The sequence below is a fragment of the Podarcis liolepis genome (genome assembly GCF_965112155.1).
Source record: "Podarcis liolepis genome assembly, chromosome: 8".
Lineage (NCBI taxonomy): Eukaryota > Metazoa > Chordata > Lepidosauria > Squamata > Lacertidae > Podarcis > Podarcis liolepis.
The window spans coordinates 24,611,119-24,683,207 of record NC_139560.1 but is presented as its reverse complement, the minus strand read 5'-3'; the positions used below and the strand labels follow the sequence as shown (position 1 = coordinate 24,683,207).

The window sequence follows — 72,089 nt, the reverse complement described above, 5'->3', positions numbered from 1 at the left end:
AATTTAGCTCTTAATTATAATAAGATTAAGGGGGAAAGGTAGAAATAAGCAAGATTCAAATTAGAGTAGAATAAAAAAAATCCTTCTTTGTTAAATTTGACATCTATCTCAAATCTCATAAACTTGAGAAAGGGTTATAACTAACGCAATAGCTGCTTGCTATTCCAAAATTCTATGAATTGTACCTAATCCTATTCAGATCTGATTACCTTTTTCCCTTGGTAAACTCAAATAGACAAGTAATTTTACTCGAACAGCTATTCCCCATAATTTGATATACCATTCCTTCAAACTAGGAATTTCTCCTTCCACCATACTTGGCATATAGAATCTGTGCTATTGTATGACATGACAAATTTTCCCCCTCCATGGGTACTTTCCAAATATGTAAGCAAAATTATTTGGCGGTCCTTCCAAAGCATATATTTCAAAGTAGAACTTACATCGGGTATTATTTCTTGCCAATATTCTTAGCTTCAAGGTTCTCCCACCAACAGTGTATAAAATTGACTCTAGTTGAACCGCAATTCCAACAACTATAATTACTGGTATTAAATGGGTTAAATACCATAATATCCAGAGTTTTTCTGCATTATATATTAAAGTTAACGAAGCAGTATGATTGTATGTTTTTTCCAGATATACTTCCAGTTTTCAGTTGGAATAGAGATCCCTATCATTATTCCTATCACCTGTATCCATTTTGAAACATAGTCCATCAGGCAGTTTTACCCCATATGTTTAATAATTCAGTTAATCGTTTAGATGTCTCACATTGTCATAGCCAATTTATTAGAAAATTTCTAATTTGGAAATATTCAAATAGAGCAAGTTCTGTATTTTTTATGCATTCTTGCATCTCATCCTGAGATTTTACTTGATTATAAACAATCCAATCTTTGAATTTCTCAAAGCCTTTTCTCTGCCAATTTGTAAATTGGCTTATGCTTTCATTTTTATTAAGCTGTGGGTGGAATAGCACTGAAGTGTTTGGACATACCAATGAACACAGTTTGTTTGTAAATTGAGCCCATATTTTCAGTAATACTGGGGAAATACTACTAGCTCCCTTTTCTGTCTTTGCTTTCCATTCATAACAGTGCATTTGGTGGAATTTTAACAAAACCTTGGGCAGTATTCAACAAACTCATCTCATCAGGACAAGGATTTACACTTACACAATGGATTTTCCCTCTCTTCTCCTCCATTCATGCCCTGTGCCCTCCCCAGATCTGTGCTGGGGAGCCCCTAGAACAGATTGCAGGGGCAGGAGAGGGGGATTACTGTTTCAAAAGCAGAAATCCTTGCATTAACCAGTTGCGTTACTCAGCACTACTTCAGATACAACCCTTTGCTGTGACTCTTATGTAACCGTGACCCAGTCAGCAATTCATATTAAACCACTTTCTTGGTCATATTAAATTGTAGTGAATAGTTGTTAAGTGAAAGTTTTAAGATTCTGTTCTAAACTAGAAGTGAGCAAAAAAGTAGTGGATAGGTAAGTATGTCACATTGGCAGACTTCGGTAGAATTAAACATTTAGACTGAAAAACAGTGAAATACAATGTGTAGTTATGTGAACTCTGTCTAAAATTAATGTGACAATTTTCTGATTTCTAGCTTAATGGTCAACCTGCTCATGAAGTGTCTGAAGAGGAAGTAATACAGACAGTTCGAAGAGACAACCTTAAACAACAGTCAGAGGCAGAAAAGAAAGCTGAAAAGGTTGGTTATTTGTAAGTGATGGAAAACTGTAGATAATATATATAAGTTGATAGTGTCTAAAGCAAATTTCAGGCAAAGGCTCTACTATTTTGACTAGTGTTGGTAACCAGCCAAAAATCTGTATTTGCCACCAGCAAATAGTCTTGTTGCACCATCCAATCTTTACAATCACATTGAGCTTTGTGCCTCTGAGATCTAGACTGACTAGAAGCAAGTCCTGACTTCCATGCTTGGAGAAGGGTGCATACTTCCTTGACCTCATACCGATTTCAGGAAAGCTTATAAAGCAACTCAGTGTAGCATCAGAAGAAAGCACCTGCCCTTCTGACTCTACCAAAGTATAGGAATTATTACTAGATTAAAAAGAGAAGCAGTCCATTTCTCAACCTCTGGTTCATATCTTAATTTATTGTGTTTGACATAAAGTCTACATTGTGACTACATTGTTTTTATACGGGAATACATTTTTTTAAAAATAACTCCCATGTGCAACCTCAGTATTTGACAATACTGTCAACCATAATCATTGGTATGCTTATTGTTAACAATAGACTCTTTCAGCACAATCATAAATTTGTCAAATTAGAATAGAGATGCACCAAGTTCAATGGGGCTACTAGAAAAGGGGGACTACCCAGGTAAATGGGTTTAGGATAGCAGCCATAATTTGTACGATGTTTTATAAAATGCATCTCTGTTTAAGCAATACATTTTAATCAATATTGGCTTTTGGGAAGCTCAAGTTTTTAAAACCTATACTTTTGCTTTGGGGCATTTTTAGACCCCTTATGAAATGCGTGTACTGCAGTGTGAAGCAGTGCATTTCAAAAAGATTACTACTTAATGTAACATAACTGTGCAACTTTAGGTATTTTGATAGCTTAAATTAATATTGATAGAAAATACTTACTTTTTATTTTAGTCAAAGAAGAATAAGAAGAAACCAAAGGGCGATGCTAAAACAGTTCAGGACCAGTCACGCGTTGATGGAAAGGAAGTTGATGAAGGTACTGAAAAGCATGTATTTTTTTAAAAAAAAAAATCTGTGTGCTCCTTTGGGAGGAAGGGCAAGTTAAAAATTTAATAATGGTGCTATTAATAAAAACATTTTAAGAAATTTGTGGTTCATTTTATTACGGTCTTTAAAATGAAACCTGTTTTTAATCTGTTAATAGGTTTGAACTCTTTGCCTTAATGGGTCAATTTATCCATATGGAGCAGCAAGCTGCCAGTTCATGTAATTGTAGAATATAATTGTGTTACGATTGCTGCCTAAATTACAGGTTTTATCAGATAATCTGAGGTATCAGACTTGAACTGGCATTGTATTTTCAGTGTTGGGAAGGAGCAAACATTTCAGAATGTGTTTTGGGGTTTGGGTGTGATTACTGCACTTGAGTTGGAGCAAATTCAATAAAAGCAACTTGGGTGTAACTATTAGAATGATTTTCCTTCATAGCTATTAAAAAAAAATGCCCACAAGATTTCAAGACAGCCAGAGTTTGCACCTGCAATGATGACATTTGAAAGTGGGGAAAGAACTGTTTGAGAGAGCATCAAGCTATATAACTGTATATGGAAGTGAAGCTAGATATTGAGGGACTTTCAATATGTATTTAGCAAACAGGGACCTGTGGTAGGCAATAAAAATTATGGGTAAGTGGTCTTTCAGATCAGTTTGTCTGCCATTTGGTGACTCCCTCATTGAGGGACAAGCTTTTGAGGAACACCCAACATTCACTGAAATACAGTTTGAAAACCACTGAGATAGGTTACTACCTCTGTTTTAACTAATGGCTTTTTATACCTCTTTCAGGCGCTTGGGAAACAAAAATCAGTAACAGAGAGAAACGGCAGCAGCGTAAACGTGACAAGGTACTGACCGATTCTGGGCCAGAATCAAATCTACCAGCTATGGAAAATTCAGTTACAATCTCCACTGAACAGCTAACATCTGCAACATCCCTTTCAGTTGGTACCAGAAAAAGCAAAGGTAGATATGTGACTCTTGTTCTAGTTTTGTTTTTCACTTCTCAGGGGGCAGGGCAGCAACACTTAAAGAACAAGAGAAGAATACAGATTACACACTAATAATTGAAACTCTGCTCTGTTGATTTAATTAACGCTTTTAAAAGGTGTTAACTAAAAAACATGGAGCCTAGGATTGCCTATCCATCAGCATAAATAAAAGGATTATAGTAGGATATTTAGTCACTAATGTAGCTTTTCTTAATCAGGTGATCCTGTTCTGAATGCTCAAATTAGTAATCCTAAATCTGGAAAAGGAGAAATTACACTTCAGCAAGGTAAGGACTATTTACTGCATATAATAACCTAATTGAAGTTGTGGTACTGCCTAGAATTTTGTGCACTGGTTCACACGGAGCTTTTGCATAGTTATGTGGGGTGTAATGTTTTGCATAATTACTATACAGTTTTTCCCCCTAACTCAAATTGTGTAGTTTCAGCTTCTTTCTTTTTTATAATTCTGCTGTCAGTTACTTTTTACTAACCTGCATTATTAGTAAAAACCATTAATTTCTCTTAACATAGATGAAGAGAATTGACGTTGGTAATAGGAATATGTTGTTGTGATTGTGTTAATTGTGAGGCTTTCAGCCTGATCTGACATCCATTTGCTCAGAATTAAATACAACTGAGTTTTGTGAGACACATTGTCAAGTGTTCACAATACAATTAGTACAGATAGGGAGAAGTGGTCTTTTTGTAGATCTCGTGAAGGCTAAATTTCACCCATTTTTATATAGTTATTGCCCTCTGGATAGTTATGGCAAAAAACTGATAGTGACTGCAACTATGAACAGAGAAACACATGAGTGTTAACCAGCTTTTCCTGAGCAAGAATTGAAGAAAAAGAAAAGGGCTGGATTAGAAATGAGATAAGAGCAGAATAACAACAACAAAAAGTTCAGTGGAAATGCTGATGTAATCTTGGTATTTTTATGAGCTTCCCTTGGCAGAATATGACTTTTATTTTTTTTTAATCAGGTACATTCATGGTATCAACTAAAACACATGTTACAATTAAGTATATGTTTGTGTTAAAAAGCTCCTTCAGGACTGAGTGAAGGCCCCACAGTAAATGGAGGCAACTGGAACGAAAAGCCTGTAAAGCTTTCTCCTCAGATTGGTGCAAGTGAGGAGAAGTGGAGTTCAGTATCATCTTCTGGTAGCAAAAGGAAGAATGAGACATCAGCTTGGGGAAAAGATGCTGGAGATCATGGAAATGGGAAGGACTGGGGAGTTTCCCTGGTGGGCAGAACCTGGGGTGAGCGCACTTTGTTCCCTGGTATTGGTAAGTGCTTGTTTCTCTAAGAACAAAAACTGTCTTTAAGAAATGGCATTATGTATCTTTAACGTCTTGCCCAACATTCTTCTTTCAGCTCTCATTGTAACAAAATTATTTGAGTAATTGATTAGGAAGCTTTAGCCTTTCCTTTTATATGCTATGGTTAAGGTACAAAGAGCTACTTGTGGCCCATGTGGAGATTAGCTTCTTAACAGCAGATATCCGTGCAGGGTATCATTGGAACCCTACTCATCCATCTCTCAGTCAGCTTGGACTTTAAGAAACAATCTGTGTAAATAATCAGCTGTATAAATAATCAGCTTCATTCAGCTTCTGTGGAAAGGGCAGAAGTGTAAAAATGTGTAGACAGGGTTGAAAATACTCTTTAATTTAAAGTTTCAAGGATTTGTTTCCAGTTCCAGAGTGTATTTCTCTTTTCCCTAACTTTAATCTGAAAACTCAAAGCAAGAGTTAAAATTCAATCCAAATTGTTACTAATAAAATTAAGAGCATTTCTGAAAGAAGAATCATCATTTTTTGCTATTACCTGCTGAAGATAAAATTTTAAGGTGTTATTATCCACAGCTTACAGTAATGCTTGTTTGAAGCACAGCACCAGGTAGCTGATTGATCTAGTAGATCCCTAATTCATTGTTTGGGGGGGTGTTATAAAGGCATAAGGCTTAGAAGAAGAATGATCTTGCAGTCTTTGAATAAGGTGAATTAGAACTATGACACTTGTGAAATTCCAGGCCGTTAGCTTATTTTACTTGTTACAATGAAATGAAACATGGTAGAGTCAAATCCTTGGCTACAATGTTACAAGATGTTGTATTTGTACAATGAATCTGGAATATTTTGTTCCGGAAAATCATTGGAAAAAGCTAGTCTTGTAAGAGGCTTGTCTTAATATGTGCCTAATTTTCAGTGGCAAAAATAGGTTTTTTTGTATTTTTTCAACAGCCTGGTCTGGAGTGGATGGAAGGATTAATCCTCCTGAACAGAGTTCTACTTCATTCACTTCATTGGGGCTAAATCCTCCAGTTTCTGGTAATATTTTAAAATTGCTCTACAGATGAACTTCATGCTTAAGTTATACGCTTCTGAAAACCTCTGGTCATCTATGTTAATTGAATCAGTTGTTGCATATAAATTTGGAAAAACTTATGTATAAAATGTATATGGTAGTTAATAGACTGGTTTTCAGACATGTCAACTATCATTATTGGCTTAGCAGACACTACTAAAATACTTCATTCTCTGTATTTTCAGAATAGGGTAGGATGTTTGATCGTATGTAAATCAGCTTTTCTCTTTGGGTTTAATCGGTAATATCAGGGACAGCAAAGAAGCAAGTTAATCCATTGCATATAGAATTCTCAAAACACTAGGCCCTTTTCCATTTGAAATATCTTAATATGTAGTAACATGCCTATCAGTTCATAAAGCTTAGTCTATGTGTGTGTGTGTGTTGTCTTCTTTTCAGGAGCCAGCAGTGAATCTGTTCCTCAGCCTACTACTACAGACTTCCAGTGGGATTTAAATCGTAATCAGGCGCATATTGATGATGAATGGTCTGGGTTAAGTAAGTTCTTCTTTAAAAACCTTGTACGACTTACACTAGAAAGATTTACATTCATATTCCTAATCATCCATGTCTTCTACAAATGGGACCAGGTGTTTATCCACATGCTTTTAACAATGAAGTGTGGTTTTACTATCCTAAAATCTAAGAAATATTTTGTGACATGCATTTTGGGGAGCAGAGTCTGAATTTATTCAATGCATGAGGTGCCTACTTAGTAAGTTGAAGTACACCTAAGAGGGGGGGAAATGCTTTTTAAAAATAAAACGAAGGCCAAAAGGCTAAACTATGCAAGAGACACTCACCCATGAAAGCTTCCACTACAATAAATTAGTCCTGCAAACTATTCATTGTCTCTGCTAACATCTGCATGGCTCCCTCCATGGGCTTCATTTAACTGTGTTACTTCAGTGGTACAGATCTTTTGAGACATTTGTGCAAGCAAACTGACTTATACTTTAAATAGAGCATCTTTCAGATCAGATTGCAATTTTGCTTCTAAATAGTGTTGGTTTTTGTGTCCTGACAAAGCATGATTGATAGACAAAGCTAGTTTCCATTCAGTGGCGTAGCATGGGTTGTTAGCACCCGGGGCAAGGCAAGTAATTTGCGCCCCCTAACCCATGGATTTGCGCCCCCTAACCCCCAGATGTTGCGGCCGGGCCCCCCTGCACCCCCCACGATACGCCACTGTTTCCATTGGTGTTCCCTTGCTTAGAAATGGCCATCTTCCTCCATGTGTCTTCATTTTATCGGTAGAGGTGTATATAGAAAGGAGTACTTTAGCCTATTGGAATAGACAACTGATACTTCAGACAATTGTCTACCATCCATTCCAGCAAACGTCCGCAGCAAACCCGGAAGTACCAGAACGGGTTACTTCTGGGTTTGCCCCATGCGCAGAAGCGCAAACCGCTCTGTGTGCATGCTCAGACGCGGCGCTTTGCCCTGCATTTATTTCAGCTAGCTGCCGGGACTCTGGAATGGATCCCGGTCGCAAAACAAGGTATGACTGTATTTGGAGGGAGTGCTGATAGTCCCTAGCTCTATAGGGGTCAGAGGCAATCTTAGTGGAGCAAAACTCCTTCTGGCTATCTGCTGTACAGTGGTACCTCGGGTTACAGACGATTTGGGTTACAGACTCCACTAACCCAGAATTAGTACCTCGGGTTAAGAACTTTGCTTCAGGATGAGAACAGAAATCGTGCGGTGGCAACAGGAGGAGGCCCCATTAGCTAAAGTGGTACCTCAGGTTAAGAATGGACCTCCAGAACGAATTAAGTTCTTAACCCGAGGTACCACTGTAACTGCAAATGTCTCCCATTGGGAACAGAAACACAGTCAGTTGACCAGTGACAAGGTCACTGTCTGGAATTACCCATCTTGCATTCTACAGGAACCAGGCAGATGATGCTATTGGTGTTGGAAAAATAGTCCCGGTTGGCACAACTGCCTTTAAAAAACTAGCTTTTGCTTTTTAATAGTTGCTGCTACTTTGATTTATGTGTGTTTAAAAATGGTAATTGTAGTAATTTTAAAGGTAACTTCATTGTTTCACAGCAACTGATATTTTTCAAAGTATCAAGTTTAATAGTTATGCTAAAGTATGTTTTCTGTAGTAATATAGCAAATATTTTTAAAGAAAATACTTGACTGATATTTGATGCTTTTTAAAAATAAAACGAAGGCCAAAAGGCTAAACTATGCAAGAGACACTCACCCATGAAAGCTTCCACTACAATAAATTAGTCCTGCAAACTGTTCATTGTCTCTGCTACTTGACAAATAAAGCAAAGTTATGCACTCTAAAAATTGACATAATTAGTGTGTGATTTGAGTCACATGACTTTTACTGTACTAATTGAAACTTGTTCCTTCATTATTCACAGACGGCCTATCTTCTGCTGATCCCAGTTCTGACTGGAATGCCCCTGCAGAGGAATGGGGAAACTGGGTAGAAGAAGAAAAGACTCATTGCATTCCACAGCTTGAGGAAGCACTATCTGAGGCACAAAAGGTATTGGTAGGAGATCTGTTGGAAAGCACATGGAATTAGTCTGATCCTAAAAATGCTTCTTAATTTTTAGAAATTTTTTAGAAAAGATGGACTAATACCATAGACAACTGCTGCTTTCTTGCCATTTTTCTGTGCATTTAATATGCATCCTGATTCTCTGTGTTAAAAACATAACTGAAATGGGTTGGAAAACAGACATAGTTTAATTTCGTGGTTATGTAGAGAAGCAGCTTATTCTAATGAAACATTCTCTGTTCTTTTTTGTTTTTATATTAGGCTTCAGATGATGAGAAAGAAAAGACAGAACCAACTCTGCAAAGTACTGCAAGTGGTAAATCAAAGAAGAAGAAAAAGAAAAAGAAGAAGCAGGGAGAAGAGGCTAGCTCTCCTGTACAGGTGAGGCAGAATATTATTATTGCTATTATTATAGATAGATATATTTATACTCTGTCTTTTTACTTGACAGTGGTTCTGACCAATAGAAAAGAACTGCTAGAACGTAATGAAATTGAAATATTTCCCTATTTATTACTATCATGAAATGCTTTATCAATCTTTTAAGCAGAGAGGAGAAAGTTTCATTGCAACTGATTTTAGATTACAAAATTAGGTATTTAAATTCTGGTTCATTACACCGATTTGATCTTGCAGCAGAATTGATTTTACAGGATTAGAAAGAGTGGTTCAAGTTCCTCAGTATCCTTTGTGTTTCTTTTTTCTTGGTAGGATGCTGATGACCTGGAAAGACATGCTGGAGAAGAATTTCCAGAAGATACCTCAAAGGTTCAACAAGAGGAGATAGCTTTCTCTTTAAAGACCATCAGCACTAGTGAACAAGCTGAGGTATAGATAAATAGATCTAGGTGTTCGTTAGGCATACTTTCAATACTGACAATCAACAAAAAGCACCCATATTTTTGAGGGTCTAAAGGCTGAGGTATAATTTAACTTTATAAACAAAAAAGTGTTGTTCCATTTCTCAGGGCCCTTCTACGCATGAGCTCCTTATAGATCAGTCTAGACCACAGCATGCCATGAACACAGATCATGTATACAGCAGGAAGAAGTATACATATGCAGAGACATCTGTTTGGCCTCTGTGGGAAAGGGGTTTGGGATTCACCTAACAAGCCCTGTTAGTGGAAACCCTGAACAAGGACTTTTGCTTGTGCAGTGGGGCTTTCCCTCCCCCCCCCCCCCCCGGCCACCAAAATAGACTTCCAAGAGGGTAAGGAGAATCCCCAAAAGACTTTGTGGGAGAAGGAGACAGGGGGAATCAGACCATCTGGCAAGTTGAAATGTTTGCACAGATGGATTGTTTATCATAGCGCAACATAGAATTCCGCCCAGAATCTTTGGACTAGATGAGCCTTTGGTCTGACCCAGAGGGCTGGTCTTACATTCTTACATTTCTTACTTTGCCATTCTTCCCGAAAGAATATCCTTGCATATGTTACGAGTTCTGCAGAAATCCCAGAGCTGAATCTCAGTGTCAGGCATCTTCAGTGACAATTTTTTTTTTTATTTAACAAGACCCAGCTATTTAAATATTTTTCTGGCCATTATCCAAGGAAATTTACACTAGTTATAGGTCACAGTTGTAATTTGTTAGTTTTACACTATTGTGTCTGGAAATGATAGCTTCTCATTCTCCTGTTTTGTCACTTAGTCCAAATGAATCATTAAAAATGCACTCAAATGTCTCAGCATCCTCTGCTTTAAACAGTCATAATTAAATGTTGCCAAAAAGTCTGTATTCTAATCTGCAGTTTTTATTTTAGCCTGAGGCGATGCCCTCATTTGCTGTTTCTACTGAGCCATCTGTAACTGTATCAGAGAGTGAATCTGACAAGATAACTTCCCAAGTGCCACAGATGCTACCGGAGACAGAAGTTCCTATTTCTAATGTTAAGCAAAACAGTGTGCCTCCGCCACAGAGTAAGTAATTTCTTCCTCCAGGTGCCTGCTAGACTCAGTGGGAAGTACTCTATTTTCATTCAACCAAATGGTGGTTGTATCAAAACAACCAAGCAGATCTTTTTGCAGATTATGCTTATCCCTCATAGGCATGATTCTGAACATTCAGCATCCATCAGTCCCGTTTTTGAAACCAGTGGGATTTGTATGCACTATGAAAACGTGTTATTTACAGATTTATGTGTTTGAGCTGTCAGGAGGCTGGGAAATTGAGGGTCTTTGTTTCTTGATTATTTTCCTGCGCCAGTATGTCACAAAATGAAATTGGCATGTGACACTCTGCCTATAACGAACCACATTTGTGAATGGAAATTGACTTCCCATCTGAAACCCTACAGTCAGTGTAGACAGAACTGGGCTAAATGAACCAATGGCTTGACCCAGTGTAAGATCATTTCTTGTGTTTATGTAGGAAAATCATACCATACTGAACGTCACCACATCAAAAGTCATACCAAGCCATGACATTACCTAGATCAGGCATAGGCAAACTCAGCCCTCCATATGACTATAACTCCCATCATCCCTAGCTAACAGGACCAGTGGTCAGGGGTGATGGGAGTCATAATTCCAAAACATCTGGAGGGCTGAGTTTGCCTATGCCTGACCTAGATGTAGAGATAGAGATGTTGCCTTAGTGGAATTTCTAATTTTTGCATTTCCTTACCTGAGTAACTCAGTAGAATGAAATGTATGATGTAGAATGAAATGTATGATGAAGAGGTTAAAACAGTTATGATTAAAGCAAGATTTTTGTTATAATATACAATTAGAGGCATGGGAACTTAATAAATATTATTCAAAAAAATGTATGAATGAACTGTACATAAATATAATTGACAGTAAATATTCTTTATTCTTAAACTTGTAGCCAAGTCTGAAGAGAGCTGGGAGTCTCCCAAACAAATTAAAAAGAAGAAAAAGGCCAGAAGGGAAACGTGAATTTTCTGAGATGGACGTGTGTTGCAGAAACACTTGTCGTGAAGATTATGCTGTTTATGCAATAATTTGTGAACCTGTACAGAATTTTATATAAATTTCAACAGATTTTTTTAAAAACAAACTGCTTTGAACACAACCATCTTTAAGAACAGGAACAGAAGGAAAATAAGTTGGTGACATAATTTAACAGGAAATATGACAATACTGGAAGACACATTGAAGAGTCTGTTTCAACATATGGGGAAAGTAATTATAAACAACAACTTGTCTTTACAACAGTGCCCTGTTTACAACAGATTATCTCTATTTTATGTGCATTGGAGAAATAGGATTGGTCTTAAAATTTCCTAAATCATCTGTAAAACAGTGTCACTCTGAGTAGTGTCCATTCTGAATTTCTTAATGCCTAAATCAAAGAACTCTGGTTAAATCTGCCATATATTTCTAATACTTAATGGAATGTGCTAATTATAAAGTTAATTATAAGTACAGAGAGCCTGGAGTCATAAATGCTTGCTCTTGAATAGTCCCTCTGACTTAAAGGGAATATTTCAAAATAAGTGGAAAAATTATGACTAGAACCATTCAGTAAAGTCATTTCTGTAGCATAAGAAATGTGGTCAAGAATGCAAAACTTGCAGAAACTGTTATGAATTAAGAAACTGAGAAAATTGGTCAAAACTTGAGCATGGTTCATGAAGTTGCTTCTGATTAGTCTTCTACTTGAATTACTCAAATAATATATTTTAAAGAAGGGGCTGTATGCTCCAAATCAGTCGTGTTTTATTCCTTTTTAAGGTAATAGGTTAGTTGTTGCCCTTAAAATTTTATTCACATTAATTTTGAAGTTGTATTTCATGTCTCTTCCATGTCCCATTTTTATTTTTATTAAATGTAATTTTAAAGAAAACTTCCATAAACTCTTCAGAGATGTGGTTGAGAATGAAAGAGGGAAATAATGGCTTCAGACAGCTTTAATTGATCTTGAGACCACCTGTATCAGGAAGTGCTTTTTTACTGCCTTAACCTATGTAGAATCTGCATCTAGAGTTCTTAAATGGGATTAGTGTGTTTTGTATTTTTTAAAAAATCATGCAAATATAGCAATTGTAAAACCAACTTTCCTCTTGGAATTATTGATTAAAATGGGAGTTGAGCTGCATCATTTCAGGCACTGTGTAATTACATCACATCCAGCAGGCAGGTATCTATCTATGAATAGTGCATGCTCAGCCATGTACACTGTATATAGCCTTTACAAAATGTTTGTGTGTGTTTTAAAGGACCATAATTAACATAACTTGGTGAGCATCTATTAAAGAAAAGCAATGATTATTTGATGTGATTGGCTTAGGTTTTTCATGTGGCAGAGAAATTGTAACAGTTGTAACCGATGGTACTTACTGACTCTCCCATAATGTTTCATTGTCTAAATCAGAAAATTTGGTAAAAATTTAACTTGCAATGCAAGAACAATTAAAGCAACAAACTGGATTTAGTTGTATTGAAGACAAGCCTTATTAATTGATAGTGTTCCTAATAAACGAATACTAATGTCCACAGGTATTAACTCCTGTTACAGGAACATGGCAGATGTTTACATGTTCAGATGTTTTGTTTAATTCAGTGACATTTCTAAATCAATTTTGTTAAAATAAATTGAGCAAATTGATAAGATTGTGTTATTTAGTAGTATATAGTACGTAGACTGTCTTATTGAGAAGACACAAGTGTCCATGAAATTATCGAAGGTTGAAATTTGATTTTCAACTATGATTTTTAAAAGAATGTTGAACATGTGAAATCATGTATGTTGTAAATTCCATTCTTCATCAACACCTACAGAGAGTTCAACCAATTTCATCCACTGACAGTATTAAAAAAAAGTTACAGCCCCTCTCCACACATGATCAAATGTCAGTTTATGTGAAAGGTAGAGAAATGGTAACCGCTATTTATGAAATGTGGTGGGCAATGCCTTTGCTTATGTGATTGGCCTAAGTAAGTGTCCATATATTATGTAGAGTCATTAAATCATGTTTGCTAATTCACAAGAGTTCATTCACCATCACCCCTCCTATTTAAGGAGAATTGTTGAATGGGAAGGATTTATATACATATCTGCTTGGAGGTCAAATGCAAAGTGAGGCATTTCAATATGTTTTGACAGTAAAGCTGCTTGTGTGAGCTTCTCACAAATCAGTGTGACCCAGCTACTAAATGATAGTGTAACGGTATTCTCTAGCATCACAACTTTGGTCACAATCAGCCACTTGCAATTCTAAACCTGCTGTTGAGCAATTTCATGGCATCCTTGCAAAGAACCCTTGTGCTCAGTCAGCTGTGGACAGTTGCCCTACGAACTGGAGATGCTTAAGAATTAATTGGGTTGTCTCTTTGGTGTTACTTTGAACACCAACTGCTGCTTGCAGACTCTGCCCCAAAGTACAGTATTTGTGTTTTTGGAAATCGGATTGAAACTTGTAAAAATTGAAAGTTCTCAATACCTGCTTTTCTCAGTTGTCAGTACTGGAACACTTACCTCTGCAGAGGACTGTAACCTAAAATGTCCTGTTTACATCCACTCCAGTCCTAAAAGTGTTTTTCAACTGACATGGGTTTCTAACAGCAGCCTTCAGCTTTACTGAAGGGTGATGTCTCTGGATTTCCTCCTATCCTCCACCTTTGGAATCCTAAACTATGGAACTATAGGCTTTCCCTCAAATTTTGGTATTGTGCTCCAACTACGGCTGAAATCAGATATCTATGGAGATTGTAAATATTTCCCAGTCTCTGCAGCTTCTGGAGCAATGCCTTCTTGAAAAGCACAAGACTTGAGTCCATAAAACCTAAATGTTCGTGCCTGAGTAGAGGAATTTCAGCAAGGCACCAAAATTTAGCAACCAGAAAATGTAAAGATGAGAATTTTCTACTTTGCGCAATTGGCAATGACCTTTCCCCCCTCAAAACAAAGTTGTATTAATATGGAATGTACACTTTACTTCTATTGACTAACTGTAGCCTTCATGGCCAACTGCGTCCAGATAACCTTTTATGGGGCAAACACAAGCAAAGCAGCTAACATATTCTCATTAGTAAATGCATGGAATGTTTTTCAAAGATTAATGTGGGTTTTGTAACTTTTGAAATTGTTTGTATGCACAACTTTACAAAAAAAAATGTGATATGTGATTGGGTAGTCATTGCATGCTTTACTCTTGACTTTTCGTTTGGTTTTCTTGGGGAAAGTGTATAGAATTCATACATGTTTGTTACAAAGTTGGCTCAAGGTGGATGAAAACTTTGTTTTTTAAAAAAACAAAAAAATTACAGTAGACAGACATTATTTAACTATTTGCTAAAGAATGTTATACATTAAAATTAATTTTCAAAACTGTTCACAGAAATACCTTTTTAGTGTTGCTGTTTGCCGTTTTGGTAACACTATATTCCTCTGCTTTTTCTATTGAATTTAATGGGGCTTACTCCCAGGTAAGTGGGGTTAGGATTGCAGCCTTAATTTTGTAGTCTTCATATATTTCAGACCCAGAGCTTAACACCAACCTGCATTATAGGACCTGTGTTTTAATTGATCAGGTTTTTTTTGCCTTAAACAAGAATTGGGGGTTGGCAACCATTGTGACTATTGATCCAGCCCATTTGACTTAGGGCCTCAACCCAGTTCTGTGGAATAATTTGAAAATATATTTTAAAGCACTTTGAGTATGTGGAATCAGAAGACTGCTGTCAGTGTGACTCCCTACTTCAATTGCTATAGACATGTATATCCTATAATGTGGCAAAAAAAACCCACAAGAAATTGCAGGCAGGAACAGGAAATAGGTGCCAATCACAAACTTTTAGAAGTCCGTATCACATCTTCAGTGATACTTTGCAAGGCCGTGAAGAAGGCATTTCAAGGCCCTAGATAGCAGCACAGAGCTCATCTAGGACCTTGGTTGGAAAGATATTGTTTGCATGTTGCAGAAATCTCTGAATATGATGCCAGTTATGTAAATAAGTATAGCTGTGGTTGCATGTTGGAAACACTTCATTTAAAAAGCTGTGTGTTTTCTTTAACTTGGAACAAACACAGCTGACATGACTGCAGTGCATTTGTTTGATTCTCCATCAGGGGAGGGACTTCATCCTCTGGTAACGAATCTGTTACAGTAAGAGAGAAGATTTTAAGCTGGGTGCACACAGCTGCCCAAGGTTGCAGAGAGATAACTGAGTGGAAGAAGACTGGCGAAACGCTGGAGGATATGGAGGAGCAGATCTCCTCCCCTCCCAGTACAAACTCACTAAAACCATATTGTTGCTAAATAGCTTGAATGCTTGTGAAGTCCTTGAAGTATGTCTACTGTTAAGTACACAGCAGTATTTAAGCATCTAAATGAAAGTGCAATACCCTCAAACCCAAAGCACAACATTTAAGAAAGTGACTTGTGGAGACAGATAGCTTTCCTTGGCTGCATATGCAAACTGCAAAAACAAAACAATCTAAATACAAGCCCAATAATATTGTCAATGTGAAGAGAGTTCCTAGGGGGTATGCGAATCCCACATATTTGACCTAGAACTAGGCTGTTTACTTATGTATCAATCTACATCCTTCCACCCATCAGTCCCGGGTACAATTGTCCTTAGAGTAGCCTTTGCCCACCTGATGCCCTCTGAATGCTGGATGACTCCCATTGCAGTCTGACAACATCCTGAGCACACCGGGTTGGGGAAGTCTGCTTTAATGTTAAGATGTACCATTAAAGTCCAACATTTGCGATATGAATGGTAGCCTACAAGTGAGAAGGGAATTTGTTTCTGTTTCAGTTGTGTTGGTTTTTTCCACTGGTGGCTCTGCAAACTCCCATCTTCTGATACTATATAGTTTTCTCTTGTTCCCTGAATTCCACATGTTCTTTTTCTGCGCTTAGCTCTCTGCCACCATTAGAAAACTGATTAACAGCCCATATGCAGGAGCTTATTGGAAGTCAATGAAATTTTTAGCAACCTTTGTGCAGGATTGCAGACCCCGGCTGCATCCCAGCTTATAAATTAGTGGGTAATGATTTGCAGTCCCTTTTCAGGTTTGATGCTTCCATGAACCTTTATTATGACTGATCTTGGTTTGCGGTGGCTTGGATGCTTCATTCCTATTCATGTATACTCAGTCAGCTAGGACTTGCTTAACCTCCATGGGACTTAAGCAGCAGTTAAACAAGTATAAGATGTGGTCATTACTGCTGTAAAAAAAAATGCATCTTCTACCCTCACATCACATGACTCCAATCCCTGAAACACTAAATAGTATTCCAGGGACAGATATATGATTTTTGACAAGCTGTGATGCCTGCTTATAAGTAATCTAAGGCTGCAACCCTACAGTATACACTTAATTGGGAGAAAGCGCCATTTAACTTAATGGGCCTTCTATTTGAGAAGTGTGCAGATCTGTGCTGTAATCCTCTTTAGAAAGAGCACATTAAAGCAATGCCCACGTTTCAAATGGACTTTGAAAAGTGGCCAAATTGTATTCTATTTCAGTGGAATTAAAACAGGATTTATAGAGTGGCGTGCAATAGATCTTAAAATGTCTAATTTTTCATCTCTCTTTATTTCTGCTATCAATCTTCTGCCATTGAAAGGGACCTTGAATAGCTCCTAGGAGGTGAATTGGCAAACAGTGGAGAGAAGCCAAGAACTCCCTCTGTTTCTATAATCAGCTGAACCAATCCAATCAATCTCTTAAGGGGGGGGGGGAGAATCTATGAAGCTCCAAAATAATTAAAAGACTTCAATCTTCTCCTGCTTTAGAACAGGAAGCTCCGCTGTCTGTGTTTGACCTTGTGTGCTTGTCTGAACTTTCTGGTGGAGCAGATAAGATATGAAAGGTTAAAAATCTTTCAGCACTGCTTAGAAATTTTAATATAAAGGCAGCTTTGGAACTGAATGCCTTTTTATGCTTTGAAAAGCGAAATGAGATAAGGGAATAAAATATCTGATTACCTGGGATTCAAAAGCCCAGTCAGTAGAGCACGAGACTCTTGATCTCATGTTTGTGAGTTCAAACCCCACATTGGGCAATAGATTCCTGTATTGCAAGGGGTTGGACCAGATTACCTTCGTGGTCCCTTCCATGCTTCAGGTGATCTTCACTGTTATCTACAGTACAGGCTGTAATTCTTTGCTTCCTTACTTTGGCAGGAAGTCCCATGAGAAGCAGTATGTCCCACGATCAGTACTACATGCAAAGGAGTCAGCTGGGTTTCCAAGCAGTGATGGTGTAGAGTGGGAATCAAAGGAACCTTTGAGCCGAAGACAATGCTAGTCAGAGGCGGATTTAGGGGAGGCGCAGAGCCTCAGGGGTGCTGCAGGAGGCGCCACAGCTACGATGTAGCTGGCAGGGGGCTGCCTCACTGAGATTTGAGGCCCCGCGGTCTGTGCTGGTGCACACTTTCAATGGGTTGCATAATTTGGGTCTAGAACTTTGGGGTGCAAAACAACAGCTCTCTGTTCATGCGGGTATTTTGTATGGGAAAGGAAAGACTGCAGCAGGTCTAGGGAGCAGCATCCTTGAGAGAGAAAGAGAAGATCACAACTTCAAAAGGTGATTTCTTTGATGACTTATATCCCAAACCTCTCCCTTCAGTAAGCCTTCAACCACACACACACACACACACCCCACACACACACGCACAGAGCGCAGCCTGTCCCTTCCTGGTCCCTTCACCCCGCATTTAACAGTTAAAAGGACAAAGCCGCTTCCATAGGGACGCCCTTGCAGTGACTCGATGCTCTCGATGCTTTTAAATTTTGACCAATTTCACAGCCAGTCGCCAGGCCATCCCAGCGAAAGCGCCCCGCCCACGTCCCCGCTGCAATTTTCCTTTCTTTCCGATGGCGACGCAAAGACGCCGCAGTTTCCTAGAGGAGCCCCTTTAATTTCAGGGGCGGCGTGGAATGGACTTCCCTCTGCAGCGCAAACGTGCGCCCGCCTCTCTTTTTGTCAATGGGCCGCGGTTCGAATCTTCCCACTCGGGCATTCTCATTCATTCCTTCGTCCGGCCTCCCTCGGGCGCGCGCTCCTCGCCGGCCCAATCCGGGGCTCGGAGGCTCCGCCCCTCCCCGCTGGCGTGCGGGAGGCCCGATGACGTCATGGAACGGAGGTTCCCCCTCCCTCCTCCACCTCCTCCTGCTGGCGGTATCCAGGCGCTGCTGCAGCGCTGGGGGAATTCGCCGCTGAGCTGCCGCCGGAACCGGAGCCGCGCGTCTCTCTCTCCTTTTCTGTTGCGCTCCCCACCATGAAGATGATGAGCTCCCCCTGGGCCCGCTTCTACTCCAACAGCTGCTGCATGTGCTGCCATGTCCGCACCGGAACCATCATCCTCGGCATCTGGTACCTGGTAAGGAAGGGAGAGGCGAGCGGGGCGCAGGCACCCAAGGGCTCCGCGGTTAGGCTCCGGGTTTAGGGCCGCAGCGGCGTCCAGGCTGCGGGAGGGGCCCGACCCTGCGCAACTCGCACACCCGGGTAGCAGGTGGGTGGAGAAGCGCTTGCTTCCCGCTGAGAACCGGGCCCTGCGGAGCTGCTGCGGAGTTTGCTGGCTTGCCCGCCCTCAGGTTCTCCCAGCAGCAGCGAGGAAGACTGGGCTGTCCGCTTCTGGTACCCAACTTGCTCGCCCACCTGCGCCTTCTGCTTCTGGGCACCGCGCGGGGGGAGGTGAGATCGAGACAGCCTGGTCCTCCCTGCTGCACATCTTCCCGACGCGGGGGGGGGGGAGAGGCTGTGTGCTTTACAAGCACACACACACACACTGGCAGAGTAACCCAGAGCCCAAATCTCTCTGCTGCAGCGCGGGGAGAAAGGGGGAAGCAACTGGGACCTGAAAAGAGCCTTGCAGGATTAGGCCCGTCTTGTCCGCTGTCCTATTCTCACCACGGTCATCAACCCAGGTGCGCCCAAGCAGATGGATCTCTCCCCGACTGAAAATACAGTTGGCATTCAGAGGCGTCCTGCCTCCGACCCTGTGTAGCCAGGGTGGCTTCTTCAGGAGTATACAAAACCCTCCATTTTAATATAGAAAACCTCACTTGCTGGCAGTGCCCACTATACCTGCCACCCTGCCAGAGAAAGGACAGGAAGTAGGCAGAAGGAACCGTCTGTCTTCTTCACCTCTTCCCTTCCTGGGGGTGGAGCACAGCAAGGATGGAGAACCTGTGGCCCTCTAAATATTGTTGGAGTCAGATTCCTATCAGCCCCAGATGGCCAGTTCTCAGGCACGATGGGAGTTGGAGTCCAGGTTCCCTGTCCCTGCCCTGCCAAGAGTGGACAGGTGAGCCAGTGGAGGGAGAAGTGACTTTTTCTGGCAGCAGTCACTTTCCTGTTTGCTATGTGCCGTCCACAGGGAGAGGGGGAGGCGGGAGTGCAAAAAGACAGTGACTACTCCTCCCACACTTTTGCACGCCCGGTCACAGCAGGTGGGATTAGATGAGAACCGGCTGCAAGCTGCCACTACCTTACGTACCAGACTGACACGTCCCTCTCTACCTGCTTGCCTGCAGTCTCTTTGTAAGCCCAGTCTGAACTTCTGCTTTACTGGGAGAACAGGCTGGTGGAACCTTCCAGAGAGAACATGCCTGCAAGGAGCAGCCAACCCCTTTACTTTTTTCTTGCACACAATCCTTGAGCAACCTAGCTGGGCTCTGTTCTCCTCACTGTGCCACTGAAGAAGGAAGAGGAGGCAGGCAGGCAGCAGCTGTTGCCGCCACTTGCTCACCTGTGCTCTCCCAGTGGCCAGCATGGCAGGCCCGCTCGTACCACTATACCTCCCAGATGGAGCATGCGGTTGAGAGGTAGTAGCGGCCATTTTACGGGAGTCGGCACACATTTGCCTGCTTGCCCCAGAGAATTATGGGAGCTATTGTACTCCTTATAGAGCTACAATTCCCAGGACCCTTAAGAAACTACTGTTCCCAGAATTCTTTGGGGGAAGTCATGTGCCTTAAAATCTGTGGTGTGGATGTGACCAAAGTTAAAGGAGTCCTCTTCATTTTTTTCCATCTGTGGTTGCTTTTCATGGGGTGGGTGGTGTTGGATGACCTTGCTTACTGGTGTCAGAGTGTTTCATCTCTAAATAAATTTACAGAGTAGATAGGTAGCCGTGTTGGTCTGCCATAGTCAAAATAAAAAAATTCCTTCCAGTAGCACCTTAAAGACCAACTAAGTTAGTTCTTGGTATGAGCTTTCGTATACCAAGAACTAACTTAGTTGGTCTTTAAGGTGCTACTGGAAGGAATTTTTTTAAATTTACAGAAAAATTGTATCTTTTAAAAATATAACAAGATAGTGGAACATTTTGCTGTCCAATAGGGGCCCAACACATTCCGGCCAGCACTCGTAATCTCAACGGGAGCATTAAGTTGATGAGAGAGAACAAATTTTGCACTTTGAAAATAATAATATTGGACATAATTTATTAACCTTTGAGGCACTGCGTCTAGTTTAACAGCAAGGAGAAGTTGAACAGTGGAGAAGTTGAACCTACCTTTTGTAGCACCTAGTTCCAAGTTTAAGCTGTGACGTAGTTGGTCAAGTCTCTTCCTATCTCCATTTTCTATCAGCCAAAAGGCAATTTTAATGACACACATTCCTTGTTGCTTTGAAAATTGTTGGGATAAAGATTGTAAAACACTTTGTACAGTGAAGTGCTACATAAATAATAAATTGTAGTAATTGACATTTGCAGCTGATGGGAGGTGTAGTCCAGCAGTATTTGGAGGTGTTACAGGTCTCCCACACCTGCTATATTCATGACATTATTTCTGTGACTGCAAATTGTTTTAACATTGTGTTTTAATGTTGTAACCCACACTGGGACCTTAGGATGAAGCGTAGGTACACAATAATAAAAATAATAACAATATACATGTCCATTTGGAAGCATGCCCTGGATGTCAATGGGCCTCACTCCTTGGTAAATGTGTTTTGGATTTAGACTGCCTTTTGGTTTTGTTGCGTGGTGCTTTCTTTTAAAGCTGTTGCAAAGCACTTTGGATACTTTAATGGAAAAGTGGCGCATAAATATTTTCAGTGCATAAAAGAATAACACAGGTACCCTTTGAATGAGCGTCTGGGTGTACATCAAAACCCTAAAATGTATTTTATATAATTAGCTTTTTATTTTTATTCTTTGTATATCGTATTGTTGTTTTATTGCTATGGCCGATGGCTGACACAAATAAAGATTCGTTCATTCATTCATTCTGAGTGTACATTTGAGAACTTAGTTGTAGTTGTGTGCCTGGATCAGGAGTGGGGATCCTGTGGTCCCACAGATGATGTTGGACCACAACTTACCTCAACCCCAGCCAATGTGGCCAATGGGAAGGAGTGATAGGGGCTGTATGCCAGCAGCATCTTGAAGCCACAGGTTCCCCACTTCTGGTCATCATTCTGGTTATATGTTGTATAAAAGTCCAAGGGGAAATAAGTGAATTTTTTTTCCAGTTTTTCAGCTCTTATCTTTCCATCATTTAAAAAATAGTATTCCTATATACCAGGCATGTTGAACCGCTCAACAACTTTGGTGAAGGCTCCCCCCCAAAAGCTCAATCCAATGGGTAGATCACTGCCAGTTTTTTATAGTGGGAGTAGATCACAGTCTCTTGGGAGTTGAACATGCCTGCTATATACCAAGATGTTCTAGACTGGGGAGGGGCAGGGAATTGGTGCGTAATAAGCAGTTACACTTGCTTTCTATTTCTCAGGTCTTGGGGCACAAAAATGGTGGCATGTACTTCATTATAATTCCCTCCCCCAACCAAACTTCCTTCCCTACACCACTATGATGTTGTTGTTGTTGTTGTTGTTGTTGTTGTTGTTGTTACATTTATATCTTACCTTTCCTCCAAAGATCTCAAGTAGTATTCATGCTTTTCCTTCTCCCCATATAAGCCTCACAACAACCCTCTGAGGTTGGGCTAAGCTGAGAGACATTGACTAGCCCTAAGTCACCCAGCGAGCTTCATGGCTGGGCGGGGATTCGAACCCTGCTTTCCCAGGTCCTAATCCGACACTCTAAATACTACAGCATGCTGGCCGTGTGGTCTGGAAAGTACCAAGCAACAAGCCATATGGGTGGCAGGTTCCATCTGCACAGTAGCTTATGCTGCAAAATACTCAGAGGTTAGCCCTGTTGGCTTCAGGATCCTGAGGCTGCAATGCTATGCACACTTACTTGGAGCAAGGAAGCAGAGGTCTGCCCTGTCTGTTGGCCATCTTCTTTCTGTCTCTCCGCACTCATGCTCCCTTCCATTATCCTGCCTCTTTGCCTCCTGTGTTGGCTCTCTGCCCTTTCTCCCTGTAGTTCACGCTACTTTTGTGGAGGGATGCTGACTTCAGCAGCTAATGCTGCTTTTCAGAAGAGGAGTTTATTTCTGGAGAGCTAACACCCTAAAGCGATGTATTATTAGCAACGTAATTCTTTATAAGATACAGTAATTCCCTGCGGCTGCCGCTGTTGGTAAGCCCACAGACAGTTTCCTTGACAGACGGGCCACAAAGTATGTTGAAGTGCAGTACAAAATGGAGTATATGAACTGTAAAGAAAATGCAGAATTGAATCCGAGGTGCTTTAAAAAATAAATAAAGGAACTTCTTATTTTTTTAATGTTTGAAGTTTTGTGTTTTGAACACCATCGCATGTTTGCATTTGTCTTTAGCAGACTGCTGTGTAGATGGATTAACCGCATGGCAATATAAATTAAGATGAAGGTTGTTTCCCCAAAACTATTTGAAAGGGAGGGATCTAGCCTGGATAGCTCAGTTGGTTAGAGCGTGGTGCTGATGACTCCAAGGTTGCAGGTTTGATCCCATATGGGACAGCTGCATATTCCTGCCTGCAGGGGGTTGGACTAGACTGCAGGCATCAGTAAACTTTTTCAGCAGGGGGCCGGTTCACTGTCCCTCATACCTTGGGGGGGGCAGGACTATATTTTGGGGGGAAATAATAATGAATGAATTCCCATGCCCCACAAATAACCCAGAGATGCATTTTAAATAAAAGCACACATTCTGCTCATGTAAAAACGCACTGATTCCCGGACCGTCCATGGGCCGGATTGAGAAGGCAATTGGGCCAGATCCGGGCCCCGGCCTTAGTTTGCCTACCCATGGACTAGACAATCTTCAAGGTCCCTTCCAATTCTACGATTGTCCACCCCTAATCCGTCCCAGACCAGTTGAGAAGCAGTCATAGCTCATTAGCAGAGCAAATGCTTTGCATACAGACTGTCCCAGGTACAAAGCCTGGTATTCTCATTTTAAAAAAGGAATAATAAAAAGCAGTAGAAATACTGCCTTTCTAATCCTGCCTTTTGTTTGAGTAGCACCCCAAAGCCAACTTTCCGAAAGGCTGGGGAGGGAGGAGGAGGAGGAGGAGTAAGGGATGTTTGCCTGTTAATAATGTAACGAGCATAGCTTAGTGCCACTTGTTCTGCATCTTAATGTCATTTCCTCAGATGATCATTGCAAGGCAGATGCCTAATCTTCTTTCAAAGCCATCTAAGCCAGCAGCCATGCAATTAACGGAGGAGGGAAGGTCTGTGTGTGGGTATGACTTAGCTATGACCACACAATGGAACCTCCCATGTTCGGAGCCAGTACATCTGAAAATACCAGGTTGGGGGGGGGGGCACACAAAAGCAACACTGGTTGATTTGTGCTGGGTTAGGCATTTGGCAATGGGCGAGAGCAGCCTGGGAGGGACCCTTCACATTGTGTTGCTGGGGAGGGAGGGAATAATCCCCATGGGATTCAATGGGACATTATTGGCAGTAGAAATATATAGGATTGGAGATGATGATGATGATATATTATTATTATTATTATTTATACCCTGCCCATCTGGCTGGGTTTCCCCAGCCACTCTGGGAAGCTTCCAACTGAATATTAAAATACAATAATCTATTAAACATTAAAAGCTTCCCTAAACAGGGCTGCCTTCAGGTGTCTTCTAAAAGTCTGGTAGTTGTTGTTCTCTTTGACATCTGGTGGGAGGGTGTTCCACAGGGCAGGCGCCACTACCGAGAAGGCCCTCTGCCTGGTTCCCTGTGACTTGGCTTCTCGCAGTGAGGGAACCGCCAGAAGGCCCTCGGCGCTGGACCACAGTGTCCGGGCAGAACGATGAGGATGGAGACGCTCCTTCAGGTATACTGGGCCGAGGCCATTTAGGGCTTTAAAGGTCAGCACCAACACTTTGAATTGTGCTTGGAAATGTACTGGGAGATATGCAGGGCAGAAGGGAAATCACTTTGGATATGCTCAGCAGCACTCCTCTTAACTTCGCATAATGAAAGGACCAAGTCAATAGTCTTGGGGTGCAATATGAAATATACATAGCACCTCATTAGGTCTGGAGAAGTCTGCTACATCCTGCTACGCTCCATTTGTTTATAAAATGTCTTACCCACTTTTCATTATAAATAGCAGGGAGCAATACCAGTAAAATCATTCAGTAAATAGCCAGTAAACCAGGCAAAAGCGCATACACAGTGAAATAGCTTTTTTTAAAAAAAGTACAGCAGGGACACATCCTGGGTTAATAAAAGCCTGTGTGAATTGCACCAAAAGCTTATTCAGAGTGGATTCTTCAGTACAGTAGTGGCATCTGTATCCACCATAAGACTTTGGATGAATACAGACTTACTGCATTAACATTAAACCAGGTTTAATTTCTCTCTCCTGTAGTTTTAGCTTCTGCTTAAATCCTGAAAATGTCTACCAAGAAATACACTTTTTAAAAAAGAAAAAAAGCCTGAGGTTCATTTGAGAGCAATATGCCACATGGGAATTGGAAATTCAGCAACAACTTACTTAGTTCTGGAAGTCAACGGGGAGGAAAAAATAGTTGGAACAGACCCAGTTTCTGTTAGGGTTTGGCATACCTTGTTGGCATTTAGAATAATCTACTTCCCAGAAGCCAGTGACGACATTTTTCTGGGATTTGCAGTTAAAGCCGACTATTGTCTTTGCTGCCTTGTGTAGAAGAAGATCAAGCAGGCGTTGGAGCCAGGACTGCTCAGGACTTTGCATTTCAGCAGTGACATCATTGAAGATTGCAGTTGGATTTACTCATTGAACTTTTTCCTTTTTTTTAAGCCTTAGGAAGCAACTGTAGATTTTGAAGATGAAATTGACTTTAGGACATTCCAACTAAATAATAGGAAATTATATATACGCAAGACTAAATTAACAATAACATTTTCGAAATCCTATAGAACCATTGGAGTCCCATTCACTTTAAAGTGAATGGGAAATTGATTTAGCATTTTCAATTAATATACGAAAGCTAAACAAAATCGTTGGCAGGCACATGTGATAGTGTATAGAATATTTATAGGGTTGGGAGAGAGCCCTCCTTCCTCCTCCTGTCTGTCTCATTTTGTTAATGCATCTCTGTTGTAGTTGTAAAGACTTAACTTTATGTTGTAAAAGGTTTTCTGAAGCTTTTTCTAGAATGGCACAAGTTTACAACCTTGCAAATGTAGATGGAATGTCTGGCTTGAGAGCAACTGGCCTCAAGACCCCTTTCTAAAAAGCTTTTACAAATATTTATGAATGAACATTAGAGATATAAAATAGGGAGGTGATGGTCACATTTCTATGAAATAGGGAAATTAGGGTTAGAATTATACTGCACTTTTAGCATGATTCATGTCAAGAATATCTTTTAGTCTGGAATGAATCTCTTGTGAATAGAACTATTTTGAAAGCAAACGTGTCTTAGTAAAAAAATAGTTTGACTTACAAGTGTGTTATATGTAAAAGCATAGACAAACACACAGAACTTCCATATATAAACATCCTAAAATTAATTCAAGGAGACTAGTCTTTACTCTTGGAAGGGTTATAAAAAAAAATTAACATGAAAATGGCCTTTCAATTAATCATTTTTATGAGAGCAACCTAACTAAAGCCGATTAGGGTTGTTCAAGATATAGGTAACAGAATAGAGATATTGGAATCCCATTTATTAGACTGGTGTTTCGGTTGTGTATGTGCAGTGGGAATATGTTTGCAGAATCTCAGAAGGCAGCACAGAAAATTTTGAGCACTGTTTCTGTAGCAGTACACAGCAGTTGTTGAGAAATGTTTGTTTTAGCAGTTAGAATCTGCAAAAGTGGGAGTGGTGGCAGGGAAGGAATAAATTGGAGGGCTAAGGATGGATCATCATGGGTACTGAATACCAAGCCATATTGTTCAAGTATTTCAGAGTTCTCTGATGAGACTCTTGTCACTAAAGAAAGGCACCCCAGTAGATCTTTTAACATATCTATTTAGTTCTAAGCCAAATTAGGCCAGGAGGCTGCCTTATATCAAATCAGACCATTGGTTCATTCAGGTCAGTGTTGTCCATTGTTTGATGGACGTCTTCCAAGTCCAGCCTGCAGGTGCCAGGATTGAACTTTGATCCTTCTATACCTAAGGCATGTGTTTATCACTGAGTAATGGCCCATCCATTCTGCTACAAAGTTATGCTCAAAATATGGATAGCTGTGAAATTGAGAATGGTGTTCTATATACAGTAGATTCTCCTGGATAGGAGAAGACTGCTAATGCAATGAATTTAAAAGAATGCTGTGGAGTAAACAGATGGGATAGTCAGTCTGTCTGGCTATGACCACTCAACTAGAAAAGCTTGTGCCTTCTCTTTATTTTATGAATCACATTTAGGTTCCACCGTTGTTCTGCAAAGTTCATAGTGTATACATTTCCTAGGCAGTCTCTCATCCAGATGCTGTTCAGCCCCAGGCCTGCTTAGCTTAAATGAGGTTGCTGCATCACGTGCCTTTAGGCTAGGTTTGCCAGTATCCTCCCTGGGCTTCAAGTGGATGCCATAGTTCACCCTCACTCTGGAATTCTTGTGCCCATCTTGGTCCTGCCTTTCTGTCTTTGTCACCAACGCTCATTGATTACTATCGCTGCCTGGCCAGTAACAGTACCTGCAGTTTGTGTCCTGGCAATTGTATAGCAACAAATGCTATTGCCTTTCCGAGAGAAATCGGATAGTGTCTGCTTTGTCCTCTGTCTGCATGTACAGCGTGCAGAACAACTGTTCCAGGCAAATTTTTCCATTAAGTGAATTTCTAGAGGTGGTTTTATTTCACAAAAGAACCTAGCCCACCCCCCTTTTAAAGATCATGGGTACAGGGTTCAGTGCTTCTCTGACTGGGGTGAATGTTGCGCCATGAAGGCACATTCTGAAATCTTAGTGCACAGGCATTTTTTTAAATGGATCGCTTCCTCTGGACCTCACGGTTCTCCAGCTTTGGCCAACATCCAAACGTTGTATTGCTACTCCCAGACCATTTGGAAACATCGCAAACTGTGTCAGACCGTTGGTCCAGCTAACTCAGTAGTCTCTACAGTGGCTCCTCAGGGTTTCAGATGGGGGTGGGCCTCTCTCAGCCCCACCTGGAGATGCCAGAGATTGAAGCAGATGCTTTGCCACTGGGCTATGGCCCTTCCCTATACTGGCTGGGGCTGGTGGGGGGTGTAGTCTGAAACTCCTGCAGGGCACTAGGGCAAAGGCTGTCCTGGAGCCAAATGGGCAGCCGGCAGCCCACCAGCCACATGGAGCCCTTGGCTCAATCTCACAAGGGTGGGAGTCTCTGTTAAGGAGAGCCAGCGTGGTGTAGTGGTTGGACTGGGACCTGGGAGACCGTTCCCATTCAGCCATGAAACTCACTGGGTGACCTTGGGCCAGTCCCTGCCTAACTAACTTTGTTGTGGGGATGAAAAGTGGAGGGAGACAGCCGTGCATGCCATCTTGAGCTCCTTGAAATCAAAGGTGGGATAGAAATATGAGAAATAGATAAAACAATAGAAGGATGCTTGGGCTTAGGGATGAGGGAAGATGGAGCCATGGGAGGGGAAAGGAGGCTTTCTACATACAACCAGACTTCTAGTAAAAGCACTCTGCCCTTTTCCTTGCCGTCTACTGGGTTCCCCCAGTAGTGCACTGCCAGCAAATTTCGTTTAGGTCCCTGCCTCTATCCCAGCTGTGCCTTTCCCCCTTTTCCCCACATCCCTTTCCCCCATGTGACTACTGTGCTCCAACAGAGCCATGTAAGCACACATGATTCTCATATCCCTTTTTCTGTTCTCTGTCTTGGACTTTCTGACAGCTGAGGGTCCCATGCTCCCTTCCCACTGCTTGCTTCTTAAACTTCCTTTTTTAAAAGTTTCATGGATGGCATAAGCTTATCTATATCTAACTGGTCACAATTCCTGGAATGCCCATGGGAAAGACACTGCACATTCCAGTGTGACTCTGGTTGGGAGGCTGCAGAATAGCTGCCGCAAGTTCTTGCTTTCTTTTGTTTTTTGTTCTTTCCAAAGCAAGGAACAAAATACTCCATGGCCACCTTTTAAAATTAAGCAAGCTGCTACCTCCCAACAATATTGGGGGATTTTTCCCTGCTCCTGATCTTCAAGGGCATCTTCGTCCTCCCATGAATGCTCCAGAAAAGCTGGCCTGCAAGGTTTTGCCCCACTCTCCTGGAGATGCTTGAGCAGCTCTTTGAGGGCCCCACACCTAGCGCAGAAAGAAGCAACCTGTGCCAAAAGGAGCTGTCCAGCAATTCAGCTAGAGCTCATTCTTCTCTTAGAATCATAGAATCATAGAATCATAGAGTTGGAAGAGACCACAAGGGCCATCGAGTCCAACCCCCTGCCAAGCAGGAAACACCATCAGAGCACTCCTGACATATGGTTGTCAAGCCTCTGCTTAGAGACCTCCAAAATAGGAGACTCCACCACACTCCTTGGCAGCAAATTCCACTGTCGAACAGCTCTTACTGTCAGGAAGTTCTTCCTCATGTTTAGGTGGAATCTTCTTTCTTGTAGTTTGGATCCATTGCTCCGTGTCCGCTTCTCTGGAGCAGCAGAAAACAACCTTTCTCCCTCCTCTATGTGACATCCTTTTATATATTTGAACATGGCTATCATATCACCCCTTAACCTCCTCTTCTCCAGGCTAAACATGCCCAGCTCCCTTAGCCGTTCCTCATAAGGCATCGTTTCCAGGCCTTTGACCATTTTGGTTGCCCTCCTCTGGACACGTTCCAGTTTGTCAGTGTCTTGCAACCATGGAGGGTGCTCCTGCTCATGTTTAATTTGAAAGGGAAAACAATAAGGTCCATGTGGCTGGGGTGGGGAGGAAATCAATCACTTAGTCAGATGTTGTATGGGTGTGCAGAACAAGCTGCAAAGTTTTGCATTTCACAGCACCTTGACTCCTTTTGTTTTGGTGCATGGGGACAGGGGACAGTTCATAGCGATTCAAGGTTGAAAGTAAGACACAACATGAAGTGCTTGATAGTGTGTGTTTCTACTTGTTTGAGACGTAGCTTGTGCCAGATCAGGCTAGGGTCCTTCCCCTGTCTGCTTTTAAAAACAACTCTGTGCTACTGATTTTTCCCCCCAATCAGGCCACTCTTCCAATGTTTTGTGAAGCACCCCTTCTCTCCTCCCTGCTTTTCTTAAACAAATTGGCTCCAAGTCTACTACCAAAGGCTTCATTTCCAATAGGAAGTTGCAGCTAGTATTATAAATTGCTCCTCCTATCCTTTTTCTATATTGAACACTGTTAAATTTGGGAGATTCTGCTCTTTGTATTTCAGGCATGATGTGAAGGCAGGAAGGAACAAGTAGTTCCAGTGCCTGGTGCTTCCTGTTCTTTTGCATTCTTCTTGTGTCCAAGATACGGTTTGCTCACCTTCCTCTCCCAAAATGATGCACAAGCTATCTCTAAATTAGGGCAGCTGAACCTACTGGGACAGGAGATAGAATACTGGTTTATTTCAGATGTGAAGGGGGAAAAAGAATAGGCAAATGTTTGTTATTCCTCTGCATCTAAAAAAGAAAATTACATTTCCAGATCCCTCTTTAGGTTTGTATAATGCCTGAGGTTGCATTTGGAAAGGCTTAACATTGATGCACTGATCAATGATGCATTGATGAATTGAAATAGCAAAATACACTTATAGCAATGTGAGTTGTGAATGGTGCACATACCTGACGTATGGAGATGGTGGTCCAATGCTTTCCCCATCATCATATATTGAGATATATTGCAGGGAATCGTGACAATTTCTAAACATGTGTACACCATTTCCAAATGGTAGCACCACAGTTGCATTTTGTTTTACAATTTGGGTAATTTTGTGCCTGAATTCGCAAATTAATGTGTCAACCATCCTTTCTCAATGCTGGAACATGGTTCTGTTTATAACCAGTTGTCTTTGTTTTGCATATCAGGGGACTCTTTGTGATTATGTTAACTATAATTAAATATTTACTTTGGCAATTGTGTTGAATAACAGCCTACCCTGCCAAGTAAGGCTTGCAGTCCAAAAGGATAAAATGTGAAATGTTTGCATAGGCTCCATAATGAACCTGAAGGTACAACCATAACTGGAGTTTTTATTTTAACCTGGAAGTAAATTCCATGGGAAGCAACGAGGCTGGTATCCATGTAAATGTGTGTAGGTGGGGATACTTACAAAAGCACAACAATGTGATTTATCCAGCAGCAGTTCTGTCCTGCCACTCATGTCAATCAATGGAGGTACTTGGAATACAATATACATTTCAGAAGGAAGGAAAAGCCATATCCTCCAGAAATTGTCTAACTGTCTTTTAAAGTGAGCCAAGTGTCATGGTTCATCTACGGAATGCATGAAGCAATAAAACGAAAATAATGTTATTTGATCATGTGCAGTCCTTCCTGCACCACTGAACACAACTAGCTGCAACATCCACAGAAGGACTTCCAGGTCAGAGGGCATTACAGCCAGACACCTTCTACTTTGGAAACTGACAGCTGGGAATTTCATCATCAGTAATTGTTAAAACAGTTGTAGTGAACTGAAGGACAATTAATAATCATTATACAGTGGTACCTCGGGTCAAGAACTTAACTCATTCTGGAGGTCCGTTCTTAACCTCAAACTGTTCTTAACCTGAGGTACCACTTTAGCTAATGGGGCCTGCTGCTGCTGCCGCACCACCAGAGCACGATTTCTGTTCTCATCCTGAAGCAAAGTTCTTAACCAGAGGTAATATTTCTGGGTTAGCGGAATCTGTAACCTGAAGAGTCTGTAACCTGAAGCGTTTGTAACCCGAGGTACCACTGTATAAAGATGTCTGGGCTTTGTTATAGGAGCTGGAATGCAAGTTTTGTCAGGGTTGGGATCACAGTTGGCACACACAGTTGGTGCGCATGATATTTTTATGAGCTTAGTAGGAAGATGTGTTTGACTAAAAATGATATGTGTAGTGGATTTCTTCCATAACCGCATCATTGTGATGTTCAAGGCAACTTTACTTGCTCATAGCAGCAGCTGCTGGGGAACCCATAAAAGTAATGTCCACAGGCCCATAAATTACACAGGCATTCCCTCGCTTTAGCTTTACACATGCGTAGAAAGTAAGTCACGTTCCCATAGGAAACATTATCGGAGCTGGGTGCCAGATTCGCAACAAGAACAAGTCACCTACTTTCAGGCTAGTTCAAGTCCGAGTTTTTCCTGCACAAATGTTCTTGACACATTTTTAATACAGTCTGAGGTAAGCATCTACATCTTCACATGTAGGCTATCAATCAAAGCATATACTGTAATTTCTACTTTACCTGTCCCTTCTCAGATTTAAGGTATTTGGAGACAGATGGGTATATGGCTACAGCATGCAATTCCAGTGCATTATTACGACAATCCCTTTTTAAAACTAGAATCATAAAGAGTATCTCTGAGAGACATGAAGTTTCAAATACAGTCTTAGACTAACAGCATGGAAGAGAATGCTGGAATTTTGTCTTTGCCTTGGGGTTGTAGAGCTCTTGCTAATGATCAGCTGGAATTTAAATCTTTCTTTTTAAGGATTAAATGGCTCAAACCGCAGCTGTTTCTCACATAATTCTTTCCCAGTGTTATAGAAGACAGAATTTCTGCTGAGTGACGAAGTAAGCTGAACATTTTTTTACGACTGTAGCATCTTTTTCTTCCTGTCTTTAACCAGTTAGTAAAGCAGAACACTGTTGTCTTTGTCCATGGAGTTTTCTTGGCAGGGATACTGGAGTGGCTTGCTGGTTCCTGCTCCAGGTGGATCACGTTTGGTCAAAACTCTCCACTATAACCTGTCCATCTTGGGTGGCCCTGCATGGCATAGCTCATAGCTTCTCTGAGTTATTCAAGCCCCTTCGCCACGGCAAGACAGTGATTCATGGGAGGCAGTTGAAGACAGGAGTGCCTGGCGTGCTCTGGTCCATGGGGTGACGAAGAGTCGGACATGACTAAACGACTAAACAACAACAACAAAAGCAGAACTCTGGCTCGGGCTTATTAGAATCTGGCTTGGCATGGGTCTCTCCATTTTAAAAATATGGTACAAATTCACCTTTTAAAAAAGAAAAGGGGATTTTAAAAGAAGGATACACAGGGCAAAGACTAGGAGGTGGATCAGTGGGTGTCGCTTGTCCAGAAAAAAATCAGAATTTACAACAAGAAACCTTAGGAAGCAAACTACAAGCAGTGCTTGGTAAAGGATGTAGGTTTCATTGTCACCTCTGTGCACAATTATCAGTAATGGATTGTGAGAAAAAGCTGCTGATATGATGCAGCCTTCACCCAATTTGCATCAAGTCAAGATTGCTGCTGCCATTTCTCCTGATGAAGAATCAATATGTCTGCTTGACTCTAGTGATTTGTGGCTAGAGGTCACAGCTGATCTTCCTTTGATAGCCAGCCTGGGATTAGCATGTTAAAGCTTTGTAAACTTGTTGAAGAGATGGACGTCAGAGGGAAAGCAGTTAACTGTCTTAGGGAATACTGGGCATGCAGCGTTGATGGGAAATGGTGACAAAGGAGTATAACTACCTTAGCAGCTGTCTCTCATCTTCAAACTTTGATTCACCTTTTTATGTATAAACACATGAGACATTTAAACCAGAGTCTCTTCTTATCTTTATAAAAGTTCAAGTAATTTATTTCAGGTCCCAACTTATTGTAGGGCAATGGTCTGGCCTTCAACTTTCTACTCTAACATTTTTACTCTCGGGTAGCCATTTAAATGTTAGAACTGAATGTTTATTGCTTGTCAGCTAAAGGACCATTTAAAGGCTCCACGGTGGTAGTGGTGGTGATGATGATAATGGCAAAGGCTGGGATGTTTTGAAGGCTTCAGCCCCTCCAAAGAAGAAGAAGAGGAGGAGGAGGAGGAGTTTGGATTTGATATCCCGCTTTATCACTACCCTAAGGAGTCTCAAAGCGGCTAACAATCTCCTTCCTCCCCCACAACAAACACTCTGTGAGGTGAGTGGGGCTGAGAGACTTCAGAGAAGTGTGACTGGCCCAAGGTCACCCAGCAGCTGCGTGTGGAGGAGCAGAGACGCGAACCCAGTTCACCAGATTATGAGTCTACCGCTCCTAACCACTACACCACATTGGCTCCTAATGCTACATTGCCTCCAGTGGAACAGCCTCCACCACTTTGTGTTCCATGAATAGGAAGGTGGTGGCAGGGGCAGAGCAAGGTGGGGGCAGACCTCCTCAGGTGTCGTCTCTGAGGGGGTTGACATTTGGCGCACTGCCCAGCCGTGACTCCCGCCTACCCTGAGCCATCAGGGGAAGGGGGGAGCTGCACTGCTTTGGCGGTGGCGTTCCTCCCTTCCCCCTTCGTTTTGACAGCTGCTGGAGGAGGCATGTAGGCAGGCAGGGAGAGGACGGGAAGGAGGCAGGCAAGCAAACGGAGGAGAGAAGCAGAAGCTCCCTCAACTCAGGACCCAAACCCTGTAACCCCCCAAAAAGCTCAATAACTTCTGCCATAGACAATGGGTAGATCACAGCCAGTGTTTTTATACTGTGAGTAGATCGCAGACTCTTGGGAGTCCAACTAGATTTCAATGTGGGCGGGAGTGACAGGAAATTTTCTTCCCCGGGTACCACCTGACCTTGCTATGCCACTGGGTGCTGGTGCTGGATTCTGCCGTGAATTTCATCAGGTCTGTTGCAAAGGATGACTTGTTGAGTGAATGCAAATTGTTACCTCACAACTGATCCTGCTTTGTGAGTTAAAAGCAGCTTAATTCACGTGCAGGCGCTCTGTCCTGTGCCCTTCATGCTTCCCTACAGATACTATGGTCGGTTTCTGTTTACAACTGAAACATTCATAAACCACCATTTGCAGTGCCTGGCACAGGGCACAGCCTTTGAGATGAGCGTCTATTTTTATTTCTGGCTCCTACTGAATGAGTTTCTTAAGCGTCTTTAAAGCACCCGGGATAAGGACTTTTCATTGTAATTACAAAGGACGCTGTGGTTTTGAAAAGTCACATGCACCAGCTCTGCAGACTGTTTTGAAGCCAGATCAGAACCTGTCAGTTTTCGCTTTAGGGATTAGCGACCTTGGGGCAACTGTGTGCCGTCTGCCATACATGCTGGCTGCTTCCTTTTGTATAATTAATGGATGCGAAGATAGGCTTCACTGTTAACTGAGAAGTATCTCATCAATGTACTGCTGGCAGAATTTTTTTTCCAGGGGATTACATAAGCACTGAATATCATTAACTAAATCCTACTTTGTTTAATTAAGCTCCCAGCCAGGATGGTGAACTTAAATTTTAGCAGTGTAAATCTCAGATTCCTGCTGTTTCTCATCTCAAACTAGCTTCCATGTTCACAACCTATTCAATGCGACACGGAGGCATTCTAACAAAAAGTTTACCAAATCCATAGTTATTGAACATTAAGCCACATTGTTCTGGCCTTTCAGAGCTCTCTGATGAGACTCCTGTCACTCGAGTGAGAGATGCCAATAGGAACTGTATTTTTGGCACGCATTTGTGGTTCTAATCTGCGGTCACGTCTAGAAAATCTCCCTAGCTCTTTGTGTTCCACACAGGAAGCTGCCTTATACCAGGTCAGGCGATTGGTGCAGTCTCTCTCTCTCTCTCTCTCTCTCTCTCTCTCTCTCTCTCTCTCTCTCTTTAAGGATTTTTTGCTTACATTTTTACATTCGTATCAACACAACAAAACATTTATCTTTTGGGGTTCTCAACCCCTGGACTTCCCCCACCTCCTCTCCAGTTCCCATCATTGCCTACTATCTTTTCTGCCTCTTTATATCATTATCCAATTTTTTCATCTCCCTTGTTTCAAAATTTACCCTAATTATATCACTATTCTAAGCCTGCTAATGTTTTTAAGTGTTTACAGTGCTCCTTGAAGTATTCTACAAAATTAATCCATTCTTTTTTAAATCTTTGTCTTCTTGGTGTCTGATCTTCCCTGTCATTTTCGCCATTTCCGCATAGTCCATCAATTTTGCTATCCATTCTTCTTTCGATGGGGTTCTTCCTTCCTTCTATCCCTGGGCACATAACATTCTCACTGCATACACGACAGCAGTGAGAATTTCTTCTCCTATTATACCTAATAGAAAAGCCTCTGGGTTTTTTTTGTTTTTTTACTAAAAGTCACTTTAAACATTTTCTTTAATTCATTATATATCATTTACCAATATGCTTTTGCTGGTTTACGGGTCCACCTCTTTATAGCAGTCTATTCTAGCTGTACCTAGAGATGCCAGTGATTGAACCTGGGACCTTTGACAATGCAAGGCAAATGCTCTACCATTGCACTACGGCCTTTTTCCATTCCAAAATAATGCTTACCTGTGGGATCCTAGTGAGTTCATGTGCCTGGCTGGTATATCCATCTCCTAATCCCTTCTATAGGAAGCTACATTTCACTTCTCCCCCCCCCCCATTATTATAAATTTTATTAGTATTTTCCACACAACAACAACAACACGAAAAATATAGAAAAATAACAATACACAAAACACAAAAACCAACATTCAAAAAAAACACACAAACAAATCCATATCTTACAAGTTAATAATATAAACACTAAAAAGAAAAACAAACACTGATTTCCACCATCCCACAGCACCTCCTTTACCTCTCATTGTGTCTTCCTGTTTTCCTTATCTCTATCCTAGCATCTAGATATAAATCCCTCTTTCTTATCCTTTCACTTCACAAGGTTATTCCAGACTCAGCTCATTTCACTTGTTCTTTAGGCTGTAAGAATTGGGAATAGTGTGTCCAAATAAGCAATGTTTTAATCTCCCTGACTATGTATAGAGAGTCGTTTTTCTGAACTGGGACAGCATACTATCACATCTTCAGTGTTTCCCCCCACCCCGCAAGAGATGAGGTTTTTTTTAAAGCACTTACTGATTTATTTATTTTAATGCATTAAAACCCCCAGATCCTGTAGAATTTAGAATTCTGTACTGAGCAGGTTGCTTAGCAGAGATATTTGTTGTGGCTGGTGTGTACAGCTGCAAAATCCCTGTCTTGTCTTGCTCATAATGGAGCAAGTTCTGTGGCAAAATACACTTCCAACCCTTGGGGCACAGTCTTGAAACCAAAGCTACCCCCAAGAACAGAGAAACTGGCCATCCTCTTTACAGAAATACTCCTGTTCATAATGCCAGCCAGTCAGCCCCACCCTCTTCCATGATACTTCATTACATCCCCACCCACCCCAAGTTTTCTGATTCAGTTTTCTGATACTCAGAGCATTCTGTGGCTTTTGAGCATGCTCATTCTGCATTGGGCAGGTTTCAATGTTGACTTTTTGCTCTGCAGTTTTTTTAAGCAAACTTTCTCAAGCCTCAGAGTTTGTCTCTCAGTGGTCCTGTTGGTACTCGCCACCCGAGTTCCCTGTGTGTGACTTTGCATACATGTCCGTAGCTGGTTGCAGTTGGAGGGACATAGTTTGGAGTTGACAGAGCTGGTCAAGACACCTGACCAAGCTGGGTTCTGCTTGTTACCATTTGTAAAAATGTATATATCCAGCCTCTCATATCCAAGGGTGGGTCAAACAGTGCTGCTTTTGCTGTGTGATTGATCACCCGAACTAGACACAGCACATCTGAAATAACAGATCTTGTATATCTCATGCTTTGGTGAGTCTTCTGAGACGGTTATTAGTTACAGATTTGTAACTTAAGCATTTTGCAGCAGACAAATGGAATTGCTAAACTACATGCTCAGTGATTTGCTCAAGCTTTATCCTTTATGTAACCACAGTATAAGTCACCTTATTTTGCCTAGCAGGCAGGCAGAACACTCAGCCTCCTTTGGGTCAGTCAGCCTCCTTTAATCCATTATGTGCTAATACTGTCTGCCTGCTTGTTTGCCTGTGTGCTTGTCTCCGCTATTTCTGCCCTTCTGTGATTTATCTTTTCTTTACTGATTTCTTAAATCCTTTGGGACTGTGAATATTGCTTTTCCTCTTGGCACTTCCTGTTTCTAATCACTAGTGCTGATTTAGGCTATGATGTTCCACTATGGACGTTGGCCAGAGACTGCCATTTTGAGTCTTAACACTATCCAGAAACCTACATATTCTTCTAGATGAAATGCTGAAAGAATCCCATGCAGCATTTAGGCTGTTTGAGTACCAATACTCCATTGCGTATTTTCTTTTCGCAACATGAAGCGGTAAACCAGCCTTCCTTGTTCCAGGTTGTTGTTTTTTTCATGTGTAGGAGTCAGATGTCCAAATAACCACACTGCAAACTATTTCCAAGTAAGCTACATCATGTGATAGAGAAAGGAACTTGCTTGCATTTCCATTTGCTTTCAAGTAAGCATTCCTGCTTCCCTTTCCAAATGCTTTCCTGTTAGCAGAACTACTTGCAAGTACTAGCCGGCCATTTTAAAGATAAGCTTCTTGAGAACAATGCTCTCTATTTTTAGGGAAGTTAAATACTTAGCACTGTAATAAGTAGTCCGCCTGTACTTGACACCATTCTTCAGGATGTGGTACAGATGATGCTAGTAATCTGTTATGGTCCATGTATGGCTACCATTGCTTTGGGTTCCAGTGACACTAGCCAGTTGTAGAGAGGGCATCTTTTTGTCCCTTATCCATGAGTTCACCATAGTATGTGCACACAAATGCCTCAACATGCCACAAAACTCAATATAGCACCTATTTAACCTGTTCTGTTGGATTCGTTAGTTCTAGCTCAGTTGGTAAAGCATGAAATTCTTAATCTCAGGGTCATGGATTTGAGCCCCACGTTGAGCAAAAGATTCCTTGTTGGGTTGAAACAAACGACAGACGAATGACAAGTGTCATATGGGAGGCATCTCTCGAGCATGTCTCGGGGAGTCCCTTTTATTGAATATTACATCATTGCCACATATGTGCTTGTTGCTGATTGGTTAACACAAATACAATGTAAGGGTTGCATATAAGCATTAATCATCAATAGATTAAAGGTTGGGAAAGGGAATACAGAATTGGACAGGCGTGAAAACCTCTTTATTAAACTATAACTAGTGATTGATATAGCAAAACTTTAAAGAGCATAACAATCGCATTCCGTAGATGTGGTCAACCATGCATTAAGAACAGGACAGGGTACGATGTTTCATGAACTCAATGTGAACTAAACATTCTAAGATGGGTGAGGACTGAATATGCAGAAGGAAAACTTCCCATCAATTCCTGAATTGCAGGGGGTTGGACTAGATGACCCTTGTGGTCCCTTCATGTACGATTCTATGAGGATGTATCTATAAAGAAGAGGTAGTATCCGATGAAATTGTCATGCTGGCGCAATTAACATTCCTCACCTTCTCCTCTCCCTCTGTGCCTGCCAGATCTACTCAGGAAGCTTGGGGGGGGGGGGACCCAGAACAGATTTGAAGGATACGTGATGGGGAGGGGGCAGTTCTGATGCATAAGGAGAAGCCCTCGTGCAAATATATGGCGACCTTTTAGGATATGCCCCAACGCTTTGTTCTGTGCAGTAGCTTAATGATGATCCCTTTTTGTGTGTGAAACAGTTTGAATGGTGTGACTTCTTTATAATAAGGGCTGAGCATTCTGCCATCCCCCTGGTCATGACACCAGTCTTTTCCACAGAGCAGTTAGTAATGGGACCTGAACTCAAATCACAGTATGGTGCACAAGGGTTTACACCTGGTGATTCAAACTCTGGTTAATCTCTTTCTTCATAGTTCCTGTGAGGTGCTTCTTGACACAAAACACCTCAAGGTGAGCCCTTTCAGAATAAGAATCATTCGTGTGGATCTCTTCCATTGTTTTCCTACAAAAAAATCAGTTTATTATCTAGGCTTGTGATGCATAGGATTCCACTCAGAGGTCGGTGGATAAATCAGCAGTGAGTATGGTAATCACAAATCCAAGCTTATCTCTTGCAAATAGTAGAAACATGGCATTGAATATTCTGTCATGTGGAGGGAAATGATTATAGCGTCTGCTTCTTGTTCTCCACATTTCTCTGTAGTGTCTGAAACAGAACTTTTTTTATTGTTCCTTTTCGTCCATTGTTGCATGTCTTGTAAAGGTGTGTGAAACAGTGTGGGGACCGCTAGTGCATCCTGTCTTTCCTAAATTATGTGATGTCCTGAAGTTGCTTTTAGGTTCAAATGACATGTTAATATCAGTAAAGGCTGAACCCACTGAATGGGGCATGAGAAACTGAAACCCATAAATATTTTTGCCCAGTGAGGTACATTGTGGTTCTTCGTGCTTAAAGCAGAACTGAGGTAGCTCGAACTTTCAAACTAGGTGTAACAATAGGCCCATTTGCTTAAATGTCTATCCACCACAAAACTATATTACATGGGGATGGCATAGATAGATCTTTGGAATAGTGGAGGGTGTGCAGGTGAGAGGGGTAACGAACTCCTCCCTGCCTGCAATACTTACCTCCCTTCCCCATCCCTGCATTTTTCTGCAACGTGTAGAGTACCAGTACTAGAAATTAACTCAGCTGAGCAAGAAAAGCAGTTATGAGCAGGGTCTAGGTCACCTCACAGTTAACAGATTAAGGTCCGATCCTGGGGTGACCTTGAGCCAATAACCACAGCAGGGCGGAGAAAAGTATATTTTATTCAGACTGCAGAAAGAAGGTACAGGATTCCAAAGCCTGTACACCTCCTGGGTGCCCATGAAATGTTTTTATACACGTTGCTTACATTGAGCCATCAGGAGGGTAAATTGTGTTACATGCTGATTGGTTACAAAGCGCTGACGTATGCATTGGCATAGATTCACAGTATTTGCACATGATTCGGCTTTTTGCGCATGTTCTTCAGTTCTGTGGTGTGTTACTTCTTTATTTCCACTATTGTTACAGGGAAATGTTCTCCTCGCTGTTCCTCAACAGTACATTCCAAAGGGAGAGGTAGCGATTGAAAAAGCACAGCAAGCAATGCGTGGATCTGTTGCCTCAGGGACAGTGACTGCTGGCTTAAAATGGCGTTTGTCTGGTTCCGAACCTCTTCATCCCCCGTGGCCTGTTTTACTCTAAAACTCAGATATTGCCTCCTCGCTGTACAGCATTTGGGTCAGGTTCAGGCAAATGGCTCTGCCGGTGTCATGTGTAGATTTGAGTTTGTCATATGCCACAGTGACCAGTCCTTGGCTGGCAGCCATGAATTTAGGAGCTTGGGTGACTTGGCTGTGATTGGTCTCGCTAGGCCTCTTCCCACAGGCAGCCACGTATGGTTTCCTAGCAACAGCTTAGGGCAAGCTCTCATTGACTCCAGCTCATCAACATTATTCAGATTAGGAATCTGTGAATTGGAACATTCACAAGAATCCCAGTTAGGATTATTATTTCCTCCCGGTCATTTAGATTCCTAGAACCAAATCAAACTATAAATAGGGATTTTATAATCCACATGGACAGGATTACTGAGGCAGCATGAATAACCCATTGTTAGAGGTGACTTTTATTTCTGACTAGCAATATGCCAAGAGTAATGGCTGGCCAGGGTATGTAGGGGGGGGGGCATAATAAGAATTCTGCCATGCAGGGTGAGGGCAGAAAATAGTCCTTAAGATGTGTCTCCTTCAGCTTGTGCACCTGAAGGGGCCATTAGAATATTGTTCTCTATATGATCCCAAAAAACTGTTTAAAGCATTTTCTCCTCTCTCATATGTTATCCCAAAGGGGGGAGGTTTTGAAGGTTTTTCACCAGCCAGAAGAACAAGGCTTTTTCTTGACAGTGAAAATAGGCCTATCTCAGGAATGTCTGGCTTGGGCAAGTAAAAGATAAAGAGCAAGGTTGAATAGGTTGAATGAATGTTATTGTAACCCCAGAGGGAGGGACTGGACATACGTGAGACAAGGAAGTCCAAATATGGAGAAACGAAAGCTAAATTCTATACCATTTCCCGTAAATCACATGCTTTCGTGTAAATCAGATGATAGACCGTCACAGGGGATATAAAAAGGGCTGGCAAGCACAGAGAGGGTGGGCAGGCAATGAATTTTACCTTGTCTGTACCATTATTTTGTCATGATAAAATAAAAATGATTTTACTGCTGTCAAATTGACTTTTTGAAGCGAATTCTGATACTCCGAAGGGAAGGAACTAGGAAAAGGTCTTTCACACCTTGTGTTAAACTGTGGTTTAGTGCAGGGGGTGGGGAACCTTTTTCAGTCTGTGGGTCATTTGGCTAACCTCCTGCAGTGCAGGAATCCTGCCCTGGGTGGGCTTGATCCAGGAGCAACCTGGCTAACAGACGGACGTACTGATCCATTGCACCACAACAAATATCCATTTACTTTTCACATTCCGCTCTGACCAGGAAAGCAAGAAGCATCATGATAAGAGTTAGAGGGTACATTCTCACCAGGCGAAAACACACAATGCAGGTGTGAAAGCGAAGTTGGTGAGGGGCGTGGCCTTGGGAGGGGGTGTGGCCTAGAGAGAGTCCCCAACGACCCCAAATAGGCTTGGAGTGCCCTGAGATTCCCATCGCTGGTTTAGCAAGACAGTCAGATGCAGCCCTTGTTGGGAGCAGGCTGTTTTTAAAATACATATACAGGTCAGAGAAAGAGCGAGAGCGCACATTAGGAAAAGAAGCCGACGGATGCTTTTGTATGGCTGTGCTGAAATGTTCCCCAGTGTTCAGTATCAAAAAACAAACTATCACACCAAGAGAGGTTGTCAATAGGATGTTCTTAGATTTGCCAAATGAAAATTTCTATTGAAATGCTTCCCATCTTTACATCCCTGACTAACATGTTGCTGATTCTGCACCTCTATTGTTGTTTTTAATATGCAATATTTATTGATTTTAATATAGAATATTTCTACCTCATCCACCTTCATAAAATCAAAGCGGCTTCCAACCATTAAAGCAGTGTCTGCCCCTGGCTAGCACATCTTCCCTCATGGTGTGCAGGTAACCTGTGTTTGGCCCTCTAGCCTTCTCTATCTGGTCCGTGAGACACACAGGTCACCTAAACACAGAGTGTCAAGCCAGGAGTTTATATGCAGATACTGCTTTTAATAGGGACGCAGGTGGTGCTGTGGGTTAAACCACAGAGCCTAGAACTTGCCGATCAGAAGGTCGGCGGTTCGGATCCCCGTGACAGGGTGACCTCCCGTTGCTCAGTCCCTGCTCCTGCCCACCTAGCAGTTCGAAAGCACGTCAAAGTGCAAGTAGATAAATAGGTACTGCTCTGGCGGGAAGGTAAATGGTGTTTCCGTGCACTGCTCTGGTTCGCCAGAAGCGGCTCAGTCATGCTGGCCACATGACTCGGAAGCTGTACACTGGCTCCCTCGGCCAATAAAGCGAGATGAGTGCCGCAACCCCAGAGTTGGCCACGACTGGACCTAATAGTCAGGGGTCCCTTTACCTTTACCTTACTGCTTTTAATTATTGGTAGCTGTTTAGATTTTATGAAGGCTTGTGAGATATAAATATTCTATATTAAAATCAATAAATATTCTATATTAAGAACCAAAGGTTTTCCATACTTACCATATAGGAAGAAGACTGAGGGAGAAGTGTCATCCTATCAACATCATTCACATGGTATAACAATAGAAAATATTGTTCGAGTCCTGCTTGTGTGTTTTACATAAGCAGCACTTTGTTGGCCACTGTGAGAACAGGATGCTGAACTAGATTGGCCATCGGCCTGATCCTGCAGGCTCTTCTCATGAAATACTGTTTCTTCTATTCACTTTCATGAAACGCTGACGACGCTTAACATCAGAATTTGTTCATTTTTGACCTTCTACTTTCCCAACTTCCTTTCCCTACCCAGATCATCAACTCAGTGGTTCTGCTGATTATACTGAGCGCCTTGACAGACCCCAGCCAGTACCACTTAACAACTGCTGAATTGGGGGGTGACATTGAATTTATGGACGATGCCAGTAAGTATACGTCGTTTCATTAGTAATTTACAAGCAGATCCCCATTAAATTGAACTGGTATTGTGCCAAGACAGCACTTTGAGAACCAGGTTTAGAATTTGCACAAAAAAGAAAGCCTTCCTTTTTTAAAAAAATCTTTTGACAAATAAGCGGACATTAAGGATGAGTTTTGCGGAGAGGACTGCAACTGAAGCTGATTTATTGAAACCGGCTACCTTGTCTTTATTCTTGGAGATAACCTTGACAATGAAAGTCAGTGTAGGTTAATATAGCAGTTGAGGGAGGAGTTATTCAGGCGCACACATTTTTTAAATGCTCTATTAGGCTTGACACATTTTGGAACAAATCCTTTTTTGGAGATGGTCTTCAGATAACAATTTTCAATCTGTTTTGTGAACTACGGTTGCTGCTTGCAAGTGGCCACATGGAAGAAGCCATTCTAGCAGGAGGCCATTGAGGGAAGGTGTCAGGGAACTGCCATCGGAGCCAGAGGGAGAGGGAGGGCTCCAGAGGGATTCCGGAGAGCGTCCCGGGATGGAGAGAAGCAGCACATCTTCTGGGGAAGGAAATCAGCGTAGCACCAGTGGAGAAGGGGGGGCAGATGGGGGAATCGGCGAGGTGGCTCCAAGACGCCTCGCCGGGGACCAGCGGGGGGAGCACGGGTCCTCCGCTGCCCACACCCTCCCTGCGTAGAAGACTTCCGCGCAGGGAGAGTAGGAGGAGACTTGGCGTCAAAGAACTTCTTTGCTGGAAGAAGTTCAAGAAACGCCCACTGACGGATTCTGCCAGCGATTGAGACAGCCACGGGCGAGTGGCTGTCCAGACAGAAAGGGTTCACTCAGGCAACCCAGCCAGGTGTGGCGCCGATTTACGCACGAGCAACCCCTAGAACCATTACAGAAAGGAAGGAAGCAGGGTCATTCCATGGGTCTTGTCCTGCCCTCCCTCCTTAGTCCTTTTTCCTTTTGCATCCTCTCTTTTAGCTTGTAAGCCCAGGGACCAACTTGCATCTTAAATTTATTTATTTTATAAAGTGTATACATTACTTGTGTTAAGTTGTGGGTGAACATATCAGACGACACAGCGATTCTTCCAAAGCAGCTCTTTATTTGTAAGCTGGAACAGAACTAACTGAGGAGCTCAGTCAGCCTGCTTATATAGAGCTCCAGAACAATGTAACTGTTGCCATTTTCTAAAACTATCCAATCACTGAACGTCTCTTTTCGATCCTTCATTTGCATACAAACGATCCAATCACTGAACGTCACTTTTCGATCCTTCATTTGCAAACTATCTACAGTATCCCCCTGCTGGCCCAGGGTGAGAACTTCAGTACATAACAACTTGATTGTAAAAAAACCCACAACAACAACCTTCAAAGCAGTTTGCAAAAAGAATAAAACAATAGAAAATTGGTTAAAAGGAGAGTTAAAAACAACTATATAAAACATTCAGGAGAATTAATCAGTGATAAACAGATGAAAACCTACTTTTTGAAACCTACCACCCATGTTTTAACCCAAATCTAATTCTAACCCCCTCGTCCCCCACCCATCACACTTAATGTCAGCACAACTTAATAGGCTTGAGGTAAGAATCCGCCAACAGCATATGAATCAATCTGGCTAACCTGATTAGAAACTACACACACACACACACACACACACACACACACCCCCTCTCAAACACAAAATCTATTCTCACTACAGCCAACCAAAGACAACCAACCACACCCTCAGCCACCCCCAACCTTTCTCACCACCAAGGAAATACAACAAGGAAATAGAGAACTAATACAAGTAACGCTGACACAAAACCCCACACATACACTAAGAAGAAGAACAGAAGCATAACCACCAGCCCCCATCCCACTTACCATTCCCCCCTCACCCTCTTTCCCCCTCTTTTCTTCCTAATCGTTTAAACCAATTCATGAACCAAGAACTCATACATTGGCTGCTAATAATGAACCATATGCTTTAGATATTACTCCACATTTATTATGCTCTTTTTGTGATATACAAATGACATGAAAAAACTTGGTATACTTATTTGTATAACATTATTCCTGTTTATAAAACCCAATTAAAAAAAGAAGACGAAACAGATGAAAACACAAATCAACATTCTACATATTTGGGTAGACTTCTCTAAATAAAATTGTTTTAAGCACCCACCAAATAGAGCACAGTGAAGGAGCCTTCCTGATGTCGGTAGACCAATAAGGAGATAGTTTCTTATAGTGCAATCCCATATGTGTCTACTTGGAAGTAGATATCAATCGGACTTACTCCTAGGTAAGTTGTTATAAGATTCCAACATTAGTGTTATCACAATAGATGGTGCTTTTCCTGTTGAGTTAATCAGAGCTATTATTACTCAAGTATATTTTATTAATTGAGTAGTTTCATTTATCAACTTTCCCTCATTCCCCTGAATGCCCATGTTTTGGAAAGATTGATCAGCAATACATAATATTAATGACTTAAAACTGTTTTTTATTTTATTTTATTTACACTAGTAGGGAGGTGAAAATGGAGACACCCTAAAACTGGCTTATAAAATGTCCCGTCCAAAAGAAAACTTTGAAGTACTCCTATCGAAACAGTAAAAAATAAATAAATAAAATGGTCATGGCTCTAGTACTTACTGTACTTTTGTTTTGTCATTGTTAGTAGCCAAGAACATTATTCATATTTGTGTTCCCTTGGAAAGTATTGTGGTGATATCATTTTTGCTTCTGGGTGCTTGGTACCCAGTACTAGCCCAGTGTCAATTTATTTAATGCAGTTTGAGATATAAGGTTCCCCCCCCCAAAAAAAAATCGTCTGTCTGCGTGTACATACAGAGCTCAGAAAATAATACTGCTAAAATGCTGCTTTGGGGCTGGGGTGCCTTGCTTCATTCAAGTCTTAGGCCAAACTAGAGGCCATCATCACAGCTGCCTCCGATCATAAACTTTAAAAGAAAAGAGTAGCATTCATGTTCCCCCGCAGCTCATTCCAGAGCTCACTTGCAGCTAAGTATGTGGCAAAAGACGGCTTGAGACAAAACAAATGAGGAATGCCAAATGTTTAGGGCAAATCATACAAGCTTACATTAAGAACATCACTATTGAAAGAAAAGGCAAGGACATCAGCATTCATGGCACATTATCAAAAAAAGAAAATACACCACTACCCCCCCCCAAAGCAAACAAGGACACAGATATCTTGAAATAGCTGCACACACCATCACAAAGCTAGACACATCCTAGACTTTTAAGTCCTCCAGCAGAGGACGCTCATGTATCAGAGGAATGCTGACACTATCAGAACTGAGGGAGAAGTGATTAGGCATGATACAACTTACTCTGAGACCAAAGGCAATCCAGTTTTGTCTTGTGCCAGTTCTTTCATACTTTTTGAACGGCGGTGAGTCTTCCTTAAAAGAGGAGGAAAGGAATATGATTCCTGCACCCTCTGATAGTGCACACGTTCTTCAGATGTGTATCTTTTGCTTCCTTCTGCTAATTACAAATCAAGTGTTGCATATTTTGTCAGCGTTTCCTTGCCACCTCTCGAAAGACCTTGGGATTAGAATTAGCTGAACCATTTCACCATGTACCAAAGACTGACTGGTTGTTTCTTTCAGATATGTGCATCGCTACTGCAATTTCTCTTCTTATGATCCTCATCTGTGCAATGGCCACATACGGCGCATATAAGGTAACACGTGGCTTATGGCCCCTTATTCATTCAGTTGTAACCATCCTTGCATAAAAATTGAATACATAAAGCTGGTAGGCAAAACAGCTGATAAGTTTGTGGGAAAATAACAAGCTGTCATATTTACAGTGCCTTAACTGGGCGTGTGGCCAACATCATGTGAAAAAACACCTATCCCTCCGAACTCCCATGGCAGGGCCAGAAGGGTCTTCATGTTTGCAGCCATCTGCCTGTTAAGGCATTCCAGATGCTAGAAAATATGTGGAAATGTCAACACAGGGGTGCCATTTGGGGAGAAGGGGTCATGATATGACTGACTTTTAATCTAAGTCTAATGAAATATTTATCTTTGTGATATCTCTTTTTCCTTATAGTTTGGTTCTTTTGTGAACTGCTTTGAACTCTCTGGGAAAGTAAAATTAAAGTGTGTTAGAATTTTCTAGATAACCATTAAGTTTCCTCTTTCTCTCTCTCTCTTTAACATACAGCAACATGCAGCCTGGATCATCCCTTTCTTCTGTTACCAAATATTTGATTTTGCACTCAACACCTTGGTCGCTATTAGCATACTTGTGTACCCAAGCACAATTCAGGATTACCTGCAGCAACTGGTAAGTCCCTTTCCCCCATTATTCATTGCTGTCCTTGAGAAGCTAAGGGCAAAGGTTTGCAGCACAGTTTGTTCCTTTGTTCTAAACAAAACCCAAGGGAGGTTTGGATGAATCATGGTTCTTATCTGCCATAGTTTTGGCTTTTGCAAAAACTCTAATATTCACATGTGAAAATGCCCCAAAGCTTTTATGTCTTTCTGTATCTAACTAACTCAGTAGCCGATTAAGTGCTTCTGCTAGTGCAAGGACTTCTTCTTGTGTGGAGAACTCCCAGAACAAATCTAGGGCATGCAGAAGTACCTGGTGACAGAAGAGGGAGGAAAAGTTCTGTTGCACAGCCAAAATCCTTGGGCTAGCAGAAGCGCTTCATTGAATACCACCCCAAATCTTAAAGAACCTTACGAGGTATCATTAGAAAAGTCAGCCTGACTTTGTTACATTCTACCTGCTTGAGCATAGCCCTGGGTTTTAGAGCATGTGCACAGTTCCTTGCAGAAGAGAAGTCCTGGGAGAGAACATCTTTGCCTCCCTGGAAACATCTGATCCGGAGTCCAAAATGGAGGCTAAAGCCTCAAATATATGTGGGACTCTTGAGATCAGTAAAAACTGGTACAGTATCTGTTCTTATTGTTATTTTGCCATTGACCCAAGCAAGTGCCATTTTTGGTGTCAGTGGACCTTTGGCTGACCATGAGTTTGTTCTGTCTCCTTAAAGACTCTAAACTTGGCATTACAAAAAAATATCACAGGTTCAGACCTATCAAGCCATTGTTAAAAAAGAACTTGATGATGCCTAGGTGTTTGCTCAAAGACACTTTTCATACTTCACAGTGGGGGTCTGAAATCCCCAAATGCTCTAGGTGGAGCTATATAAGAATACAAGAAAATGTCAAAGCAGACCAGATTAGACCACTGCTGTCTACAGTGACTAGCAATGGCTTTCCAGGGTCTCAGCAAATGTCTTTTCCATCTTTGGCTCCTGCGTTAAGCAGGGGCTTGAACTCGATAGCCTGCAAAGCCATCTTCCAGCTCTAAGATGGGAGATGCCAGGGGCAGAAACTGAAATCTTATTTGATTGCAAAGCACCTGCTCTACCTTTATGGTTTTATGGTTCTTCTCCATTTGACAGCAGGGAGAAATGTATTATCACATTGTTATATTACACATTTTTAAAAATCGCATCATGGTATTATACATTCAAATGTATTATGCCTATAGATATGTCCATGGATCTTTACAAAATACTAATTTTATAGCAACGTTGCTTTAAAATATTTATTTATTTTGTAAAATCTATATGCCGCTTTATTGAATACAAAAATCTTCAAAGCCATTTAAAAAATACATTTTAATGCATTTGGATACATTTTGTGAGAACTGCATTAAAAAAACTTGGAAGTGCAAAAGTCCTAATAAAAGAATGTGAAATGTAAGGCTATTGTGCTATGGACTGCTTCTCCCCCTCTTTAAATCATTGAGCGCTGGAAGTAGACTGACACACAGTGCAATCATGCTTCATGATGCATTATAAGGCCAATGTAATTATGAAGAGGAAGAAGGATTGAAAGAGACAGAACGCACACTGCTCCTTGTCCCTTATATTTAGTTTTGCTCTGATCCTTAATTGCCAACCTGGTTACCATATGTGGACTTGTTTGTTTTAAACCCACAAGAATGCTGAATTAGCTCATAGCAGTCCAGAGAACAATGGAATAGATGGAAGAAGGAAAATAATGCAGCGCAGAATTTCTGTTTCTGTCCCCTCCAGAGAAATGTCTTTTGCTTCTTAATTCCCACCCCGTTCTCTATTGGCATGGGGTGCTAAATTCTATATTATTTTATTTTTCTTCTGTTTATGAATTTCTTTCCATAAAATATCTAGAATGGATTTCACAGTAAAAAAATACCAACTTTAAAAATAATTTCATATGTAAAAACAATTTCAAATCAAATAGAGATATGGACTGTGATAAAGATTAATGGCTGCATGAACTGCAATAGCTTCATCGAGCATCAAATTTGAGAAACCAGAGGTCTTATTTACAGGATCTATTGGGATTCATTGTATTAAGCACCCCATTCAAAGTAACTGGAATGCAAGCACTTACAAAACACTTCACTCAAGATTTTATTTTTCCCTTTGGCAAGCGTTCTTAAAAAGCGGAAATGGCTCCGACTCCCTCAGGGATTGGAAGAGATTTGGGGTTTTGCTGAGCTTGGATCCTGGCCATTCTCCTCTTTTGTTCATTTGTTTTTGTTTATAGTAAGTGCATGAGCTGGGTTACTTCAAAGAGAACTTTTACTAATGACAGGGTGACAATGGCAAGTCAAAGTCCTGCTTGTGCCAAGTTCTTCTTTCTTATTCTTTCCCTACAAGGCTGGTGTTGATACATGTTCATTACCTAGAACATACAGGAGGTATTCTGCCATGCCCTAAGACAGGGGTCAGCAACCTTTTTCAGCCGTGGGCCGGTCCACCGTCTCTCAGACCATGTGGTGGACTGGACTATATTTTTTTGGGGGGGTGAATGAATTCCTATGCCCCACAAATAACCCAGAGATGCATTTTAAATTAAAGCACACATTTTACTCATGTAAAAACACCAGGCAGGCCCCACAAATAACCCAGAGATGCATTTTAAATAAAAGGGCACATCCCTGACTTTTTCCTGGCCCACATAGGACCAGTCTGGATAGTTGGCCTTGGTGAAGATTTGACGTTTTCATCCCCCAAAAGTTTTTGATTTGAGTTTCTCCTGAACTGAGGCTGCATTTTAATGTTGTATTTTAATCTTGTTTTTTAAGTTGTAGTTTAATCAGTTGTTTTTATACCTGGTGTTAGCCGCCCTGAGCCCAGTCTTGGCTGGGGAGGGTGGGGTATAAAAAAATAATAATTTAGTTTTATTTTTATTTTTGTTATTACTCATGTAAAAACACACTGATTCCTGAACTGTCCGTGGGCCAGATTGAGAAGACAATTGGGCCACATCCAGCTCACGGGCCTTAGGTTGCCTACCCCTGCCCTAAGATTATTGGGACAGGAATCTTGTTGCAATTTTACACTCTGAAGTGCCACATACATTAGAGGAAGGGAGGTCAGGAGATGTCGTGATGGCACGTGGGCTGCCTGACAAGCAAGCAAGCAAGTGGAAGCCAGGAGGAGGGCGTGGAGCTGCAAGCTGGCGAGGAGCAAAACTCTCTACAGGAAGAGAGCTATGGAGGGCAACTTGCTCAAAGTCCTTACTGGCCAACCCTGGCACCTGTCCATAAAAAAGCAGAACTTATCTCCCTCAGCTATCACCTGGCAGCAGCCATTCCATCGGGATACCTCAGTTGGATCATTAGTGATTGGATGGCCACCTGTCGTGGATGCTTAGTTGATATCCCTGCATTTCAGGGGGTTGGACTAGATGACCCTCAGATCCCTTCCACCTCTATGATTCTATGGTTCTGTAAGTTTTGCCAAAAGGACAGCTCCCTCAAATGCTTCCTGCCTCTGAACTGTTTCTGTGCCAGGGGCTCAATATGCACCACACTACTTAAGAACTGGCGCCCAAGTTTGTTTTCTTCCTCTTCCTTCCCTGGCCCTTTCACGTGTGTTTTTTAGATTATAAACCCGTGGGCAGGGAATGTCTTGTTTTAATTGGCTCTGATAGCTTTTTTTGGTGGAAAAGCGGGACACAAATACTCTAATTGTGGGGTCTTTACAGTTCTGTCAGTGGTGGTTAAGAGCAGTGGACTCGTAATCTGGTGAACCGGGTTCACTTCCCCGCTCCTCCACACGCAGCTGCTGGGTGACCTTGGGCTGGTCACACTTCTCTGAAGTCTCTCAGCCCCACTCACCTTACAGAGTGTTTGTTGCGGGGGAGGAAAGGAAAGGAGATTGTTAGCTACTTTGAGACTCCTTAGGGTAGTGATAAAGCAGGATACCAGATCCAAACTACTCTTCTTCTTCTTCTTCTTCTTCTTCTTCTTCTTCTTCTTCTTCTTCTTCTTCTTCTTCTTCTTCTTACTTCTGGGTACCACCATGGGGTCTTGGACATGAGTCCCATCTGCACAGTGGTTTTCCAAGTGGATCTCCCTGTTCATCACTACAACTACGGTAGTGATCACTCATCAGTTTGCCCAATGGCTGTCATCTGAAGCCACGCACTTCTCCCTGCAGCCGGGTGTAAACAAAACTCCACGCATGGTCCAACTTTCAGTTGGGTTTGTTTTCCCAGCTTCAAAACAAGGCGGTGCTTTTATGTAACCTAGCTGAAGAAATTCCACATTTAGTTATACAGCACTGCCAGTAAATGGTTGCATCAGTAAATATTTCTTCATGTGTTTAACATGTGGACCTGCCACACATCTGGACTGCCCAAATATTCAGCAGCAAATCATTTGTCCGTTCATCTGCAGTATAGATTAAGACTTTACTGCTTTTCTTGTCCCAGTCATATATTTTAGCACGATCTTGGTGTTCAATTGTTTCATCTTTTTGAATTCTGACTTTGGGGCAAGTGCCGCTTTGTATATGGACAGCATAAACACACACAAATTCCTACATAAATGTTGCCAAATCTTGGCAGTAACTTCCTAGTGAACTACGTGGATAATAGAAGCCCTGCTGACCCACTAAGGATACCCCAAAAAAAGATTTACCATTGACCCAACTACATTTTGTAAGAATCATTCTGCGTTCCTTTGTGCTGTGCAGTCAAAGGTTAATCCACTTTTTACCAGTGTCACTCCACATGGTTTTACTATTTTCGCGATTCAAATAATACTCTTCAACATTTGTGTGTGAAATACAGTATCCTTTACCTGCTTCTAAGCTGGCAAAGTGATGGTGCCAGTTAAAGAGGAACTTAGTTGCAACTTGTTTTGCTTTCCCCAATGGCTTTAGGTGGTCCTTGTCCACTTAGTCCCTTCTTTTTAACCCACATTCTGGAAACAAGGTGTAGATGTGAGTAAGTTGGGAAGGGAATAATCTTTTTCCATAGGTCTGGATGTTTATGGGGAGCCCTTGGACTCAGCTACATTGGCAAAGAAAAAGTGTTTTATATGCGTTCTTTATGCATTCTGACACTGTGACACCAGATGACGCTGTGGAGTTCTATTTTTTGCCAACCCAATGTTTGCAACACGTTAAACTGAAACGCTTCTTTGATATGTGTAGATCCAGCCCTTGCTAACAGACCTGTGCGGCACCTTTGAAGATCAACCAATTCAGGCTGCAATTTTGAACACACTTATTAGGGAGCAGTCCCCGTGGAATTCAGTGGTCTTATTTCTGACTAATGTATGGTTATTGTGGCTTTAGCCCTCATTAGAAATTGGGATGGTGGGGAGCCCTTCTGATACTGTGCTTGTGCATCTTTCAACCTTAGCATGGGAGGTTGCAGACTTCATCTTTGCACATCCTTAACTCAGGCTGCCCCAGTATAGTAACATCCATTGTCTTAGTAAAAATAGAGTATGTTAAACAGATGAAAAGGTTGCTTAGGGTGTGACAGGCAAGTGACTTTATGTTTTGGTGTGCAAGGCTTTCGGATAATTTTCCTTCTGCGGAGGCAAAGCCAGAAGCGATCAAAATACTAGACCAGAACAAGAATAAGATGTATTTGTTTTTTTAAAGAAAGAAGCCGAGAGGAGAGTTGTGTAACATTTATCTCCAGTCTGTTACACACCATCTGGTGAGATGAAACCATTGGAACACTTCAATTAAATTCAAGAAAAAGAAAACTTATTGCCAGCAGCTGGCAAAAAAAGAAAGAAATTAATGCACACAGGAGTATATATTTGTCTTGATTCAGTCTGAATATATTTGGCAATAATACCAAAGAATTAACAATAGCTTCAGAAACTCTGGGGAGAAGTTCTTCCATGTCCCCAACCCCTAGCCCCAGACATTAAGGCACAGGGAAAACATTAGGCTTCACAGGTAGGCCCCACTGGTGCCCTGGCAACTGCCCAAGAATGCCATGTGTTGACCAACAGGCTACCATTAATAAATAAATAACGGCCTCATATTGTCATGTAAAGTATTCTATAACGAGAGAGGTGCACGATCATTATTACTAATTTTTCTTCTTCTTTTTTTGCAGCCTGGTAATTTTCCCTACAAGGAAGATATTATGTCTGTCAATCCCACATGTCTCATTGTGATTATTCTGCTTTTTATAAGTATCACCTTGGCTTTTAAGGTAAGCATATATCTACAGAAACCAAGTTGTTGGGATGCATGATCATTCATCCCCCTGTGCACCAGTAGTTGCGAATCCAGGAAGACTGAAAAAAGCAGGGGTCACAGAGACAGTGACTTAGAAAACACCATGGTTACCAGAATGGCTGGCTCAAGAAGGAGAGAACCTCACATTTCCTGAGAACTGAAGTTGGCAGTGGGTCTTCCTTTTGGGTCTTTCCTCCCTGCACTTTCATGGAAAAATCTTTTGAAGCATCCCTGAGCTTCAGGGGTAGCTATGCAGATGATTACACAGTTGAGATGTTCTATAGCAGTGGCAGGGGAGCTTTTAGACTCCCAACTCTCATCAGCCCCAGGCTGGTCAGGGATGATGGGAGTCCAGTAACATCTGGAGGACCACAGTTTCCCTATCCCTGTTCTAAAATTCCATACCCATGCAGAAGTTCCCATGCTGCTTTTTGGATTGGATCCATGAAATAGCCCTTCCAAGCAAAGCATTGTAGAGGAATCTTCAGGAAGCAGAAGAGCATGTTCTCATTTTGAAATATGACCCATGACTACCTGCAGTGAGCATGCGCCAGGGGCAAATGATTGCCTTTTGTCTAAATCTTGATTGACTGCTCTAGCGAGAGTCTGATAAGCAGCAATCAAGAGTGGGAGAAGCTGCTGTTCCTTAGCCCCACATTCCCAATGGTTGTTGTAGAAATAGAATGGTTAAATGTGTAGTTGCCCTGTGGATTTGCTAGAATGAGCCACCAGCTGTGATACACAAGTTAGCTAAGCTTGTACTGTATGGTTGGATTTTCGGTCCCATTTACTTCAAGAACATTAACTGGCTTAAATAAAAGTTTTCTGTCATAACAGGTTTTGCTGTTCAGGCTGAAAGTAGGTCAAGATTATCTCATTTATTGGACTACCCTTTTGTTACTTGGAGATGGAAAACCCTTCAACGGGCAAAAATGGAGAAAGCAAGGCCAAGGCTGTTATTTTTTTAATTGGGAAGGTGGACATTAGCCTATATGTCCATTATAATGGCTGTATCATTTTTTGTTCCTTTGACTTGCTAAGTGAGAGGTACAAACTTGATGCATAAGTTCAATCAGCTTCTGGTATTCTCATTTGCATTCCTTGTGTTTTGCATAAACCATAAATGTGCTCTGCAGATTTATGGATTCTGTATAATGAAATGAAATCCATAATCAAGTGCAGCATGTCCTCCACCATTGATAGATATAGCAGATAGCAACATTTCCAGGAAACGAAATGAAACGGTACTGCATTTCAATATTTCTGAGTTCATTCCCTTTTCCTAATAACAGCACCTGTCAAGTAGCAGAGGCAGTCTGACATAATCATTGAGGATAGAAGCAAAGGACAGGTATCTTGAAAATAGACAGAATGGCAGAAGTATAGGCCCCCAATTTATTTCTGCTGGAAAGTTATTCAGCTTTTTAATTTCAAAGAGAGTTGAAGGCGATTTGAAAGCAGCTTCCCTTCTCATTGTGAAAACCGCATCGTTTCCCCAACAGGTTTTGCAGGGTTGGATTTTTAAAACTACCTTCCAACTATGTTAACCAGAGGCAAAAGTGGTATGATTGTTTACACCACAAGCAATGACCCGCTCTTTCAAATCACCCAGCGTTCTGTAAAATATTATCTGTATCTAGACATAATTGGAGCTGCTAAATGTTGCCTGTAGTTCTTCAAACACATCATCTACCACAATCCCCCAAAGCATCCTAAAATAAAACCTTTTATTTATTTTTTCTAGAACATATGTTCTTAATTTTTTTAATACCTTTTTCTTGGAATGGATCATCTGGAGCCGGAACACTCAACTTTATAAATGGAGCAAGATAATATTTTCAAACAAAATGGAATGGAATTTTACTTCTATCCTGAAACACTGCAAAGACAATGCAGAGTAAATAATTTTGCCATGGCCTTGATCAGCCCCATTCTGCTTTGCATCTAGACCATTCTCTTGCCTTCCATTTTGTTTGAATTTTTGGTGGTTATCTCCCATTTCTTATTATGACTTTGCATTCCGTGTATATCTGAATTATCACTGAGTTTGCCTTTAGCTTACGTCAGCTGTCACCCATGGTTTGAAGGCCTGTGGGCAGATTTGAATGCTTTAGCAAATGCCATGGCTTTAATCTTTCCCGCACCCAATGGATCAGCACACTTCCCTGAGAGACAGAAAGAGAGAAAACATGCGTGCACACACTTCACTTTTACAAGCAATCTGGATAAAAATCTGTTCAAATAAGAATTAGTCTGAGCCTTGAAAAGCACGTAGAACTGAAAGAGGAAGTCACTCTTCCAACTTCCTCCTTCATCTCTATGTACTTTCCCAGTGCTGTTTTTCTTGAAAGAGAGGTGCTGGAACTCACCAAGAACATCTCCCTTGTTTCTCTTATAATGGCAATGGTGCTGGAACTGAGTTCCAGTGAGTTCCAGCTGGGGAAGAAAGCCCTGTACTTTTCAAAGGAGAAAAACGTAACCTCCCACACAATCTCATTAGGTCACAGGTGAGACCTCAAGGGTACCACCAGGTGATGGTGATTCCTGGCCTAAGTCCGAGGATGACATTTTAGTTTCCAACAACAGAACTACTGAATCTTCTTTTTATTTTAAATCCTGGTGCAACTCTCATTATCTCACAGTGAAAATGCTACATTTTCAAGGCATTAATGATGAGATAGTCTATGGATGCATTTAATGTCTTTTTAATACGGTAGTGTTGGAAAGTATTGATCAGTAGCTAGAGGACTGTGTTCAGCTTGGACAGTCAAAAATTAAACAAGCTTTGGAAACCCTTGCCAGAATGCATGACTCCTCAGACCTAGAAGATGACAAGTGCTCTGGCTAGCTTCTTTTTAATAGTCTCTGCCAACAAATATTTCCAACTTTGGTTGTCCAACAAGTTCCATGACTGAGATGTTCTTTGTAGGAAGTTCTAAGTATTTTTTATTCAATATATTTTTTTTCTTTGCCCCATCCTTTTCTTTTAGGGTAGACAACAAGCATTTTCCTTTCTGTTTATACACAATATTTCAGATCTTTGAAGACTTGTTGGCGTTTTCTTCCGTCCTACCACTGTTATCTTTTCTCCAGTATAAACGATTGCTTTTATTTACTTACACAATTTAAATCCCAAACTCAAAAGTTATGATTGCTCTTCTACAATATACTTTTGGACCCAAAAATTTGTCCAGCTAGAGGAAAATAATATTATTTCTGAGTTTTGGCTATGCTTCTGCTAAATGCACTCTGGAATAGGATTATGTTTCTTTGTAACCATATTGCATTGCTGACCCAGTACCATTTGCGGGTAAAGTATAAGCCTCAACTCATTTTCTCAGCAATGCTATTTTTAAGCCACTTACCCCATCCCCTCTTATACTTGCTTGTATGAATTTTCGTTCCTCCCAATCCCACCCAATATTTCTCCGCTGTCAGCAAATTTCACAAGGCCTGCATATTGAAAATTTGTTTTGAATTAGTAAAAGTTCTGCCAGGCCGGGGAAAGATTCACACGTGCCCTTCAGGGGGGGGGAAGGGCAAGGAGCAGCTATTCTGTTTGAAGTGCATGTCTGTCTTACTTTTATTAAAGATTCATTTTAAATTTGCCATTGCTTATGAGCCAACAAATGAAGCCCACTCTGTGTTAGTAGCCCTTTAAAGCCTTGTAAAAACCAAACCACTGGATCCTATTAATCTTTGGCAGGCAGCAGAGCACTGCTTTGTGGTTTCCTGTACATAGAGAGTGTTTTATGTTTGGCCATCTCTACTTTCTTCTGCTGTATTCTTTTTTTGGAAAGGGGGGAAAAACTTTTACCACATTGCATTTGCTTAAACCAAGATGAAATTGCCCCCCGCCCCCACCCACTCTGCATTTACTCTCAAAAACACAGAAGCATTTGAAACAAAGTATGACCAATTAATTTTTTTATACTCATCATGGTATATAAGGTTACGGTGATTTTACAACTGGGAAAAGAAGGGTGCTACTAAAATTGAACTAAATAATAGGGAGTTAAATTATGCAGCTCTTTAACTATATTCCAGGATTTTTGCCTTACTTCCTTAGAAGAGAGTGTACAAGTTCTGTTTAAAATGCAATGTATAGACAGTGAAGGCATGCTCTATTCATTTATTTAAAATATTAAAAGGGCCCAAGGACATGATGATGTTGAAATTTCATGGTTTTAATTTATGTAGCACTAATAGGCTCATTTGCACTTCGAGACCCCCAAGCACCCCCAAGAAATGAGACACAGTGACACAGGATTTTAGTTTACATTACTGGGCAAAATTTAGGCCACAACTTCATTGAATACAAAATGTGAGTGGTATTGGCTTAGGCATTGGAATCACCAGACTATATTGGATTCCCAACCGCTTTCATGGTGAATCTGATAACAAGAGTGAAAGACCGCCAGCAGGAGAGAGCACCACCCTTGCGGGCGGGCTTGAGCTCCCCTCGGTGCCCCCGTGGGGTCCTGGTATGGCCCACCGCTAGGACAAGACCCAGGCCAACCCCTGATTCCTTTAATTCAGCGGTTCTCAACCTGTGGGTCCCCAGATGTTGTTGGACTACAACTCCCATCTTCCCTGACCACTGGTTATGCTGGCTAGGAATGCTGGGAGTTGTAGTCCAACAACATCTGGGGACCCACAGGTTGAGAAACACTGTGTTTAACGGAATACCCTTGAGCTTGGAGGGGTAGGTGATGGCTGCCACCTCCCCTCCCCACCATTGCTGATCCAATGCCTAACCGCCAAACCTTACAAAGTTGTGACGATTGCTACGGTGGTAGGCGAAAACCAAATGGTCCTGCCAATTCGCTAGATGGAAAAATTCCTACCAGGCCCCCATTACAAAACAGGCGACCAATGAAGACCATAGCAAGGCCAGGCAAACCTAAATAAAGGGAAGGCGGGCGGGGGATCCACTGCGCGAAGGCAAAGAGGACCGGCAAATGACGCACAGGGTTATATATTGTTCCCCAGCCGCCCCCCAAGCCAAGTGATTGGCTTTAGGCCCAAGCAACTGGGGAACGACCAACCGGAGTGGAGGAGGGCATGGCCCTGCCCACCCCAGCAGGTGGGGGGTGCTCTAAGGCCCGAGTGCAACACGATCCCTCTTTGATGAGGAATCAATTTCACACATTATACAGATGGCCAGTTCAGAGGTAGCACTAAATGATATCTTCGTATTACATGAATAAACTGCAGTAAGCCTCATATTTGTACACCTCCGAGTCCTTCTCAGGCGTGCAGAAGAGAAAGTGATCCAAATTTGTTGCTTTCCGCTTTAAACTAACCAGAGTTCCCCATTATATCCGAACATTACATCCACAGAGCACTTTGGTAAATTTAGACCAAGGCTACTTCATTTAAACCAAGCCAGAATCAAACCATGCTTTATAAACCTGGCTTGATCACTAACCATGGTTCATAAACTAACTGGAGTTTCCCAACTTCCCACATAATCTAGCTGGCTTGAAATCAGAAGCAGATGCTTTTCTTTTTTTTGTCTGGCTCATGCCAGAGGGAACTGGAAACCCAAGGCTTGCCATGGTTTGTGCCCATAATGCTAAACCATAGTTTAGCATCACATCTGAACTGGCTCCGTATATATTATCTGAGTTTGCCGCAAGGAGTACATTCAACAGGGAGGTGTAAGATACACATGCTTTCCAACAGATTCATACTTTAGGTGTACGCTTCAGTGGGTATATATGCATGGCTGCTTCTAGTTTCCCATGAATAAATGAAAGTAATTCCAAAAGATAGCAGGTTCTGACTCCAAATAATAGTATTTCAGGCTGTTAAGGGGACAATGGTTCCTCCTGACGCTTTGCACCTTCTTATGTTGAAAATGCTTCTAAGTAGACAAAGAAAAAAGACCCTGTGTCTAGATCTACATCTTTTTACTTTATGTTTCCGGGCACAATTCAAAGTGTTGGTGCTGACCTTTAAAGCCCTAAATGCCCTGGGCCCAGCCCAGACACTGTGGTCCAGCTCCGAGGGCCTTCTGGTGGTTCCCTCCCTGCAAGAAGCAAAGTCACAGGGAACCAGACAGAGGGCCTTCTCGGTAGTGGCGCCTGCCCTGTGGAACGCCCTCCCAACAGATGTCAAAGAATCCTGTTTAGGGAAGTTTTTAATGTTTGATCTTTTACTGTGTTTTTAATATCCTGTTGGAAGCCGCCCAGAGTGGCTAGGGAAACCCGGCCAGATGGGTGGGGTATAAATAATAAGTTAGTAGTAGTAGTAGTAGTAGTAGTGTTTTATTATATTCCATGCTGTTTGGTCTGTGGCTGTTTGTTTCTTTATACTGATTTTATTGTTTATGGCTTTTAACTTTGCAAGTTGCTCTAAGTACCATCATAGGGATTGAAGTGCAGAGTATTAAATATTAAAATAAAATGAATGAAAAAATAAAGTACATAATTGCTGCATTCATGTATGCATTGCTGCATGTGGAATAAGCATACATAGCAATTAATTGCAATTGAGTTCTTCTAAGGCTTCCTTCCCTTAAGCAACATCTGTCGTTCTGAGCGTGAGTGGCAAACATTTGGCATCAACCTCTGTGGTTTTTATCCCTGCTCATCCATGAATAAACTCACTTTGTGACCCTCAGGCAAATTGCTGACTCTCAGCTTTAATTCGTGGCGTGCAAAAATAATTGGCTGCTTTTATATTCCACAGTGTTCTAAGGAGGCTGAGTGATCTAGATTGTAGAACACTTTGTACTTTAGAAGGCTAATATTCAGTCTTTAATAATGCTTTTCTATAGTGCTTTCATAAGAACATAACCCCACAATGTTGTAAACGATCCATATGGGGGCGTTTGACGCTTTTCTCCATCTCATCGATCACTCTGGTTGCCCTTCTCTGAACCTTAGCTCTACAGTATCCTTTTTTTGAAGTGAGTTAACCAGAACTGTACACAGGATTCTAAGTGTGTTCTTACCATAGATCTGTAGAACTGCAAGTGAAAATTCACTCCCTTATTTTTGGATAGGAAAGGTATGCGCTGCAAAATAGGTCAGTGACTCAGCCTAATGGTTTTTCAGTAGAATAAAAGGCTTTTCGGGACAAATCAGCAGGAAATTTGCTGGGGCAAAATGAGTTTCCATTGCAAGGGCTCGGCATCTGCCTGTGTGTGTCCAAGACATTTGGCTAGCATGCTGGTTTTAGCTGCTCATCTTCCCAAGCACGCGTAGGTGGTGTCTCTGGCTTCCATTTGCCTGTTGTGGGCGAGCTGGTGACCTCCTTGGTTAGGAAAACTTTGTTTGCTTGGTTTATACGGAACTACTACGAAGTAACAACGTGCTTTGGGGGCTTAGCTGCAAGCACTGGTAGGTGGAACAATAGTGACTCCAGCAGCAAAGGTTTAAAAATGTTTGCAGCACAGTGAGAAGCCTAGGTTGCTGTGATTTTAATATAACAGTTGTAATTTTGTTCTAATACATTGGCTCGGGAGCAACTTAAGCTTAGCATTCCTGCATTTTTTTGGTTATGGCCTACATCTGGACTTCCTTGGGGAAAAGGTAAAGAGATATGGATTTGGACTCTCTGAACTCTGCATTTTCTGGTTTTGTAACATTTATAAGATCCATCTACTTTAGCCTTTGCCTTTGAGAGCTTGGCTTAAACAGAGCAATCCTATGTGTGTCTTTGTCTACTCAAAAGTAAGCCTCACTTAGTTCAATGGGATTTACATGGAAGCAAGTGTGTATAGGATTAGAGCCAAAATCTAGGGTTGTGCAAGATTGGTTTGGACTCTGATTGGGTGCTTCAGAAAACAGATTGCCTCAGTCGGACTCCGTTCAAGCCTGCTTCATGTTGAACCCCCAACCCCATTCACTGCAGGGAAATTTTCTAAAAAACATAGCTCTAACTTTTTTCTTTCATGGAAGTGGGTAAAATTTGCAGGCAAATTTTCTAGGGTGGATGAAGCCTGCCAAATTGTAGGCAAAATAAGTCCAGAGGATTTTGTGCTGGGCACCTTGTTTGGGGAGGAATAGCTAAAAGGGATTTGTTTTCCAGGTAAAATCTTCCATATAGATGACAAGCCGCCCTGTTATAATGGAGCTCTCCCCAGTCTTGTGCTTGTTGTTCCTTCCCCCATCACCCACTCCCTAGTATGTTTAGAGACGTGACTTTTGCTTTAATGAGATGCTTGTCTGCAGCATTTTTTGACATCAGGACAGCTGAGGTGCAGCGAAGTATTTCAGGAGTCCCTGCTTTGAGTTGCACTGCTTCATAGAGATTCCCCTTCATCTCTCAGAGGCCAAAAAATCCCTCTGAGGCATAGTGCTTCACTTGGAAATTCTCCAGATATCACATCCATACTACCATCTGTTAAGTCTTTTAAAGCATTTAAAGCAGCCGTGCAAATAAGTCTATACAGGTGGAATAAATCCACATAAATTTTTAGAAGCCTCCCCGTTGACATCTTCAAAAAAGGACTTACTACAGCATTTTTCCCCTGTTGAGGAAGCCTTGCCTTCACAATGCATTTGCCAAACATGCCTGTCAATGATTTGAACACCAGGGCATTGTACCCCTAGGGAAGGGGCACATCGAAAGAGTCATGCTCCATGACATCCATGGGCTACCAAGGGGTAAAAAAATAATAATCCACTAATAGAAACTCGAGGACTCTTCCAGCCTGCAGTCAATTCGGACTCTCCATAGGTGACTCAGCTTTATGGTATCAAAATGCTCACCTGTTCTGGTTTTTTGCTACAACAAGTTAGTGTAATTGTTGTTGTTGCTGTTGTTGTTGCTGTTGTTTATTCCCTGCCCATCTGGCTGGGTTTCTCCAGTCACTCTGAGCAGCTCCCAACAAAAGATAAAAAATACATTAAAACATCAATCATTAAAAACTTCCCTAAACAGGGCTGCATTCAGATTTCTTCTAAACGTCAGATAGTTGTTTTTTTCTTTGACATCTGGTGGGAGGGTGTTCCACAGGGCGGGCGCCACTACCAAGAAGGCCCTCTGCCTGGTTCTCTATAACTTCGCTTCTCGCAGTGAGGGAACTTCCAGAAGGAGACACTGCTTCAGGTATATTGGGCCGAGGCCATTTAGGGCTTTAACGGTCAGGACCAACACTTTGAACTGTGCTTGGAAACGTTTGGACAGACTACAAAAAAATAAAATAAATCAACTTCTTAATCATCACGTAGCATGTTTCAGTGAAGAGTGTGTGGTAAAGAAAATCTGTTACAAATTCAACAAATCTTCTTTCTCTGCCTCTGCTTCCTCACGCAGGCTTACCTGATCAGCTGTGTATGGAACTGTTATCGATACATTAACAACAGAAACAACTCAGATGTCCTGGTCTACATTACTACTAATGACACAGCGGTAAGGATGTCAAAATTAAATGGGGCTCTGACAGCCTTTGGGTGTGGAATGTAGGCATGAAACCACTTTCTTGTCTAGCCCGTTGTTGTTGCTGTTGACTTCTGTTTCCAGTTACTTTGGGGGAGCCCCCATTTCTGATGCACTCTGGATGATGGTAGCACCTAGTACAGGTACTGTAATATCCTCCAGACCAAATGCCCCATCAGTGCATTGCTGTGGAGAAAGCAATGTCTTGCTTAGCCACATTGTAAACTACTGCTTTCCAGAGCTGATTCACACAAACAGGATAGGCAAGCGTGGTTCCCTCTCGTGCAAATTGCAGCTGAGTAATGAAGGGCTGTCAACCAAATCAGTCTTTCTGCAAAAGAGATTACAGTAATTCGTCAACTGTGGTTAAATGGAGCCTTCTCTCATGGCTCAGAGGCAATATGCTTACTTCGGAACACCATTTGCTGGGGCGTGTGAGGGTTCATCAGGTTCAGTCACACTAGGAAGCAATGATTAAATTAACCCTGGAGGTGTTGAATTGCAGCATGATAAAAAGGGAGAGGGCAGCGTAAGAAGCAAATGCACAGGCACAAAACTGATGCATAACTCCACCTGGTAAAACCATAGTACACCCAAGGGATGTTCAGTTTGCAGCCTTTTACAACCACCAGGCACATACCTGTGTCTGTGCTATCCATGTTATTTTGTGGAAAACAAGACAACTTTCAAACAGTTCTTGACTCTCTGCCTGCTCCTCCTCCTCCTGCTCCAAGTCCTCTTCCTTCCTTAAACATTCTGTGGTCCCTGGAATCTAGGAAGCCCTGGGGGAAGAGAATGTGTGCCAGTGACAAGTCCCTACCCCAAACATTGATGCATCCTATTCCGGAACATTTTAATGTCATTTCAGCAATAGAGCTGCTTTGTTATGACTAGGACCTCTGATGGTCCACACCAATGTGTTGGAAGAATCTAAGGTTCTTCTCCACAAACTCTGCTGCAGATGAGGAGCTACCAGCCATTTTCTTGGATATATTATCTTAATGAATCCCAGATGATCTCGCTACAGCACAGTATATATTTTATGAAACTGTATCTGCTAAACGTGTGCTGTTTGCCTAAAGAGGGAGCCCTTTTATTTTCCTAAAAATAATAGAGGACTTCTGTAATTGGGCAGCCATATACCCGTGCACATGGAAAATGTACAAATGTGCGCTTAAGAATGTTTTGGCAGCGCAGCGAATTTGAGGTTATAAATTATCTCAGGGCAGTCCAGCTTCCATCTGTAATCACTCCAGGGTGGTTTCTAATGGAAATGCTCATAGATAAACATTTAGGTTGCTTCCTGCCCAGGCGAAGAGGGAGGCACTCTGGAGTCTACTTCTTGACAGATGATAATGCATTAAGGAAAGCTTAAACAAGCGGCACATGGCCTGTGTGCTTCAGACAGAATCTCCAAACCATGTTCGGGTTTGTAAAAACCAGAGCAGCGTGCTTGTACAGTATTCTAAGAACAACAATGTTAATGCAAGACATGGTTCTCCCCAAGTGGCAGAACAAAGAATACAAGGTATGGAGTCCTTCTCAGAGTAGTGGCATGTTCACGGGTCCACTGTGGGGGCTAGTGCCTGCCACCGCCAATGATCACAAGCAGTTCTGGGGGCAGAACTTGACATGGGACCCTGCACTTGCTTCTGAAGTTTTTGTTATTTTTCTACTGGGATGATTTTATTCGCACTTATTAATCACTTTTATTTGCAAGACATAACCCAAATTATTATGTACAAAATAGTACAAAGTTTGAAGCTGGTAAAAAACTGAAATAGAATAAAAACCTAAAAACACATTTGTACATCTAAACGACAGGTGTAACGCATGCTACCCACTGAAAGAGCCCATAGATATATAGAACCCTCCAAAGCAGCCTTTCTCAACCTGTGGGTCCCCAGATGTTGTTGAACTACAACTCCCATCACCCTTAGCAAGCAAGGCCAGAGCTCAGGGATGATGGGAGTTGTAGTCCAACAACATCTGGGGACCCACAGGTTGAGAACTGCTGCTCCAAAGTAAGGGCCAGAGCCCTAGGTAAAGAAAGAAAGAAATGTTTGCCTGGTGCCTAAAAGTAGATAGCGATGTTGCCAGCCACACCTCCCTGAGGAGAGCATTCCTTAAGCAAGGAGCCACCACTGAAAAGGCCGGTTCTCATGTTGCCATTCACCACACCTCCCTTGGAAGGGGCACATGAAGAAGGCTTTGGATGCTGAAAGCAGGATCCAGATTGGTTCACATGGAGAGAGGTGGTCTCATTGGGGTCCTGAGCCACACAAGGCTTTATAGGTCAAAACCAGCACTTTAAAATGGGTTCGTGATTAATGGAATGGTTTCATTGAAATGTATTTCTAATGTTTTGCCTTTTGGGGTTTTAACCTTTTTTTGTAAGCTACTAAGAGGCTGTTTTGTAATAACTCACTAATATGTCAAATAATAAAAATGGCAAATGGAAGGGGCATGCTTGCCTTTTTCCATACTCGCCCCCCCCCATTCCACTTGCATTTGATTTGACTGAACAGGCAGAGCCTCATAGCTCCCTATGCATGATGCAGCAGCCCCATCAATCTGCACTAATCTGTTGGTGTCCCTGGGTGGTCTTTTAATATGTTTGCGTAGCCACAGATACATCACCACAATAGGGCTTGGGAGGGAGGGAACCTAAAGTGAAGCAGGTGGTCAGTTTAATGACCTGGCCTCTCATGTTTCTCCTAAGCTCTTGACTATTTGCTCCATTACAATGCTTGGCTGAAGGAAACAAAGGTTTGCTGCTGCTGCTAGCTCTTCACAGCTGTGCTGGTGTGGAAGGAATGTCTCCTGAGACAAAACAACAAGAGGACTGAGAAGCAAATGTCTGATTTATTTATTTTTTTAAAGTGCAGTTTTGTTTAAACCCAATATGTCTGCAACATGTTGCGTGTGTGCTGTTCTCTCCTTGTGGAATTTAAAGTTTGAAGTTGCTAATCTTTAGAGGTGTTCAGCACAAGTCCAGCCTTAGTAGTACTTATTCTGGAATTACTCCATCAGCCACCTTGAACGAAGGTGTGGCAGAAGGAAAAACACTTAACACTTGGGGATGTTCCAGCCTGATGCTGTAGATCAGATTTTGGTTCCGTGTCAGAAATGTTTACAGTGCATCAGCTCAAATCCACAACTGCACTTGGCCTCTGACGCCTCTTCCTTATACTTCTGTTTTCATTATCTTGCTCTTTTCCTTGCCTCCTCGCCTCCCTAGCTATGAAGAGCGAGGATTCAGCAGCAGACTCTGGTCCGTACTGGGTGCCATTTCCAGACCATTTGTGTACTACCTGGGTTCTAGCCAACAACAGATGGCAGCTTACACAACCAATATTTCCATTTCCCTGCCCCCTGCAGCCCTCAGAAAGCTTGGAGCAACCTACTGAACGTAGTTGGATATGTTTTACAGGACTGCTGAGCGGGAGGGTTAAAAACTGCCTGACGTTGGCAACCTTGTGTGAGTAGTGTAAGATTGGTTACCCGATTCCCTGTCCAGCCAAATTATAGGGTTTGCTAGGGAGAAAAACTGGGGCAGTACCATGTACCAGTCCCTCAGCCCCTTGCCAAGGAACAAAAATGGGATACAAATGTAGTTATTTATATTACGTTTATATACCACCTTTTTTCTTCCGAGGAGCTCAAGGTGGTATACATGGTTCTCCTCCTCCCCATTTCAAACTCACAACAACCCCGTGGTGTAGGTGATATAAGAACTTCAAACATTAAAAACTTCCCTAAACAGGGCTGCCTTCAGATGTCTTCTAAACGTTAGATACTTGTTTATTTCTTTGACATCTGATGGGAGGGCATTCCACAGGGCGGGCGCCACTACCGAGAAGGCCCTTTGCTGGGTTCCCTGTAATCTCACTTCTCGCAATGAGGGAACCGCCAGAAGGCCCTCGGCGCAGGATCTCAGTGTCCGGGCAGAACGATGGGGGTGGAGATGCTCCTTCAGGTATATAGGACCGAGACCGTTGAGGGCTTTAAAGATCAGCACCAGCACTTTGAATTTTGCTCGGAAACCTACTGAGGCTGAGAGGCAGAAAACTTGGTAATGGATTCACATGAGTCTTTGTGGATTTTTACATTTTCAAAACTGATTCTTTCCTTTTTGCTGCTCCCCAGGTGTTGCTGCCACCCTATGATGATCCTGCAAATGGCGCTGCCAAAGACCCCCCACCACCTTATGTTTCTGCATGAGGAGCCGTGTGTGCGAGCGAGTGTGTGTGCGTGAAATGTCCCTAAAGAACAAACAGCTTTACTTTTCACGACACCTGAGCAATAGATTCTTTCATTTTTCAGGACAGGTGTATTATCTCCCAGGTTGTCTTTATTGCTATTTTGCTGTAGATTATTCAAAAGAAAAACCTATTTGCCTAAAGCAGCATTGAACTGGCTTGAGAACCATTTTGATTAGCTAAAGTGATAATTGTTGCAATGTAGGTTTGTTTTGGGGGGGGTTTCACATCTGCTGCTGCAAATCTAGAAAATCTCTAGGGGTGTAAACTGTAGTGTGGAATTTTGTTTCTCTTGTCTTCTTAATTTCTGGATCATGCCTCAGGTTGTGACATTGTCCTTTAATCCACAATCATAAAACAAAACAGAAGGTACCCTGAACAGTTGAGCTTATATTTATTTCATCAGGAATATTTGAGACCTTTTTAAACACATTTCTCAGCTGTGGTAGCAAAAGCTTGTGTCCTCAAAGCTCAAAATTTAACAAAGTGGATAGCTACCCTGTGGTTTGAAGAAACAAATTTTCATCGTTCTACAGCAGAGCTGTGGTTGAGAACACAATTTTTTTAAATAAAGGTCTAGCTCAGCTATTAATAAAAAGAAAAAGGTCACTTTGAATTGTGCTCTGAGCGCCAAGGTGCTTTCTGACTGGCTAATCGCTCAGAAATGCAGAGGGCAAATATGTGTATTGGAGGAGCTCTGGGCATCAAGATTAGATTGAACTTTTTACTACAGAAATTTTGGCTCTTGCAAGCCCTTTGACCTACCACCCCCCTGCCCTAGAATTGGCCAGTTCAGCTGTAATTGGCCAGTTCAGCCACTGGCCCTTTTTTCCCCCCTTTCTCTTGCCAGCAGTCTTAATGTGGTTCTCCAGACCAAAGCTCCCTTTTTTCAAGTCAACTCCAAATCTGGATCCCTAAGTGGGCTGGTCTGGGGACCTTGAAGTTGCACAGATGTGGCTTTTTGAAGGCATTGCAAATACTGCCCGCATCCCTGTTGATGCTGCAACTATTTTCTGTAGTGGGAAGTCTAATGTTAACATCAGTTCCCTACCCACTCTAGGCCTGTTCACTCAGGATGCTTGTAAGGAGTACCTCTCTCTCTCTCTCTCTCTCTCTCTCTCTCTCTCTCTCTCTCTCTCTCTAGATACACATTAAAATAGGGGTCTGTATGTATGTGTAAAAGAGAGAGATGAAAAACACACGTTTCTGACACTTGACATGGATTGGCAAATACATTTCCTACTGATTTAATCTGTGACCCTAAGATTAATCATAGGAAGCAGAGCTGGAGAACATGATAGAGTTGCAAGGTACCACATCATGCATTGTATCAAGATGGTGAACCCAGTCACATCTATGGCAAATTAATGTGCGAGTGAAAAAAAGGGGGCATAGTCTCTAATCCAGATTAGATTTATTATGGAAATTCTGTGTTTCAGCCTTTGGCCAAGCAATTCCTTCTCTTCTTATGATAGTTCTGATAATTTATTTTGCCTGTTGATGTCATCCCATCCGACAATTGCAAACAATGGGAAGAAACCACTTTGAAATTCCTTTCATGTCAGTGGAAGACAAGCAAGTGCATAAACCTCCCATTGAAAGCGGTGGTGATTTTGAAATGCTAAACTTTGTATGGATTGTGTGCAGTTTGATTTAAGGTTATGCCATACGTTCTTTGGAGTCGTTGGGTCTGGTAAACAATTAATACCTCTTTGAGTATCCAAAATGTGAATCTTTTTCCCATGGGAGTCCGCTTGTAAATATAGCACTTTGGGGACCATATGCTAAGGAACACACCAGTTGGGATAAATTATTTCTCCCAGTTGTATCTTTGGGCACAACACTCTGTGCCCATCAAATATATGTATATCTAGCTATCTGCTTAAGTGTGAGAATATTTGGTCCTCTTGTTTGCATTTACAAACATTCTAGTGCGATTCATTTATTAGTGCCCTGTTAAGTATTACTGTGAATTATTAGCATTTCTACAAGTGCTTTAGGTTCAAAGCACTGCACGCTCGTTATCTTCTAACCTTACAACAGCCCTGTAAGGTAGATCAGTATTATTACCTTCATGCTGCAGATGTGGGGCTGAGGCTAAGAGTGGCTTGCCTAATGGCCAGCTTGTTTGTTCATAGCAGAGTCAAAGCTCACATCAGGGACTTCCTGGCTTGTATCCTAAGTCACTGGGAACCAAACTACAAAATAATGCTAGTTGCATTTTTTTAAACAAGCATGCTTAACCTGGCCAATCTTACCTTTAAGAGAAGCCTCAAAGAGTGCAACTTAGCATGCTCCAGTCCAGAACTGTGCCACTTTTTTTGCTGAAAATTGTTTCTCTCCTTGTGACTTTTTGCCCTCCAAAGTTCTGTAGTGCTTATTCCAAACAACACCTTTGGAATGCAAATAATGGATGTGTGTGACCTGGGTGGGGAGCAGTTTCCAACAGGAAGCCTGCACTGGGTCCCTATTGAGGAACGCATTCCAGGTCAGGGCCTTCAGCTGCTTTTTGTCCAAAAAGAAAGCAGCCGTGTTGAGCAAGCATCACTAGTGTCATGTGTAGTTCAACCGGAACCACTGCACTGTTGGGTTGTGTGCAGAGTGCAGTCAGCTCAACAGCAGATTGTGTCATCGAACCCAGTGGTTGTAGAAGGAATTAGGCCAGGAAGTTCAGTAAGGTCAGCAACAGTATGTTTTACTAGCAGGTAGTAGAAGAACAGTTCTTTAGCATTCTTTTCTAGGGTGTGTGTGCTAGATTCTACATAGCTCGTTGCTGAACAGGTGTTCCAACCCACATTGGGGGTGCCTGGCTCGTGTGTGTGACGTCATGTGCATCACACACATGACATCACACAGCATGACACGGTGAACACATGACATCACATGGTGCAATGGGGCCCGTCACAGCCTCTGAAAGGCCCTGCAAATTGGCAAAGTGATCAAATGGAGAATAAAGTAAAAAGCACTGAAAGTTACCGGTATGTGACATCTCTCTTCCGCCCCAGATGGCTGAAAGGAAATCCTGAGGCCAGGGCACCACTGTGAGTGCCTAAACACCCTGTGCAAACCATTGATGACTTTATGCTCACCTACCAACTGGGCAATAATATGTTCCAATTTAGTTTATAAACTTATAAGTGCATTGATATGTAACCCTCCTCATTGAGTTAAGTAGGTAGGCATGGAGTTTTTGTTTGCTTTGCAAGGCATCAATCTTTGTAGACAGGTTAAATTTTAGGATTTTATTTAGCTTTGGCTTACCTGGACCAATACCATACTAGGCATTTGTTTGGTTGAGCTATTTCATTTTATTTTATTTTAATATTAAGGAACATATGAAAATAAGTGCTTGTGCATATTTCTCATTCAAATCTTCTGTGTAAACAAATCAGTCTCTAATAAAAAGGGATATTTCCTCATGTCTGTGTATGCCTTTTCTTTGTACAACTAACAAGACATCCCCCCCCCAAAAAAAACTGATTCTAATTTTATATTTATTATTTGCATGCAAATCGTAGCCTCGTCTGCTGTTTTTACTCTGGGCGCTTCCTATCTGTTGCAAAAGAGAAGAAGAAAACTAACTCAGCTCATACTTCAGCATGGAAGTTAGAGTTGAGGGTACTTCCAAGTTGTCTTTTATCATCACCTGCCTTACTCTAACAGTGAAGAGAGAGAAGAGCCTTGGCTGATGATATGAGTTTCTTAACACAAGTTCAGGGATTGTGACAGATTAATTTGCAGGACACAATAGTCTGCATTGTTGTGGGAGTTAAAAAGGACACTCGCCATGGATCAGCCTACTGACCTCAAAGGTCTGATGCGCAGATTTCTGCATATTCTTTGCTACACACAGCAATAAAAGCTAAGACCTTGCTGCTGCTGCTGTTGCTGTTGTTTGTTTTTAAAAGCACCAACAAAGGTAAGGCATGCAAATTCTTCACTCCTATAATTAACCTGCTGTGCTGTGTGCAGTTTGTGGTTATTTATACTGCCCTTCATCTGAAGATCACAAGGCGCTTCACAACATAAAAAAAGAGAATACAAAATAAAA

The 72,089-nt window shown here is 41.8% G+C and overlaps 2 protein-coding genes across 3 annotated transcripts in view; both read left to right on the top strand.

Annotated features, from left to right (window-relative positions):
- MTDH (metadherin) overlaps window positions 1-13,231 on the top strand; it is a 20,338-nt gene extending 7,107 nt beyond the window's left edge. The window contains exons 2-13 of one of the 2 annotated variants that reach the window (XM_083517298.1): window positions 1,621-1,725; window positions 2,648-2,732; window positions 3,542-3,718; window positions 3,963-4,031; window positions 4,796-5,041; window positions 5,999-6,085; window positions 6,522-6,620; window positions 8,510-8,637; window positions 8,914-9,033; window positions 9,364-9,480; window positions 10,419-10,575; window positions 11,486-13,231. In XM_083517298.1, coding sequence (XP_083373424.1) covers window positions 1,621-1,725; window positions 2,648-2,732; window positions 3,542-3,718; window positions 3,963-4,031; window positions 4,796-5,041; window positions 5,999-6,085; window positions 6,522-6,620; window positions 8,510-8,637; window positions 8,914-9,033; window positions 9,364-9,480; window positions 10,419-10,575; window positions 11,486-11,556 — 1,461 coding nt within the window. In that variant the 3' untranslated portion in view covers window positions 11,557-13,231. The remainder of the gene's footprint in view (window positions 1-1,620; window positions 1,726-2,647; window positions 2,733-3,541; window positions 3,719-3,962; window positions 4,032-4,795; window positions 5,042-5,998; window positions 6,086-6,521; window positions 6,621-8,509; window positions 8,638-8,913; window positions 9,034-9,363; window positions 9,481-10,418; window positions 10,576-11,485) is intronic. The other variant, XM_083517299.1, reaches the window with a different exon arrangement.
- Window positions 13,232-18,720: 5,489 nt separating this feature from the next.
- On the top strand, window positions 18,721-71,457 carry LAPTM4B (lysosomal protein transmembrane 4 beta). Its single transcript, XM_083517453.1, has 7 exons — window positions 18,721-18,959; window positions 43,737-43,848; window positions 47,482-47,555; window positions 48,044-48,166; window positions 54,259-54,357; window positions 63,654-63,749; window positions 67,926-71,457. The coding sequence occupies exons 1-7, from the start codon at window positions 18,858-18,860 to the stop codon at window positions 67,998-68,000; spliced, it is 681 nt and encodes a 226-aa protein (XP_083373579.1). The 5' UTR covers window positions 18,721-18,857; the 3' UTR covers window positions 68,001-71,457.
- Window positions 71,458-72,089: the final 632 nt, after the last annotated feature.

Coding starts and splice junctions, on each gene's coding strand:
- LAPTM4B (XM_083517453.1), top strand. CDS start 18,858: ATGAAGATGATGAGCTCCCCCTGGGCCCGCTTCTACTCCAACAGCTGC. Junction 48,167..54,258: donor AGGATTACCTGCAGCAACTG/GTAAGTCCCTTT, acceptor CTTTTTTTGCAG/CCTGGTAATTTTCCCTACAA. Junction 63,750..67,925: donor TTACTACTAATGACACAGCG/GTAAGGATGTCA, acceptor GCTGCTCCCCAG/GTGTTGCTGCCACCCTATGA.